General features: G+C 45.3%; 2 protein-coding genes across 5 annotated transcripts; both read left to right on the top strand.

Moving 5' to 3' along the window:
- The first annotated feature begins 1,785 nt into the window (after nt 1–1,785).
- Nucleotides 1,786–7,906, top strand: TUBB (tubulin beta class I). The gene is made up of 4 exons (XM_077285959.1): nt 1,786–2,050; nt 5,048–5,156; nt 5,423–5,533; nt 5,762–7,906. Exons 1-4 carry the CDS (start codon nt 1,994–1,996, stop codon nt 6,817–6,819), a joined length of 1,335 nt encoding a protein of 444 aa, XP_077142074.1. The 5' UTR covers nt 1,786–1,993; the 3' UTR covers nt 6,820–7,906.
- Nucleotides 7,907–25,871: 17,965 nt separating this feature from the next.
- On the top strand, nt 25,872–61,224 carry MDC1 (mediator of DNA damage checkpoint 1). Of its 4 annotated transcripts, none has more exons than XM_077285955.1 (16): nt 25,872–25,999; nt 27,673–27,788; nt 27,881–28,327; nt 29,761–29,845; nt 31,091–32,826; nt 33,376–33,441; nt 33,823–33,900; nt 34,057–34,101; nt 40,639–41,694; nt 43,927–43,973; nt 44,193–46,076; nt 53,208–53,366; nt 53,500–53,682; nt 58,359–58,484; nt 59,318–59,428; nt 59,517–61,224. In XM_077285955.1, the coding sequence occupies exons 1-16, from the start codon at nt 25,896–25,898 to the stop codon at nt 59,703–59,705; spliced, it is 6,432 nt and encodes a 2,143-aa protein (XP_077142070.1). In that variant the 5' UTR covers nt 25,872–25,895; the 3' UTR covers nt 59,706–61,224. The 4 variants fall into 4 exon arrangements, with proteins under 4 accessions (XP_077142070.1, XP_077142069.1, XP_077142073.1 ...); XM_077285954.1 differs by having other exon boundaries at nt 44,190–46,076; XM_077285958.1 differs by having other exon boundaries at nt 25,933–26,046.
- The last annotated feature ends 10,865 nt before the right edge of the window (nt 61,225–72,089 follow it).

Genomic DNA, 72,089 nt, shown 5'->3' with positions numbered 1-72,089 from the left:
GTGAATACACACTGCCAAAACATAGAAGAAACATAACAGACTTCGTAAAAAAAGTGTATTTTGCCTATTTTGGGGTTATGCTTGGGGACCAAGACAAGTTTTGGGCACCACACATAGTGTGCAAAGCATGTATCGAATTATTACGAAAATGGAGCAAAGGACAAAGAAAAAGCTTCAAATTTGGTGTTCCAATGGTGTGGAGAGAGCCAAAAAATCATCATGATGACTGTTATTTCTGTGCAGCGCAAGTGCAAGGATTCAATAAGCATAAGAAACGAAAATGGGAGTAACATGGAATCTGCAAGAAGGCCTGTCCCTCATTGTGAAGATGTGCCTGTACCTGTGTTTACCATAAATAACAGTCATCATGATGATTTTTTGGCTCTCTCCACACCATTGGAACACCAAATTTGAAGCTTTTTCTTTGTCCTTTGCTCCATTTTCGTAATAATTCGATACATGCTTTGCACACTATGTGTGGTGCCCAAAACTTGTCTTGGTCCCCAAGCATAACCCCAAAATAGGCAAAATACACTTTTTTTACGAAGTCTGTTATGTTTCTTCTATGTTTTGGCAGTGTGTATTCACCACAAATGTAACAGAATGAGTCTGGATCGTTAAGACAACTTCTTCTTGATGAGTTCATGCTTTTCACTGGAAAACAGACAACAACATAAAGTTAGTGCAAAAATCAAGCTATGAACAAACTTTTAGAACACTAATTAACACAAAACTATATTGAGAACTGCTCAGTTCAAGTACTAATCCAAAGAAATTAATGAGATGATGCGTCGCATTTACCAACAAGTGCTATAAATAAGATACCAAAAATCTCAAAAACTTGAGCCAATCTGGCAAAACTGATGACATATTCAGAATCAGCACCCCAAAAATACCCTAAATTCGATGAAATATCTTTGGCACCAAAAATGCTGTTGACCAGTGTTATCTATCTTCCATCTATCATCTATCTGTTACCTATCTATTATCTATCTATTTATCTTCTATTATCTATCTTCTATCTATTTATCTTCTATCTATCTATATTCCATCTATCTTCCATCTATTATCTATCTATTATCATTATTATTATCTATGATCTATCTATCTATATATTATCTATCTAATATCTATATCTATTATATATCTATCTATTATCTGTCATCTCTCTATCCATCTATCTATTACATATCTATGTATTATCTATCTATTATATATCTATATATTATCTATCTATCTATCTATCTATCTATCTATCTATCTATCTATCATCTATCTGTTATCTATCCATCTATTATCTAGCCATCTATTATCTATCTTTTCATCTATTATCTATTATCTATCTATCTATCTATCTGTTATCTATATATCATCATGTATATATTATCTATCATAAAAATATAGTACTAATAATTTAATAATCTTTAATTATATAGCGCCAACATATTCTGCAGCAGTTTACAATTCAGCAGTTCATACACAACAGTCATAAGTAACAAAGTTAAAGATAATACAGTAATTAAAGCAAAGATAATGATGCCCCTGCTCTTCGGAGCTTACAATCTACAATGAGGTGCAGGAGACACAAAGTACAGGTGCTTAAGACAGATAGTCATTTATTATTATTATCTATTATTCTTTCTATTTCTATTATCTTTCTTTAAGGGATTTTATTGATACAGCAAATATGGGACACTTTTTAGAAATCTGATGGGTAATGAAGAAATCTCATTTTTCCTTCTCTAAAAAGAATGAATGAAATAACATAGCTTTCTATTGTACAGTGCAGTAAATGACTGGTGAGACGGAGGTGAGGACCGCATCCCCCCTAGAGCTCCCCCAGCCAGGCCCCTCCTCCGCCTGCCCTGGCCCAGCCCCCTTCCTCTAGTCCCCGGCTGCCTGCCTTGCTGTCCTCGCCATTGTCTCGGACGTTCCATTCTAGAACGTCGCAGCCTCCAACTTTCCATCTCCGACCACCCAACAATCTACAGCCATGAGGGAGATCGTGCACATCCAGGCCGGCCAGTGCGGTAACCAGATCGGTGCTAAGGTGAGATCACCTGTATCCTCAGTATTATCTAACGGATCATATCGTATGCCACCGGATCAGGATAGATGATGGCTGTACAGTAGAAGATAATGAGACTAATTAGCCCATTCTGTAGATTTAAATGTCTCTGTATAAAGTGATACTGTTTGATTTGGATAAGATTTTATTTAAAAAAAAAAAAAAAAAGTACAAAAATTAAAAATAAATTGCTAGTGAGGCGGATCCTGGCCAGAGGCTTGAAATGGCGGTAACATGGCATGATGAGGTCTGTAGGGTTACATTCTTCTAATGTGGTCAGAGCCGACTGCTCCACATCAGCTGGAGGAGATATATATATATATATATATATATATATATATGATCATTATATTACACGTAATAAATATTTTATTTTCTTTTACATTTTTAGAGTAAAATGTGAATTTTGAAATTCATTATTTCTGAAAGGGATTCTATTTCTCATGTAGAGCACCATGGAATCAATGGTGCTATATCAATAAATAATAATAATTTGCTACAATCATTTTTGTTGTTGTGATAATAAGGAAATTAAAATAAATAAATACAATTTTTTTTGTGTATAAGTACCTTTGCAGTGCTGGAAGTATTTTAATGCATGCATAGAAAATGCAATAGATTATAACATTTGATTGCTAAACTTAAAAAAAAATGTATATTGGAAACAAAAGCTATATATGATGATTTTATAATATATATATAGAATAAATATACGGTATATATGTAATAAATGTACATGTTAAATGTTGATGATTTAATATTTTAATTTAATTTATTTTTTTATTAGATTTTGTTTTCATTATATTGAATTGCATTTGAGCAGTGTAGATTGTCAGATGCTTGTGGTGACAATGTGCAGCTCTGACCCAATGGATCGCTGATCTCTCAGAACCCTTCGCTCCTTCTTGCGGAGGAGGATCAGCGATCTATGGCGCCAACTCTCTCCTCCTCCCTCCCTGCTCCTCCACTCTTTGTTCTCAGACAGCCTGTATAACGGGGAGGGAGTTTCCTTAAAATCCGTATTTGTGGTTTTGTAAAATCCCTAAAACCCCACTGGGGAGAGGTAGGATAGCCTTTCCCAGGAGCGGTCTCGCCCATTAGCATCAATATTTACCCCAATTCTCCCTGGAAGATGGGGGGAAAAAAAACCCCAGTGACGTAGGTTGTATCTGCAGTGCAGCAGAGCTGGGCAGTAATGCTATTACTGGTGGGATTAGGGGATGGGTGTGTATCTGTGCAGCCATCTGCAGGGCAGTGTATGGGGAATCATCGCATGTTCGCATCACGCAGGTTTACACACAGTAGACATTTTTACTATGCATTTTTCAAAAACAAAACATTTTAAAAATAAAAATCATTTTTGGATACACATCCGATTATAACAATTTTCCATTTGCCCAAAGTCCAGATATTGTCGCGCATTACACAGTCCACGTCTCCTACAATTCTAGGGGCTATAAATAGGATCGGGAACTCCCTATTATAACGGGCTGGCAACATGGCAGATGATGGCTCGGATAGCGGATGTGCCTTATGCATTCATTGTGAGCTGGCTGCTGATGACAGCTTGGTACAGCTGCAGTGCCACACCCTGGGGTGTAAGACGCCATCCCCCACACCGGGGATATCTGTGTGCACACTGTATCCGTCACATCGTGAAACGGGGTATCCTCCTCTATGGAAAAGAAATGGATTGCAATTATTGTATTTATATAGTGCACTGTCTGTAGAGATAAAGGATAGATAGATAGATAGATAGATAGATAGATAGATAGATAGATAGATGAGAGACAGATAATAGATAGGTAGGTAGATAGATAGATAATAGATGATAGGTAGATAAAAGATAGATGGATAATAGATAGATAATAGATAGATATATAAAAGATAATAGATAGATGATAAAAGATTAATAGATAGATAGATGATAGATAAATAATGGATATATAATAGAGAGACAGATAGATTAAAGGTAGATAGATAAAAGATAGATAGATAAATAGATAATACATAGATAATAGATAGATAATAATAATCTTTATATAGCACCAACATATTCCGCAGTGCTTTACAGTTTAACAGTTTCAAACACAACAGTCATAAGTAACAACCTTAACAATACAATAATTAAAGCAAAATAAGACGACCCTGCTCGTGAGAGCTTACAATCTACAAATTAGATAGATAATAGATAGATAAATAGATAGATGAAAGATAATTGATAGATAGATAATAGATAAATAATAGATAGATGATAGATAGATAGATAGATAATAGATCGATAGATGACAGATATATAGATGGATCGATAATGGATAGCTATTACATACTGACTTAGATGCTGGATATGAGGGAGATAAATAGATATTTAATAGATAATATTCGTTCATTTATAATTATACACTGATTATTATGGATCAAGATGACATTTCCTGACTGATCCATTAGTAATACAAATCAGGTTTTGATGCCGTCCTTCTCCCAATTCTGCCTCCGTGACATAATTTGGGGTAAATCGCCAGGTCCCGTCCCCCCACTCCTCCATTCACCCGTTTCTAAGGCTGTATTGTTCTCTGGTTTCCTCTTTTCCTCTGCTGATGTGGATAGATGGGGGAGGGGAGCAGGTCAGTGCAAGTGAAGAGGCAAGGCGAGCTAGAGAAGGGTGGGGGAGGTCTGGCTTCTTTGCAGAGAACGGAAACTATTGTAAGATCATGGAGACGTAGAAGGCACAAGACTCCTTCAGAGAAGCATGTGATGTTCGGCAGCCTGATGGTTCCATGAACCTGATATTTTGGATTCACGTTGGGACCTTGGTGAAGAACTTGCATCTAGGTCAACAAGTTAGTTAAATGTTAGAAAAGGGGATGTGGTTTCTGCTTCCTGTTTACTACAATCACAAGATCTCCGATTGCATCTGCTGTCAGACACGCTCTTGTACTTATAGTTTTACAATAATAGTTATTCCTTCTTGTCTTCTAGTTTTGGGAGGTGATTAGCGACGAGCATGGAATCGACCCAACAGGGACATACCATGGTGACAGCGACCTGCAGTTGGACAGGATCAGTGTCTACTACAACGAGGCAACAGGTACTAAGAGGGTGTCCTCTCATTTTTCTGTGCCCCCTTGAAAGATAGACTAAGATATTGTCCTACAGAAAAAAAAGGAAAACGTCTCAAAAAAACACTGCGCCCTTAATCCAAGCAGATTTGCAACATATTTTCCATCTCCCAATATATCATGCATAGTAGCTGTCTCTGAGAAGGCCACCAGTAGAGAAGATCACTGCAGTTTTAAGACTATGAAGTTAAATGTTGGTGTGTACATAACATTTTGGTCCTTGCTTTATCTTTAGGTGGCAAATATGTCCCCAGAGCCATCCTTGTCGATCTGGAGCCAGGAACAATGGACTCTGTCCGATCCGGGCCCTTCGGACAGATATTCAGGCCCGACAACTTTGTTTTCGGTGAGTTGCCCTTCTAGACATATATGATCTTCTGATGATCGCTGATATAGATACTTGTCGAGGGGTTGTTAGTAGAAGATCTTTAGGGGATGTCCTGTAAGGTCTTCTAAAATGGAAGGTCGATGCAGTCAAATCTTAAAAACATCATGAAGTCGACCTTTTGCTTGTGCGATTTTGCTTTCAAGGTCTCTCACAAGTGTTAATTTTGGGTTTCTATTCCTTCCTCAGGACAAAGTGGTGCTGGGAACAACTGGGCTAAGGGCCACTACACAGAAGGAGCTGAGCTGGTAGACTCTGTGTTAGATGTAGTGAGGAAGGAGGCCGAGAGCTGCGACTGTCTTCAGGGCTTCCAACTCACACATTCCTTGGGTGGTGGTACTGGTTCTGGTATGGGCACACTCCTTATCAGCAAAATCCGGGAGGAGTATCCTGACCGTATCATGAACACCTTCAGTGTGGTGCCATCTCCCAAGGTATCTGATACAGTTGTGGAACCATACAATGCTACACTCTCTGTGCATCAACTGGTTGAGAACACAGATGAGACCTACTGTATAGACAACGAGGCCCTCTACGACATCTGCTTCCGCACTCTAAAGTTGACAACCCCAACCTACGGGGATCTCAATCATTTGGTCAGCGCCACAATGAGCGGAGTAACCACCTGCTTACGTTTCCCAGGTCAACTCAATGCCGATCTCCGCAAACTGGCAGTCAACATGGTCCCCTTCCCACGTCTCCACTTCTTCATGCCAGGGTTTGCCCCACTAACCAGCCGAGGTAGTCAGCAGTATCGGGCACTGACCGTGCCAGAGCTCACACAGCAGGTGTTCGATGCCAAGAATATGATGGCTGCTTGTGATCCACGACACGGCAGATACCTGACAGTGGCAGCCGTTTTCCGTGGCCGCATGTCCATGAAGGAAGTGGATGAGCAGATGCTCAACGTCCAGAACAAGAATAGCAGTTACTTCGTAGAATGGATCCCCAACAACGTGAAGACCGCCGTGTGTGACATCCCACCACGCGGCCTTAAGATGGCAGTCACCTTCATCGGCAACAGCACTGCCATCCAGGAGCTGTTCAAACGTATCTCAGAGCAGTTCACTGCCATGTTCCGTCGCAAGGCTTTCCTCCACTGGTACACAGGAGAGGGCATGGACGAAATGGAGTTCACAGAAGCAGAAAGCAACATGAACGACCTTGTCTCCGAATACCAACAATACCAAGATGCTACGGCAGAAGAAGAGGAGGATTTCAATGAAGAAGCTGAAGAAGAAGCTTAAATTCTTTCCACCATTAACACCACCACTATCCCTCCCTTCTTCCTCATCTTTCCTCCTCCTTCATTCTCAGGCTGAGAAAAAAAAAAAAGTCCTCACTGAAGTTTAGCATTTCTTTTCCTCCATCTTTTTTTTATTTTTCAGTGTTTATTACTCTTCTGCTCCTCTATCCCTTCTTTATATTTGTTGCTTCAGTCATGTTGATGGTAAGAGTGAAGGCCTCTAGCTTTTAAGTGGATACCACCTTGGGTTTGGGTTTTCCGAGAGATTGGCATATGGTTGGTAGATCTTTGAAGGCTCCTTGAATTCTAGATAAAACTTTAGCACCATCCTGAGTTCCATCAAACATGTCCGACAGCTTCCGCAAAATTCTCAACCTTTTCTGTGGCCGAGTGCTGGTCTCTTCAGCCACAAATGGGTTTTGTGATGCCTCCGGGCTTTAATAGGAGAGATTGAAAAAAGCCTCCTGGCATTGAGATACTCTACTAGATCCCATTTCAATGGTGATTATTTTTGGTCTTCGACTAGCAATTTCCTCTCCGACCCGTTTCCTTAACCCATTACTGTAACAGCGTAACATTCATTGGTCACTGCCATTTTCCTAGACAGGTGGTAGTCATAAGTACGGCTCCATCTGGTCCAGTTCTTCAAACATATCTAAAAAGCTAACAAATACACTTACTGCCCTTAACGTTGAACAGTATTGAATATTTTTTAAGGTTTCGGCCATACTTCTAAGTTTTTGGGCCAGAAATCTCCTATCTCGGGATGGTTGTACTTCGGACGACCTGCGGGTAATAAGGAAACGATTGTATTTAGACAAGAACAAGTATCTCGCTTGCTAGCACAGAGAAGGAATTGTGGGGAAGAAGTTTTTTTTCAAAGTGAAAAGTGGATGTTTTATTTTTTTTTTCCTGTAACTTTTATCTTCGTTCTTCTCGTCATTCTTGTCTTCTCTCTTTCTCTTTGATGCCCATGCCATAATTATTTTTTATTTTACTGTTGCTTTTTCATATTGAAAAGATGACAAGCCTGTGACCGAAAAAAAAAAAAGAAAAAAAAGAATAAAACCTTTTTTTTTTTAAAGTTTTGTCTGTTGTGATATGTTGTTATTTGCCGATGAGAAAGGTGGGGAAGGAACGGGGGCTTTCCACGCTGATGGCGACTGCACAGTAATAAGATAGACCATAACTTTTAAAGATTAGCCCAAAGGGCGTGCTTTTTTTTTTTTAACCAACAGCGACACTCCTGTCCTTAGGCTGTATCCGGTACTGCATCTCAGCTCTATTTAGGTAACTTGAGACTGAGATGCAATACCAAATATATCCATTGACAAGAGTGGTGCTAATCATGGGCCACTTTTTTTAAGGTTCAATATTGCACATAAATACTTTATAAAGTTTATAATGATTAGTAAAAATAAATCCATTCTGCAGTCAAACATTTGGGCCTTATTAAGATCAGTGAAAAAAAGTGTTGGCCTAAGCAGCCAATCAAATCACTGATTTATTATTATTATTATTAATAATAATAATTAATTTTTTATCCTGCAATGTGATTGGTTGCACACAGCACTTGCTTAAGTGACTTGATTGGTTGCCATACACTCTTCCTGTCCACCAAACGGAACGTACTGTAGCTTTAAGAACTCTATGATATTGTGTTCCGTGGGAAAAAAAAAAAGGATCTTTAGAAATCACTTCCCTAATTGCCCTGACCCTAAAAATGGGAGTATGAATGGTCATAGCCGCTGGATTAGACTGTCACTGGCATGGGGGGGGATCTCCATATTACGAGTAATGGAGAGTTGTAGTCCGAAAATAATATAGACTAAATTTTGAATAGAGGAAACTGAAATAATCTTCAATTTCACAATCTGAAGTGGAAAGAACATGTTGGATTTCTTTCATGTTAGGCTAGGGTCACATTGCGTTAGGGCAATCCGTTTAGCGCTAAGCGCTAGCGGATTGCGCTAACGCAATGTCTTTTTCGGGGTCGCGTTAAACGTCCCCGCTAGCGCAGATCCCTGATCTGCGAGAGCAGGGAACGGACCTCGGGCGCGCCGCGGATGCTGCAAGCAGCGTCCGAGGCGCGCTACAAAAGACCGGCATATCGCTAGCGCGTGCCGAAAATGACACGCGCTAGCAAGGCACTTTAACATTGCCGGCAATGGGAGCGCTAACGGACGTGTTGCACGGCGTTAATTTCCCCGTGCAAAGCTGTCCATTAGCGCTCAGCCATAAACGCAATGTGACCCTAGCCTAAGGGTTATATATATATATGAACGGCAATCCTAAAAATGGCGGCAAACCGGCGCCAGATAATTCCAAATATCGCCTTCAGTAAATCTGGATAATGGCACCCACCTGTCTGATGTGAGGCTGGACCTAACCTGGCGCTACAATAGATGATGGACGACCTCTCCCCATACACAGGCAATGCGTGGTTCATGATTACATCGGGTAGTAGCCACTGCTGGGCATATGTGATGGCACTAATCTTCCCTCAGAAGAAAAGGATTTTCTCGGCTTGGAAGGCCCCAAGTGCATAACACAACCTGATACAGGAAAGATATACACTCACCGGCCACTTTATTAGGTACACCTGTCCAACTTCTTGTTAACACTTAATTTCTAATCAGCCAATCACATGGCGGCAACTCAGTGCATTTAGGCATGTAGACATGGTCAAGACAATCTCCTGCAGTTCAAACCGAGCATCAGTATGGGGAAGAAAGGTGATTTGAGTGCCTTTGAACGTGGCATGGTTGTTGGTGCCAGAAGGGCTGGTCTGAGTATTTCAGAAACTGCTGATCTACTGGGATTTTCACGCACAACCATCTCTAGGGTTTACAGAGAATGGTCCGAAAAAGAAAAAAAATCCAGTGAGCGGCAGTTCTGTGGGCGGAAATGCCTTGTTGATGCCAGAGGTCAGAGGAGAATGGGCAGACTGGTTCGAGCTGATAGAAAGGCAACAGTGACTCAAATCGCCACCCGTTACAACCAAGGTAGGCCTAAGAGCATCTCTGAACGCACAGTGCGTCAAACTTTGAGGCAGATGGGCTACAGCAGCAGAAGACCACACCGGGTACCACTCCTTTCAGCTAAGAACAGGAAACTGAGGCTACAATTTGTACAAGCTCATCGAAATTGGACAGTAGAAGATTGGAAAAACGTTGCTTGGTCTGATGAGTCTCGATTTCTGCTGCGACATTCGGATGGTAGGGTCAGAATTTGGCTTAAACAACATGAAAGCATGGATCCATCCTGCCTTGTATGGAGCATCTTTGGGATGTGCAGCCGACAAATCTGCGGCAACTGTGTGATGCCATCATGTCAATATGGACCAAAATCTCTGAGGAATGCTTCCAGCACCTTGTTGAATCTATGCCACGAAGAATTGAGGCAGTTCTGAAGGCAAAAGGGGGTCCAACCCGTTACTAGCATGGTGTACCTAATAAAGTGGCCGGTGAGTGTATATCTTGGTACCGTGTTAGCCAGTAGATAGAAAAATATTTAGAATTGAGAGTCCTCAGTGGTTGATACCTTTTAATGGCTAACTGAAAAGATGGTAACAAATTGCAAGCTTTCGAGACTACACAGGTCTCTTCATCAGGCAAAAGACTAAGGCCGGTTTCACACGTCAGTGATTCCGGTACGTGAGGTGACAGTTTCCTCACGTACCGGAGACACTGACACACGTAGACCCATAAAAATCAATGCATCTGTTCAGATGTCATTGATTTTTTGCGGACCGTGTCTCCGTGTGCCAAACACGGAGACATGTCAGTGTTCGTGGGAGCGCACGTTTTACACGGACCCAATAGAGTCAATGGGTCCGCGTAAAACACGGACCTCACACGGACATTCTCCGTCTGGGGACCGTGTGCGTGCAGGAGACAGCGCTACAGTAAGCGCTGTCCCCCCCACATGGTGCTGAAGCCGCGATTCATATGTTCCCTGTAGCAGCGTTTGCTGTAGAGAAAATATGAAGAATAGTGTTAAAAATAAAGATTTAGGTGTCCGCCGCCCCCCACCCCCTGTGCGCCCCCCCCCCCGCTGGTCAGAAAATACTTACCCGCTCCCTCGCTCCTTCCTGGTCTGGCCGCACCTCCTACTGTATGCGGTCACGTGGGGCCGATCATTTACAATCATGAATAGTCGGCTCCGCCCCTATGGGAGGTGGAGCCACATATTCATGACTGTAAATGATCGGCCCCACGTGACCGCATGCAGGAGAAGCCGCGGCCAGACCAGGAAGCAGCGAGGGAGCGGGTAAGTATTTTCTGACCAGCGGGGGGGCGCACAGGGGGTGGGGGGGCGGCGGACACATGGATCTTTATTTTAAACACTATTCTTCATATTTTCTCTGCAGCAAACGCTGCTGCAGGGAAGATATGAATCGCAGCTTCAGCACCATGCAGAGTGGGTACCACACGCTCCGTGTGGTACCCACTCGCCATACGGGCGGCACACGTGTGCCGCACGTATGGCCTCCGTGAGTTCCCAGGCACACGGACACGGATAACTCCGGTACCGATTTATTCCGGTACTGGAATTATCTGGACGTGTGGGACAGCCCTAATACAAATTCTGAAGAATCACATATTTATGCACAACATAGTATAGAAAAAAAAAACATGGATAAGACAGGTGGCATGAAGCAGAATTACCATGAGTGATAAACAGTTATGTCCATAAATGTTGGGCCAGTTCTTAGATAAGGAATGTTTTATTGTCCTCTGATTGGGGTCTCTGTTGTGATGACCCCTTATAGTCTGAGGGGCAAGTTCCTTAGTTGATGTAAAAAGACATAAATCCGTGCGACACATTCATTCCACCACTAAGACAGTCAAAGGTCGTCATCAGTTTATATTCCCAGACTCTCCTGTATCTCTCTGTGTTTTGAAGTTACCTTTCAATACAAGTAATTTCATGTCCATAATGCTCATGGTAATTCTGCTTCATGCCACCTGTTTTATCCATGATTTTTTTTTTTTTTGTTCTGTGCTATGTTGTGCATAAATATGTGATTCTTCAGAATTTGTATTAGTCTTTGCCTGATGAAGAGACCTGTGTAGTCTCGAAAGCTTGCAATTTGTTACCATCTTTTCAGTTAGCCATTAAAAGGTATCAACCACTGAGGACTCTCAATTCTAAACATTTTTCTAACACAACCTGGTAACGTTGCTTTAAAGGGGTTGTCCAGGCTTGGGGCTCAAGACTGCAAACACTATATGACTGCAGACTTGTGAATCCTCACTGTGCACACTGCGCGCTGTCAGGATTCTACGGGAGCGGGCAGTCATGTGACAGGAAGTATGCGATTTGCATACTTCCGGCTACATTCCGACTAGCCTTATTTGCTTCGCTCAAATCAATTGTACTGATTGAGTTTGCACAAGTCTAGTCTGCATGTCTAGTGATGCCAATCACATTACTGCCAGTCCCATGTATCAGTGAATCCTGGCAGTGTGCACGGTGCGCATTGTGAGGATTCACAAGACTGCACCCACCTAGAGTGTCTACAGACTTGAACCCCAAGGCAGAAAAATCCCTTTAATATTTGTTGGCATCTTCTCGTTAATGTGTATTTGTTCTTTAATCATATAAACATTGATAATCTGCTGTTTTTCAGATTAAAAAAAATTTCTAGTAACCTTTTTTTTTCCGGCACTTGTTTTGCTTCATTCAAATACTACAGGAAACAATGGTAAAATGACTCAACATTCCTCAGAACAGGAAAGTGATTAATACAGAGGCTGAATACTTTCCCATCTACATTGTGGGCTCACTAGGATCAGCTCTAGGTCTATGCGGGTTCCTGGGTATCAGAATTAGGCTGGGTTCTCACAACTGCCGTTCATGGTCTGAGTACGGGCCGTAATGTCCCACAATAGCCTCATAGGTATAGGTGGTCCAGGGCCGGTAAAGTACTTAGACCATACATGTTGGACATGTGAAACTTGCTTAGAATTTATCACCAGGTTTTACTATTACATCTGAAGTACTGACAGAGACCCTGATTCCAGCAAAGTATCACTTACTGAGCTGCTTGCTGCAGTTTTGATACAATCACACTTTCTCTTCTACAAATCTAGCAGTTCTATGAATGCTGAGCCCTGGATAACCCCATCCACACCACTGATTGGCAGCTTTCTGTGTTCACTGTGCATAGGCAGAAAGCTGAACATCAGTTGTGAGGGAGGGATTATACACAGCTCATAAATATGGAGGACTAAATGGCAGTAGGTTTACTGGTCCTCTAGTGATAATCTCCTGCTAATAAAACTGTGATTTTATCAAACTACAGCAAGCAGCCCAGTAAATGGCACATAGCTAGAATCAGGGCCTCTGTCTCCACATTATGCTGCTCTCAGATTACTTGGCAGATTCCCTGTTACAGTGGGGCCGTTGTTCTACCCTTGGCACGACAGGCATGGAACAAGTGAAGGATGGTTTGATACAAAGTATTTTGCTGCAAAATGTCACAGTTTTCATTGCCTGTTTGTGACATGAAGGCTGCGATCCCACGTGGTATCCTCATAGTGTAGATGCCGCAGTGATATATGCTCCGCGGCCCTTACGGCTTTTTAATGGGTGAAATTTTCCAGCATAAAATTACATCTTGCGGATCTCAAATTCGCAATTCTTATCAATTTACTCTTTAGCTATTTCTGAAAATCTCAGGAAAAATGTGCTAACAAAATATAAAAAATGCAAACTAAAACAGTGAAAACACCGAAATAAACGTGTGAGTGAAAGAGATTCGTCTCAGATCCACACTAGCTCTTAAACCCATGGAACGTTGCTATTTGCCATAGTTTGCAAATAGCCAACAATCATATTTTCAGTGAGGAGAGAGGAGAAAGTAGCTGGCAGACTCCTCTGCTAATGATTTATCTGCCCTAAACGGGGGCAAGTGATAAAGTTCCAACTGTCCGATCCTTCTCTCTGCTGACTTCATCTGTTGGGGGCACAGCTGGGAAGAGTGTACATAGGTGGCGGAGTAATTAACTCCAGCATCATAAATTTTATTTAAAAACTAGTGCAGTTAAAAACACTCCACGTTTCGCCTAACAAAGCCTTCATCAGGTGTCTAAAGTAAAATGTCACATGAAATCCACTTATATTTTTTTCCGGATTGCAGTGGGTGGGATTTTCAAGTAATTAGACCAATCATTGATTCCTTGTCCTATATCGATAAAATAAATGAAAACAGTTATCATTTGTTAGTTCTCATATAGATCAAAGAAAGAAAAATTTAATTGAATCATTTATACATTAGTCTGATGAGATGATGAGAGATAAACGAACAAGTAACATACAGACTGCACTCGCGTGTTGCAGCCTGTGTATAAGTTATAAAGACCTGTGGGACCCAATAAGATAAGGGAAGCGTTTCCCTGTTGCGGCAGCAGGTCTTTTGCGGGTGTGTTAGGACCCAAAATTAATTTTGTGTAGTCTCCCTTCTCCCCTGGAATGATGCACAATTGTACAACAACCTCCCCACCTATCCACCCAACCAGCGGCACCCGGGAAGAAGACTCATGGGACTCGGCATGGAAAAGGAGCAATGTCCTATTAATCTATCTGGATGTAGACTCTGTAGTGTCATGGGGTTACCGCGACAGTGTGGAGCCAGAAGACCGCAGCATCTGATTGCTCCTACTCCGCCACTGAGAAGAAGCACTTCTCCTTAATTATAATGGTGTTTATTCCTTTTGGCAGAACATGGGTTAATCGGCCATGTTGGAAAACTCGCAGCTGAGCTCAGTTAGCCACTCCCTTCCCCTTTATAATCTGGGCTCTGATGCAAGTCCTTGTCAGAGCTAGCATTTGCTGCATGGCTTCAGGAGTGTTGGAGGAGTTATCTGTGACTGTTGTGTGGTTTGTAAGTGTGGTAATTCCCTTCTCTTCTGTACTTTTGTTTATTCCCCATCCTCTACTCCCCCAGTGCATTCCTCTGTTATATGTGAGCGAATATTTTGTATGCCTTGAGTTTTCTGTTAAACCTTGTTTGTGTAGCCTAGTTTGTCGGGTTGGTGTACTGCGGTGCACAATAGCGCCCCTCTTCTCTGGCGGGGGAAGAGAACAGACAGAGGTCTAACTCAGGACATAAGGCAAGTTGTGGCGGCCCTGGCATCTTCACCTTCAGAAGTATCCAGGGAATAGGGCGAGCTAGGGCGCCCCCTAGTGGTCACCCGACAGCTGTGTCGTGACATGTGTCTGTATATCCAGTAGAATTCTTTGTAGTTTAGAGTTGACTTTCTACTGTTGGTATGAATGGGAATTTGTTCCAAAGAGTTATCCCGTACAGAATCAAAATGAAATCCGCAATCACACATGATCACGTAGACGACATAATCAGAATTACAGGACAATTCTTGACTGATACTATAAACAGTGCCTTTAATTATTCACTTTCTTCTGTTTCGCCCCATGGTCAATAATCTTACAGCAATAGCATTGTCTAATACCGCATCTGGTTACACCTTTATGGATATCTCTAAGGCCGGTTTCACACGTCAGTGGCTCCGGTACGTGAGGTGACAGTTTCCTCACGTACCGGAGACACTGACACACGTAGACCCATAAAAATCAATGCATCTGTTCAGATGTCATTGATTTTTTGCGGACCGTGTCTCCGTGTGCCAAACACGGAGACATGTCAGTGTTCGTGGGAGCGCACGTATTACACGGACCCAATAGAGTCAATGGGTCCGCGTAAAACACGGACCTCACACGGACATTCTCCGTCTGGGGTCCGTGTGGCGTGCCGGAGACAGCGCTACAGTAAGCGCTGTCCCCCCCACATGGTGCTGAAGCCGGTATTCATATCTTCCCTGTAGCAGCGTTTGCTATAGAGAAAATATGAAGAATAGTGTTAAAAATAAAGATTTAGGTGTCCGCCGCCCTCCCACCCCCTGTGCGCCCCCCCGCTGGTCAGAAAATACTTATCCGGGTCCTCCGTCGGCTGTCGCTCCTTCCTGGTCTGGCCGCGCGTCCTACTGTATGCGGTCACGTGGGGCCGATCAATTACAATCATGAATAGTCGGCTCCGCCCCTATGGGAGGTGGAGCCACATATTCATGACTGTAAATGATCGGGCCCACGTGACCGCATGCAGGAGAAGCCGCGGCCAGACCAGGAAGCAGCGAGGGAGGCGGGTAAGTATTTTCTGACCAGCGGGGGGGCGCACAGGGGGTGGGGGGGCGGCGGACACCTAAATCTTTATTTTTAACACTATTCTTCATATTTTCTCTGTAGCAAACGTTACTGCAGAGAGGATATGAATCGCAGCTTCAGCACCATGCAGAGTGGGTACCACACGCTCCGTGTGGTACCCACTCGCCATACGGGCGGCACACGTGTCCCGCTCGTATGGCCTCCGTGAGTTCCCAGGCACACGGACACGGATAACTCCGGTACCGATTTATTCCGGTACCGGAATTATCTGGACGTGTGGGACAGCCCTGAGGACTGGATTTCTTGCACATTTCCAATTTTTTCTTCAGGTTATATTTTATGGGAAACACATGAGGCTGATGGGCCATCATTACAAATTGAGTCCTGATTAGTGGTGGAACGTTACTTTGTTTTTGGTAAAAAGTCATGGACGCCAGAATCTGGAAATCCAACATGTGAGAGCTTGCATACCAGCCATGTTGTCTTTACAGCCATATGCAAAAATAAGCCAGTCTCATGATGTAAACCCCGACCACTGTGCAGCCCCTTTTACATGTAGATCATCCAGAATCTATGGCAATGGGGGTGACGGCTGATGAAGAATATATTCACATGAAGTTACTGCTGTGTAACCGGCGTCATACAAAGCAATTTTTATGGAAAAAATAAACTTGACATTTCCTGCACTTCCCCCACCAGACCAACTACCATGGTAACAAGCCGGAGGTTTCCAAGGCCACAATTACCATGTTATCTTTGGGTGGGTGACGGGCATACTTTCTCGAGTGCGTGCAAGCTTTACGGAAAGCAACACAAATTATTTTTTTCTATTCTGCGCTTATCACATTCTGTGAACATGAATACTACAGATTTAAGGTTTATTTTCAGAGGTGTGCGTGTGAAATGCACTCAATAGTGCAAATGAGGCTGGAAATCTGCACTAAGGCCTTGACACCTTCTACATCTTCAGGATGCGCGTTGGGCTTCAAGGTCCCCGAAGTGTAAAAAAAATCTGCATTTAATTACGACACTGAACTAACAGGAGGAGCGGCCTTGTGAAAAGAACAGGGTGTTACAAAGAACTCCGCACTTGAGAAACCTCGCAAAGATATTCAGAATTTATTCGTAGAGATCCATCAATTATTAACCCTTTCCCGCCATGCCACATTTACTTTTTCTGTTCTTGCGACTTCCTCCTCTTTTAGCAAGAGCCAAAATTTATTTTTTTTACATTCCAGAGGGCTTGTTATTTTTTTTTCTCTTTGCGGGACGAGTCGAAGTTTTGTATCACACCATTCACTTTACCATATAATGTACTAAGAAATCAGAAGAAATAATGAAAGAAAAAGTAATTCCACCATCGTTGTTTTACTGCATTTATTGTGCGGTACAAAAAAAGATCTGGTAACATGATTCTCCAAGTCAGTACGATTACGGCGATACCAAAGTTGTGTACGTTTTTTATTGTCATGGAAAATTTATCAGAAATTTGTAAAAAAAAAAAAAAAAAAAAATGAAAGAAAAAAAATTGTTTGGAGTTCTGAGAGGTCTTGTGTTTTGAGTGGCGATGAAACATTTTTTTCTTGCTAGTATTTTGGGATACATACGATGTTATGCATTTTTTGGGTGAGGTGTAACCATTGACAAACAACTCTTCTAGCATTTTTTTTTTAACAATGTTTATCGAATGTGTTAAATAATTATATATTTTGACATATCGGACTTTTATGGATGCAGCGATACCGAATATATTTTATTTGTATAATTGCTTTATTTTTAAAGGGGAAGAGATGAATGTTTAGAATGAAGGCGTCTTTGGGATTGTGTTTCCTAAATGCCGCTGTCAGAGGCATATAAGGGCTTAATAGCAGAGATTGGAGCTTAGCTCTGATCGCTGCTGTTACAGGTTGATGCTGGCTGTGTAACTCACAGAATGGGTTGAATCTACCATCGTTGCTCAAGTAGCTCATACCCCGATTTCCTTTTGCAGTCTTACGAATACAGGAAGCGTCTGGTATGCAATGCATTGTGATGTTCACATATAGGTGGCTCTATAAAAATTTGATATCAAGAGGGAGGGTATGATCACACAGGTGTAATATATTTCTGCTCTGCTTTCTGCACTGAAATCCACTATCCATTAGTTTTTTTTTCTATTATATTTTTAATAAACTTTACGCGTTTTTACAAAGTAACAGGCGCACATTGCAATGAGGTAAAGCAAGTTGTTCAAAGATCTTGCCACATCTGTACATATTCTGACTTCTTGCTGCTGCAAGAACCCTGTTACTGTCTGGCCGGCGTCACACTCGGCGTAAGACAATACGGTCCGTTTTTTACGTCCGTACTACGGCCGTAATACGGAGAAATGTTCCCAAAATAGTGATCCGTAGTCAGGGTGTGTCAGCGTATTTTGCGCATGGCATCCTCCGTATGTAATCCGTATGGCATCCGTACTGCGAGATTTTCGCGCAGGCTTGCAAAACCGACATCTAATGGATTTATGTGCTCAAATGTTCGGGAAAACATATATACAGTATATATATATATATATATATATATATATATATGTCATTGAGACACATATATATATGTATTCTGTATTTAGATTTCATTCAGCGCGATATCTGTGAACAGCCGGTGATTCAATTGCCGGCTTTGCATTTCTCCTGCACAAACCCGACAGGATATGAGACATGGGTTACATACAGTAAACCATCTCATATCCCCTTTTTTTTTGCATATTCCACACTACTAATGTTAGTAGTGTGTATGTGCAAAATTTCAGCGCTGTAGCTGCTGAAATAAAGGGTTAAATGGCGGAAAAAATTGGCGTGGGCTCCCGCGCAATTTTCTCCGCCAGAGTGGTAAAGCCAGTGACTGAGGGCAGATATTAATAGCCAGGAGAGGGTCCATGGTTATTGGCCCCCCCGTGGCTAAAAACATCTGCCCCCAGCCACCCCAGAAAAGGCACATCTGGAAGATGCGCCTATTCTGGCACTTGGCCACTCTCTTCCCACTCCCTGTAGCGGTGGGATATGGGGTAATGAAGGGTTAATGCCACCTTGCTATTGTAAGGTGACATTAAGCCAGATTAATAATGGAGAGGCGTCAATTATGACACCTATCCATTATTAATCCAATTGTAGGAAAGGGTTAAAAAACACACACACACATGATTTAAAAGGATTTTAATAAAATAAACACAGCGGTTGTTTTAATAATTTATTGATCTCTCAGTCCATCAGGAACACCCTCGCTTGGAAAAATAATAAACGCACAAGATACATACCTTCTGATGTCCGATCACTTCCCACGATGTAATCCATCTGAAGGGGTTAACTAATATTACAGGCAGGAGCCCTGCTAAATGCAGCTGTGCTCCGTGCCTGTAATCCCCGGGTGCTGAAAGGAAAGCAGTGATCTGTACTTACATTGAGTCGCGGTGATGCGCCCCTGCTGGATGTTCTCATGAACTGCAGCCTGGGAACTTTTTCCCACGCTCCAGGTCATATGAGGACATCCACCAGGGGGCGCATCACCGCGACTGAAGGAAATGTAGGTCAATGACCTACATTTCATTCATTCGCCGGGGAATTACAAGCACGGAGCACAGCTGCATTTAGCAGGGCTCCTGCCTGTAATATTAGTTAACCCCTTCAGATGGATTACTTCGTGGGACGAGACGGTTTACCAGAAGGTATGTATCTTGTGCGTTTATTATTTTTCCAAACGAGGGTGTTCCTGATGGATTGAGAGAACAATAAATTATTACAACAACCGCTGTGTTTATTTCATTAAAATACTTTTAAATCATGTGTGTGTGTGTTTTTTAACCCTTTCCAACAATTGGATTAATAATGGATAGGTGTCATAATTGACGCCTCTCCATTATTAATCTGGCTTAATGTCACCTTCCAATAGCAAGGTGGCATTAACCCTTCATTACCCCATATCCCACCGCTACAGGGAGTGGGAAGAGAGTGGCCAAGTGCCAGAATAGGCGCATCTTCCAGATGTGCCTTTTCTGGGGTGGCTGGGGGCAGATGTTTTTAGCCACGGGGGGGCCAATAACCATGGACCCTCTCCTGGCTATTAATATCTGCCCTCAGTCACTGGCTTTACCATTCTGGCGGAGAAAATTGCGCGGGAGCCCACGCCAATTTTTTCCGCCATTTAACCCTTTATTTCAGCAGCTACAGCGCTGAAATTTTGCACATACACACTACTAACATTAGTAGTGTGGAATATGCAAAAAAAAATGGGGATATGAGATGGTTTACTGTATGTAAACCATGTCTCATATCCTGTCGGGTTTGTGCAGGAGAAATGAAAAGCCGGCAATTGAATTACCGACTTTTCACTAACACCGCTGCGTATTTCTCGCAAGTCACACTGCTGGTCCGTGTGGAATCCGTATTTTTCTCGCCCCCATAGACTTTCATTAGCGATTTTTTTTGCGCAATACGCTGACAAACGCAGCATGCTGCGATTTTCTACGGCCGTAGAAAGCCGTATAAGGCCGGTTTCACACGTCAGTGATTCCGGTACGTGAGGTGACAGTTTCCTCACGTACCGGAGACACTGACACACGTAGACCCATAAAAATCAATGCATCTGTGCAGATGTCATTGATTTTTTGCGGACCGTGTCTCCGTGTGCCAAACACGGAGACATGTCAGTGTTCGTGGGAGCGCACGTTTTACACGGACCCAATAGAGTCAATGGGTCCGCGTAAAACACGGACCTCACACGGACATTCTCCGTCTGGGGTCTGTGTGCGTGCAGGAGACAGCGCTACAGTAAGCGCTGTCCCCCCCACATGGTGCTGAAGCCGGTATTCATATCTTCCCTGTAGCAGCGTTTGCTATAGAGAAAATATGAAGAATAGTGTTTAAAATAAAGATCCATGTGTCCGCCGCCCCCCCACCCCCTGTGCGCCCCCCCGCTGGTCAGAAAATACTTACTCGCTCCTTCCTGGTCTGGCCGCGCCTCCTACTGTATGCGGTCACGTGGGGCCGATCATTTACAATCATGAATAGTCGGCTCCGCCCCTATGGGAGGTGGAGCCACATATTCATGACTGTAAATGATCGGCCCCACGTGACCGCATGCAGGAGAAGCCGCGGCCAGACCAGGAAGCAGCGAGGGAGGCGGGTAAGTATTTTCTGACCAGCGGGGGGGGCGCACAGGGGGTGGGGGGGTGCACAGGGGGGGGGGGGCGGCGGACACATAGATCTTTATTTTAAACACTATTCTTCATATTTTCTCTACAGCAAACGTTGCTGCAGGGATGATATGAATCGCAGCTTCAGCACCATGCAGAGTGGGTACCACACGCTCCGTGTGGTACCCACTCGCCATACGGGCGGCACACGTGTGCCGCACGTATGGCCTCCGTGAGTTCCCAGGCACACGGACACGGATAACTCCGGTACCGATTTATTCCGGTACCGGAATTATCTGGACGTGTGGGACAGCCCTAATACTGAACCGTAATATACGGCTAATAGGAGCAGCCCCATTGAGAATAATTGTGCCGTATGTAATGCGAGTTTTACGGACGTAGTTTCTGCGCTCTTACGTCCGTAAAACTCGCCAGTGTGACGCCGGCCTCTCTTTGGAGCCGGGTCTGGACTATAGGGTGGATGGGTAAGCTCCATGAAGACGCATTCCCTGATAGCAGCTTGTGATTTGCAAGACTTGTGAGCTGGAGCATTGGCGTGGAGCAGAACACACAACTCAGCGTTTCTCCTGCAGCGTTTTTCTTTGGATGCATCACGTAACGCCTTCATTGTTGAAGCAGAGGTGTCTCCAATAACTGTCTTGTGTGGTGTGAATTTTAGTAATAAAACGTCTTCTGCATCCTGAAAAACTGTTGCCATAATTTTCCATCTGACTGCTGGACTCGAAAATTTCTGTGGAGTTGGAGACCCCTTGTGCATCCATTGCATGGACTCTCATTCGGTCTCAGGATCATGGTGGTGGACTCATCTTTCTTCACCAGTAATAATTCAAGAATAGAAGTCTCCTGGATTTTCTATAAGCACGTCTAAATTCTCTTGGCTAAATTTCTGGCAATATTAGTTTTTCTCAGGCGTCAACATTCATGGGAACTGACCTTCCACATTATCAAAACTTCATGAACGATACTGGAAACTGTGCCCAACTGAAATACCTAATCCATGAGCTACAACACTGACTTTTACCCGACGATCTTCCAAAATCATGGCCTTCACTTTACGGCACCTTTCCTCAGAAGATGCTTTGATTGTCCTGAACTGGGGGTCATCTTCAATTGATACCTTACCCCATTTAACTTGTTTGGTGTAAATGTTTACTTCATAGTAGGAAGGTGCGTCATGCAGTATTCATCCTTTCATGGATTTCCTTAGGCTTCTTTTCTTCCTTTGTAAGGAATGTAATCACTTAACAAAGCTCCAAATCCTTCACTTTCTTTGTAGAGCTGCACTGTACTGTACTTGCCATCCTGTCACTTCCACTACTTTCATCAGACTGAAGGTCTGTGTCTATTGTACGTGTCTCAACATGCACAGAAAAGCTCAGCTCTCCAAACTGATAGAACATGCTGGCATAGATAACATATTGAACACTCATATCAGAAAATAATAAAACAGTGGATATCCAAAAATAAAGCCTTGACAGCAAAATACATTAAACAAGTGAAGCTTCATCTATATAAAGTCACTTGTCAAACTGGGAGAAGGCGTATGACAAAGTACAACTAACTACAAGAATAAAGCAAATATTGACAATAAATGACGAACGAACATGAGGAAAGAGAAGGCAGGAGGAGGGGGGTAATGATGTGTAATGTCTATAACGAGCAGCCCAGGAGATGTCCCGAAGATCCCATGTCTTTCTGAACCTCTCTATGGTATTATTAGGTAAAGCAGTGTGGTACTTTAAGTTTCCAATGTCCTCGTTAGTCTAGCATAAGCAATTCGATAACGTGCTGCTGTTAATATGTGCCACAGTAATCAGGTGGCTCTTTCCCAACAACCAGAAGAACCATAGGACTAAGGACCCAGTGAGAAAATTAAGGGTAGGTCATAGCTAGGACTTGATGAATAAGGCTTCTTTCACACTTCCATCGGTACAGCGTCGGCGCGACATACCGACGGACGTTGTGAAAATTCGGCACAACGTGGGCAGCGGATGCAGTTTTTCAATGCATCCCCTGCCCATTCTAAAGTCCCGGGGAGGAGGGGGCAGAGTTCCGGCATCGCATGCGCGTTATGAAATGCAGGACCCAACGTACGAAAAAACGTTCCCTTGAATGTTTTTTCGTGACAATGGTCCGCCAAAACACGACGCATCCAGTGCACGACGGACGCGATGTATGGCCATACGTCGCGATCCATCGGCAATACAAGTCTATGGGAAAAAAACACATCCTGCGGGCACATTTGCAGGATGCGTTTTTTTCCCAAAACGACGCATTGCGACGGAGGCCAAACGACGCAAGTGTGAAAGTAGCCTAAGGGACTTTTCCTGTAGTCAAAAGGCTGGTAGTAAGGCTGGGCTCATACTTGAACTTGAGCCAGTCCACATCTGCAAATCATAAAGCAAAGAGGCTGGGAGGACGGGTACCAGCCATAGCTTCTCTACTTCCATCCATCTCGTCTCGTCCCATCCAGGTAGGAACCCGTCTCAGATGTGCCGCCCAGTAATAGTATACATTTGGAAGATAAACCACTCAGACTATCCGACCAAAAAAAAAAAAGGATTTTGCAACTCTATTCTGTTTTCCAGCCAAGACAAACCTCCGAGTGGCAGATTGGAGATTCCTCATACGATGCACTGGAATAGGAAGGGTTTCAAATACAGTATATAAAGTAGTTTCTGTAGTTTAGTCATCTCGAGAGTTGATATATGGAAGGATGTCCCTTAAACTAGAAGAGGTCGTATTTCCACATATGGAGCGCTGATTAAATTAACACCTAAATATCTGAGCGATTGATTTCAGAAGCTTCTTTTAATTTGCCTCGATTGAGTTTCAGAGATGTTTAGGGATCGGGCGGCTTCAGTCTGGGCAGTATTGACGTCGTATCCCGATAGATGGCCAAAGTCACACAGGAGTTTATGAAGGTTATAGAGAGAAATGTGTAGACTAATAAAAGAGGACACACATCTGGGGGAACAAGCAAAAGGCAACGAATGGTTACATGCGTCGCCACAGGCACAATGAAGCTGGGCAAATCCATGTGACGCTCCACGGCACAATAGCCTGCAAATGTTATGGATAAACAGAAGGTAGGTGTTCTTCTCTGCTGGGTTGTCAAACACGGTATGTAATATTTAGTCAGTATTTTCTGTTCCTCTATTGTGGAGCTGTGACGTCAACTCACTATCCAGCTTCACAAAATGGCAGCTGCATTCCCTGCATCAACTCTTATACAGGCTATGATAGTGCCTCTTGATTGACTGTGCTATACCATGTGACCCAACAGCTGCATGGTATTGTGGAAAAGTCTGTGTAGGCCTCCAAACAAATGCACTAACAGGATGCAGTGGACCCATTTAACACAGGTGCAATAATGCCGATGAGACAACCACTCACAGCCTGCCAATCCATGGGGAAGTGGCTGTTTGGCATATTAATGCACCAAAAAGGTCTGTATGAGGCGCTGTTCACACACAGGCAATGCCGAGCGTCTGGCTTACAGTATGGCGACGCCCATACTATTAGCTTCGGCGGGCTGCCCAGTGCTATCCAAAATGTATCCAATGTGAACAGACACCACAGTTTATGGAGCCAAATGGGCCCAACTGCACCCTGAAAGATAAGGTGCAAAAAACACAGGTATTAGTTGATATTATGGCCAAAATATGCGAGATCGCAACCCACGTCAAGGTTCCTCACGCTTGCGAGTCCTAGCACTATTTCTGACACTAAGCAGCAAAAAGAGGACTTAAAAATCCTCCAATAAATGTAAAAAAAACAGCAGAAAAATGGATGTTTACCTGCCCACGCCTCCAAACAAATGCACTAACAGGGTGCAGCGGACCCATAACAAGGGTGCAAGAATGCCGATGAGATGGGTCCATTTTTTTAATATAAATATCAAGGATGGCTCACAAATTTGTCCACGTTTTTACTTTTGACCTTCTGCGGGTTCGAGGTTGACAATCCCTGATCTAGAGATTAAAAAGATAAAAGAAAAAAAAAAATGAAGCTTTAAAAATTAATAAAAATTTTTTTTTTTAAAACCACTCTCCTCACAATTTTTTTTTGTATTATTTCTCCCCCCCCCCCACCAAAAAAAAACAATAAAAATCGGTCAAAATTCACATGTAACCCAAATTGCCATTAGTAAGAACCACAACCCCCAACACGGAAAAAAATAATAATAAAGTGACGCAAAACAAATGTTCTATAAATAGCACTAACATTTTATTGTAACCAGTAAAATATATAAAAAAAGTTTGACGGTTATGGAAGAAGACAAAACGCAAAAATAAAAACCGACCAGGAGGGAAGGGGTGAAATAATGGTATCTAGTCATTCACAGCAAGCAGACATGTTACAAAAAAAAAAAAGATTATTATTATTGGTGACGACTGACTGGATACACAAACACCGTGAGGTGAGGAGGAGACACAATGGCCTCAGACATGGAAAAATTAACTTCCGAAAACAGGGCAGCGGCCATTTGCACGGCGAGAGATTAATTGCAGCTCCTCAATCAAAATGGCTCCTGCGCCGCGGACACCAGTCACACACATAATTACTCCTCTACCGCGCGGCATTCTTTGACTGCGAACTTATATTTCGTCAGCCAATCGGAAGGGCGTAACAGGAAAGGTGACGCCCACCGCCGTTACGTCATGCATTTGTTTAAACGGATTCCAACCCGAGAGGCGGGAATGAGTGACAGGCGTACCGCCCTATCGGGAGGGGAGATGCTGAGAAGTGGGCGTGGCGAGCGTGCAGAGTGCATTGGAGCAGCGGGAGAGAGGCAGGAAGTGAGGTGTGGACATGTCTGCTCGTATATACCTCGTCTGTGCCCGTGTTTGTGTACGTAGCGTCCCGTGTGCGGAGTGCACTGCGTGTGAGGGGACGTGCTGTGGGGGGCAGGGCGGCCTGTCAGGCTGGGACGTCTGCCCTTGGAGGTGGCCATGGACTTGGGGGGCACTGAACAAAGTGCAGGAGTGTGCCAGGCTGCGGGGGGAGGGGCGCCGAGCTGCTCTGCTGCCCACACCAGCTGGTGCTAGGTGGTGTAAGGCTCCAGCTCAGGATTGGGGGCTGTGGTAGCACGTATATAGTCACTGGGAGATATGGTTGTTTTTTGTTTTTTTTAGTTCAGGGTAAAAAGTTTGACCAAAACTTTTCCTAGAGTTAGGCTACGACAATATGGCGGCGTGCACCTGTAGAAGTCACTATGGTAGCCAAAAATGGAGTTTCCCTGCAAACAGCCAATCAAATCGTGTCATTGAGTGAGCGTACAGTGACATCTGCCCCCTCCGAGAACAGGCGGGGTGGAGGTGGCGCATGTCTCTTTTTGACTAACAATGAGGAGGTCACCATTTCCATAAATCACGTAGATCACCTCTCCCATATGTGGCTGTGATGGGGGATACATAGATGTCGGCCCTCCATAACCATAAGGGGGTATTCCCATCTTCCTAGATGAATAGTGTCGGATCACTCTCCTATACAATTTTGCAATTTATTGGAAGGTTCAGCCGTTCTTGAGATATTAACATTTTTTGTTTACAGCTCGTTGCCTAGGAGACCGACCACCTCTGCTCTTTTCTGTTGTGTGCCAGGATCGCTGAAGCGCGCTGTCACCTCTTAGTCATGGGTATCTTCAGCGCAGTGCTTACAAGCTTGAGAGCAGCGGCGGTCGGTCTCCTAGGCAACGAGCTGTACACAAAAGTTAATATTTCAAGAATGGTTGAACATTTTAATAAGCAGTAAATTGCAAAAGTGGTTTTAGTTACATGTCCCACAATAACAGTCTATGAAGATGGGGATGGCCCTTCAGGCCGCCTCCTCCTGCTGAGGAGTGATGTCATCCTGTGACATCATGGACGTCTATTTTCTCTCACTGAATGCACCATTGTGGTCACAGCTTGTCATATGATGTCTCGGTGGTAAAGTTATTGGGCTTTGTTATGGTCTTCGGACAGTGACCACTTTGTGTCTGGTCCATAGTGCGCCGTGATTAACCATTAACCACCTGACTGTGTGGAATGTGAGGCCGGCCTGAGTGATGGGTCTATGGACTCTCCTGCTGTTGTGCCTATGAATCCTGCGCTGGCATAATGAGGTGGCACGTGTGGTAACTTTCCTGCTTGGCGTAGGCTTTTCAGAGCCTTACTCATGATGCCTTGCTCTGTACATTCCCCTTTATAGTTTAAGCCCCCAAAAATCAACCACAGTCTGTCCCGACACCTCCATAGACTGGTAGACCTTCTCTCAGAGAACACACAAACTCATCTGATGGCAGTTTCTTCCACAGAGAACAAACGTTCCATAGTTCTAATTCAGATGTGGCGAGTCCTTCTCTCCCCCATGGCGGTCCCCATGCCCATTCATCAGACTGCTGGTTGAGCCGCTGATATAAGTGGGCTCCTCTAGTATAATGTGTGGGGGCCTTTAGGTTTCTCGGAAGGTTGACTCTTTCTCATCACTGTACAGGATGGATGAGACTCAGCGCCTCGAGTATAATGAAGACACCGAGGAAGAGACGAGCACTAGAGACAGGCCTGTAGGCAATCTGCATATGTTTGCTGGGATCCATGGACCAGCCCAGGGTGAGCGAGGCGCCTTCATGCCTTCTCTGACCTCACAGGTTTATTAGCGTTCTCGATTTCCTAATTCGTCTATTACTTCACATTTCCTACAGATTTCTCCATCTACCGAGGCCAAAATCTAATTGGCCGTCATGCAAGCTGCGATATCACCCTGCCGGCACAGTCTGTGTCCAAGAAACATGCGATTCTGGAGGTGAGAGGGGATTGTCACACTATTTGTGACAACGGAAGCCTAAACAAGACTCGGCGCGGCAAGACGGCCCTCGCCCCGCACGTACGCTACTCCCTATCTGGTGGCGACTTCCTGCTGTTTGCTGACGTGGCTTGTCGATACACCATAGAGGAGAATGTAGCAGAGAGGACGGGTGTCGCCGAGAGCGAGGATGATTCTGTGCTGGTGCCCGCTACTCAGGGAGCGCTGGCAATAGAAAAAACGCCAGGCGCTGCTATACGGAGGATAGCACGGGGGGCTGTGCTGGCGAGAGACTCCGGAGATGAAGAAGACCAGGAGGAGGGACAGTCGCGATGGAATGATGGCGGTACGGATTATTCTGGGTCTAGATATGTGTTCTCCTTTTTTTTGTTATATCCATTTTTTTCTCTTTATTTTAATATTTCATAAAACTTTTCTTTATCTGTTTCTCTTCTCGTGTGTGCTGTTTTTCTCTCATTTCTTTTGTTTGATGCTCCCATTCTTTCTTCTTTCCCTCATTTCTTTTCTTGGTGCTCCCATTCTTTCTTCCCTTCCTCTGCTCTTCTTTCCCTCATTTCTTTTCTTTGATGCTCCCATTCTTTCTTCCCTTCCTCTGCTCTTTTACCTAATTTCTTTTCTTTGATGCTCCCATTCTTTCTTCCCTTCCTCTGCTCTTTTACCTAATTTCTTTTCTTGGTGCTCCCATTCTTTCTTCCATTCCTCTGCTCTTCTTTCCCTCTTTTCTTTGGTGCTCCCATTCTTTCTTCCCTTCCTCTGCTCTTCTTTCCCTCATTTCTTTTCTTTGATGCTCCCATTCTTTCTTCCCTTCCTCTGCTCTTTTACCTAATTTTTTTTTCTTGGTGCTCCCATTCTTTCTTCCATTCCTCTGCTCTTCTTTCCCTCTTTTCTTTGGTGCTCCCATTCTTTCTTCCCTTCCTCTGCTCTTCTTTCCCTCATTTCTTTGATGCTCCCATTCTTTCTTCTCTTTCTCTGCTCTTCTTTCCCTCATTTCTTTTCTTTGATGCTCCCATTCTTTCGTCCCTTCCTCTGGTCTTTCTTTTTTTCTAATTTTCTTTCTTGATGAATCTGTGATAAGGTTTGGTGATCCAGCGGGTGCGATTTCCTGCGAGGCAGCACAGGGTGAAGCTGATAACTTTTTCTTCACCCAAGCGCTGTGGTAATGTGATGCATCTTGACTAGTTTGGTCCACAAGCTCTGAATTTAACAAACAGTGCACAGTATTCCAGAAAAAATAACTGAGGAACAGCGATATGCACATTTTAAAGCAAAGATACTCAAATTGTTATTTTTGTGGGGAATATCATTTTTTTTTTGTTCCCTAATTTCCCTCCTCCCCAGTGATCCTTGTTGGTGCACTTGTTGTACTGTGTGCTATCACAGGTACAATAGCTGTTTCTGCTGGATGACAGATTAACCTTGAAGCCTTGAGTAACGGGACAAATATGATGTCTCTTATCAGCTGATTGCTCTGCTGGCAGATGGAGTAGCATTGTGTGAAGGATCGGCAGGGGAGGCGCGATGTGTGCTCTGTGAACTGACCTATGCCCGGATCTATAGTGAATATGATGTAATGGCGCTTACCTTTGTGCTACTATCACCTGTGTGCTGTGCATAGGCCGATACAAGGAAGACAAACCTTGAGACTTTTCTGCAAATCCATAGCATCAGAGTAGAAAATACGTTTCCAATAATAGTTAAAAAGCAACGACTTGTGCATCTCCGAATGTTACTTATCTTCGGTTACTTATGTTGTTGCAGGTTGTGGATCTTTCAAGGACAGTCACAAGACCTCGCATTCGGGAACCGTTTGTACCCCCGCAGCTGACACCATTGTACCTGAAAGGTCAGATTTGTCGTCCCAAATGTTAAAGCCATGTTCACACATTGCGAAAAACTTCTGTGGATTTGGTCACAGATCGGCAACAAAATCTGCATCTGTTACTTGTGGATTATTGGTATCAACTTGTATCGCCCTGTAGGTTGCTGTAGATTAGGAATGAAAAATCTGCAGCAAATCCTGAACATGTTCCAAAGGGACCCAATGATTCGATGATGGCAGCAAAATAAGCAGACGTTTCTTACACTTCCCTGGTAGCGCTGCACTGGAAATGGTTTGCATGTAATTTCATATAGATGAACTTGACCATAAGTCACCCTGGTGTGCTGTCCGTGGGCCTACATAGTACTCAGCAATTCTCAAAAAAGCAAATATACTAACTAAAAGAAGTCTGTTCTTTTGGCATAGACACGTATGGACATATTGGTTGTATGTCCTTGCTTTGTTTGCAAAGTATAACATCCACTATTTCAGAATAAGCAGGGATGACTCATTTATTTAGAAGTGCTCTTCAACCCCGCAGTTCAATGCTTGAAACCTGTCTCCTGATTCATGAACATGAATCAGAGCCATCAAAGATCCAGGCGGCTACCACAACCGAAAACATGACTAGTCTGTGGCCCTCAGCCAGCTTTTTCCGGTGTTAATCCAGTTGATTGACAGGTCTCAACCAAAGCAAGAGACCTGTCAATCACTTTCAGCGCTGCTGGGTAAAACCAGCCTGAGTCTTTACTCCGGAGTCTTTACTCCGGCTATAGTCCCCGGATGAATCTTTTAAACTATATTTTCTCTGAAACACCCCTTAAAGTAGAAAAATGGCATTGCGGCCCTCAACCAAAGCAAGAGACCTGTCAATCACTTTCAGCGCTGCTGGGTAAAACCGGCCTGAGTCTTTACTCCGGCTATAGTCCCCGGATGAATCTTTTAAACTATATTTTCTCTGAAACACCCCTTAAAGTAGAAAAATGGCATTGCGGCCCTTATGGAAATTCTGCTATAAATACACCAATTCTCTGTATTTGTCCCTGCTTTGTGCCGCCACCCCCATGATCTTGATTGATGTCTGCTCGGCTATGAGCATCGAACTCTTGAGTTTACTCAGTGCTCTACTGGTACATGTACTCTACGCATTTCCAGCACACAGTATTCTTTCCTTTGTAGTTGAAGGTATCGCCGAGACATTTTTACCTAGTAGTTATTGTAAGCTGTAATGATTACTAAAATAAACAATCATTATTTGTTTTTTTCTAGCGATGAGGAAAACGATTCATCCACATCAGAGCCACACCTTCCTTCACTAAATCTAAGATGTGATAGTGACATGGATACGTCAAGAAGAAGCTCTTTCGTACCCTCTTCGCAGAATATCTCCACACCCTCCGTTTTTAAAGATCAGTCCAAACATGAGGGAAAGATGTTGACAACAGCGGACCAAGAAGAAACGGAATCCGAGAAACCGACAGATGGCAAAATAAAATTGAGATTGGCAGTAGACGATACCAACGAAAGTGAAGAAAAACAAGAAGCAGAGAGAAAGGTGGAGCCTTTGTCCGGTGGTGGCACGCTTGGACCTTGCGTAGAGACATTAGATGACAAGCTGGAGGCAGAGCAGGAGCGTGCGAGGATGCTGCAAGATGATGCAGTAAGGAAGTTTTCCTCTGCAAGTGTGCCAGTCAGGAGACCATGTGTTCAAGAAGATACTGTGACATCCTCAGGAAGTGAGATCATTCAGGAGGATCCAAGGGAGTTAAATCCCAAAATCGATGCCCTTGTGCAGCATAAACTTTTAGGCACAGATTTAAAGCGGAAAGGAGATAATGTTGGCTTAGACAGTGACGCAAACACTAAAGAAAATGATGCAACCATGTCTAGGAAAGATGTGAAAGCAGCAGAGACCTCTGAAATCCAAAGCAACACAACAGAAGAAGGCAACGGTAGATCGTCGGAACCAGATGAAGCTGCTTTCCACATGGATAGTGACACAGACGTCGACGACGATGAACCCGCAGCTACAGGATCAAACTTGGAGAAAACCAAGCCTCCTAAAGTTGTAGATGCTGAAAAATCTGTTAATGATGCAAGCGTACAACTGACTGAAGAAGACTCGGACAGTGATACTGATGTCGAGGGTGATCAAAATGTAATGGAGCCTAAGGATGGAGTAGAAAAAATGATGGATGAACCTAGTAAAACTGAAGAAACCACTATGCTTGGTATTGACAGCGACACTGATGATGATAGTGATGAAGACCTGCCCAAGCCAGCTGAGCGCAAAGATGATCAAGAGGAAGAGAAAAAAGCAGGATTCCACTTGGACAGTGACACTGATGTAGAGGAAGATGTGTCCACTGCAGACGTGAACGAAGCTCAACCGGAGTCCCCGAAAAAGGAAGCAAAAGAGGCATTCCATGTAGACAGCGACACAGATGTGGATGAAGAGGTCGACGTCCCCAGTAGAGACATGACAAAAGGACCACAAGGCTCTTCAAAGGTCAAAAAGGCAAGTGTGAATAGCGACACAGATGTTGATGAAGATGATCCAATACCTGGAGTGTCAACGGCAACCGTGGAAAAAGCCTCAATGGATGAACCAAAGGGCAAAACTGCGCTAAGTGATGTAGTGAAGACCGCTGCTCTCCGTGTGGATAGTGACACTGATGATGATGATGATGATGATGATGATGATGCAGCATTAACGGTTGCACCAGTATTGGAGAAAATAGAACTTGAAACTACCTCCTCTAACACAGACAGCGCTAAGGAGGCCGCAGATGTTAAAGAGGGCGGTGGATCACCTGTTGTTTCCAGACTAGAAAATGCACAGGCCAAAGAAGACAAGATGGACGCCGGTGGCATTCCGGAGAACGCCACGGTATCTTCAATCAACGAAATTGCTGCAGTATGTGAAACTTCCACTGAAAAAACTAAGGGCGTTCCTGCCGTATTCAATAACGAGGATGATGAGACTCAGAAGTCAGAATCTGAAAGTAAGTTTCTAGTCATGTTGGTAAACTGGTGGCAGATGCGATAGGCTGACATCCAGATTTGGGATTCGGGCAGGATGGGGGATTCTGTGCCAGGCGCCTGATGAGTTTGCGGGAACCTTCATTGTCTGAGGTTCTTGGCATCGATGATGGAGATCGCAGCAATACTGGTTCAGAGAGAGATGTAGGCGGAAAGGCCTTCCCTTACTTCCGAGCTTACAGTTAGCTAGTTGGCAGGATCATGGTATCTCTCCCGGCACTAGTTTAACACTTCATATTCCTGTAAATATAGACTTGTCAGTTGTATATAGGAGCCTTTACTGTCTCCTTGGTTATTGATACAGTAAATCTGCTTATGTTTCATGAAACATTTTGTGACATTGAAGATGCTTTTCATAAGTCCATGTAAAACGGACCGCTATTTCAGGACTGACTCTAATTCAGCTTTACCATTTGGCCTCTGGTCCATCTTGCCCATTTCATTCTTTCTTTGACATTTTTTTTCTATTTCTACCTTATTAAGATCTATATTTCTTTCTCTTTCTATAACAGGTGTTGATTTAGAAACGATGGCCACACAATGCTACCTGGAGCCGCAAGAAGAGTCTGACTTGCAAGGTATCGGCATGTGTATAACATAGGCTTTGTAAAGTGAGTCATATAGATAAAAAAAAAAAATTCCTATGGCCATTTTGTTTCATCCGCTACTGTGCAAAGATGCATGTCTCCATAGTTTGACTACAAGCAGTGTAGTCTGATGCTTCCCTCACGTGTTACCCACGTTCTTCTTCTTTTTAGGAAGAGGAAGCAGATATAAGGTAGTATTAGGTGACAGTTTATTTGTGGTCTGTCGCCATTGATTTGCATAGGTGCTGCAGACACAAAACCGTTTTTATAAGCCTTTCTTTGGATGCAGTGAAGCAATAGGGAATTGCTAACTAAGGTGAATATTGCATTTACATAGAGCAATGACTGTCTCCATTGTCTTGTAATCTGTAGTTTCCGAGGAGGAAGAGGAGGAGGCGACACAGGCGTTTATCTTCAGTTCCACGTGGGCAGAGCCGGATCCATTTAAACGTAAGTCTCTTGCAGTAAGCCGGTCTTGTCCATGTTCTGCATATCCTCCTGCTAATCTATTTTGACCCCATTAATTTTGCTGCTGAACATTGAGATGACACAAATTTGCCCTGGTGGTTTAGCAGTGATTCATTCGTTTTCCTTTTATATGAACAGGTCCTGCTGATCCGATAGGGGTGCTTCAGATTTCATCAGTGACCGGTAAGTACAACTTTTTTTTTTTTCTACCGCTGTGTAATCCGACTTGTGTGTTTTGAAAAGCCATAACATGCCTATGTCTCTGAGGTTTATGTGGGGATTTTCTGCATAGAATTGCATTAGATGTGGAAAACCCGCAGGCAAAAATGCATGTAATCCGCAAATTACTGTATATACTCGAGTATAAGCTGAGATTTTCAGCCCATTTTTTGGGGTCTGAAAGTCCTCCTCTCGGCTTATACTCGAGTCATACCCAGGGGTCAGCAGAGGAGGGGGAGCGGGGTCTGTCTAATAATACTCACCTGCTCCTGGCGCGGTCCCTCCTTCCCGGCACCCCAGCTTCTTCCTGTACTGAGCGGTCACATGGTACCGCTCATTACAGTAATGAATATGCGGCTCCACCTCCCATAGGGGTGGAGCCGCATATTCATTACTGTAATGAGCGGTAATGGTGACCACTCAGTACAGTTAGAAGCTGCAGCGCCGGGGAAGCAGGGACTGCACCGCGCCAGGAGCAGGTGAGTATAACGGGGAGGGGGAGCGCTGCGCGATATTCACCTGCTCCTCGTTCCGGGCGCCGCTCCGTCTTCAGCGTCTTCTGCAGTGACGCTGAGGTCAGAGGGTGCGGTGATGTGGTTAGTGCGCGCCCTCTGCCTGAACGTCAGTGCAGAAGACGCTGAAGATGGAGCGGCGCCGGAACGTGGAGCAGGTGAATATTGAAAGTGCCGGGGGCCTGAGCGACGGAGAGGTGATTATGTGATTTTTTTTTTTTTTTTTTTTTTTTATCGCAGCAACAGCAAATGGGGCAAATGTCTGTGTGTAGCATCATATGGGGCCGTAATCAACGTTTGTGCAGCACTATATGGGGCAAGTGTCAATATGGGGCCATAATCAATGTTTGTGCAGCACTATTGTCATGTCGGACGCTGTTCATACCAGGGTGTTCGACAGACAGCGGTAATTCCGCTTTTGTCCACTATGTGCTCAGTGGCGTCGGCTAGATTTTTATCTAGCTGGTCCGGGGTTAATTTAGCTGGTGCTCGGATTGGAAGCTGGGCCACGCCCACTGCCTTTAAATAGTTCTTCTGAACATTGGGCGTCGACGATTATAGCTTCTGTCTAGTGCTTGGTTATCTCGGTCTGGAGTGGTGAGCTAGTAGTTGGAGTATCGTATCTGGTGGTGTATTTCCCTTTGTCTTTACTCCTTCCTATATTTGTATTTATTTTGCCCTGTGCATTTATAGTGTATACCTGAGTGACTGGCGTGGTGTATATTTTCCGTTATCCTTGTCTGTGCTAACTGTGGGTATTGGTGTATGATCTCTTCACTGGGTGGTGGGTCGTGATTTCAGCCTAGGGTTGAAACAGGAGACAGGGTGAGGGTGGAGGCCTAGGCATGCACACCATCAGTGTAAACTCTAGGTAGAGGGTCAGTCAGGATTTCCCTAGTCTGAGGGAAATTGCAGGGGCCCAGGTTATTAGCTCTTGCCCACCTAGGCTTCCCGTGACATTATAATCGGCCTTGAAAAAAAAAAAAAAAGGGGTTTCCTCTTTTTTGTTTTGTCATGGATTCCATGACTTCCATAACCCGCCAGTTGGAGGCGCTGTCCCTACAGGTCACTGAGTTAAGGGGGGCAGTGCAGCAACAGGGACTAGCAGTATCTAATGTGCAAGCTGGAGCGACAGGTAGCGTTGCTGAGCCTAAGTTTCCTTTGCCTGAAAAGTTTGCTGGGGAACGCAGTAAATTTGTTTCTTTTCGTGAAGCTTGCAAATTATATTTCCGTATGCGCCCGATCTCCTCGGGTAATGAGGCTCAGCGTGTGGGTCTGGTGTTGTCATTGTTAAGCGGGGATCCCCAAGCATGGGCGTTTTCTTTGCCATCTGATTCTGCTGCATTTGACTCTGTGGAGAGTTTTTTTTCCTTTCTTGGAAACATTTACGATGAGCCTGACAGAATGGCTCTAGCAGAATCTAAGATACGCACTATTCGCCAGGGGGAGCGAGTTTCAGAGGATTACTGTTCTGAATTTCGTCGCTGGGCGGTCAACACACAGGAATGATCCAGCGCTGCGGAGTCAGTTTATTCATGGGGTTTCTGGAAGGGTTAAAAAAGCCCTTCTGATGTACGAGACTCCTGCTTCTCTAGATTCCGCTATGAGTCTGGTTGTCCGCATTGATCGCCGTTTGCGTCAGGGGGAGCATTAGACACCGCCTATGGGAGAGGGTTTAGATTCACGTGTGGCTGCTGCAGGTGAGCCCACGGAGCCTATGCAAATCGCAGGGGTGTCACATGTGAAGCGTCGAGCCCCTGAGCTCAGGAAGCAGGGAGCCTGTTTTTACTGCGGTAAAACTGGTCATTTTATTAACATCTGTCCTCTGCTGTCTAAGAAAAATGCAACGGCGGAAAACTTCTAAGCTCAGAGGGTGTGGAGGAGGCCAATCTGAGCTTATGTATATCCTCCATGGTGGTTTCTCAATGCATGCTCCCTGCTAAGGTTATCGCTGGCAGTGAGCTGCCAATTACTGTTTTTGTGGATAGTGGTTCAGCCACAAATCTCATTGATGAGGAGTTTGCACGCACAGCAGGTTTTAGGATTGAAAAACTGCCTCATCCTATCCGCGTGGTCACCATCAATGCTGCTCCTCTCTCACAGGGGGAGATTACTGAGTTTGTGGCTGAGGTGAAACTCCACATTGTGGTTCTACATTCTGAGCAGGTTACATGTAAGGTGCTCAGGAATCTTCCTGCTCAGGTGGTTTTGGGTTTTCCATGGTTGTCTATGCACAACCCGGTTATTGACTGGAAAACTCAGGACATAATTCAGTGGAGCGAGTTCTGCCAGGAGAATTGCCTGGCCACATGTGATAAATATGAAGGGGGCACCACGGATTATATAATGGGATCACCCTGACCTCCAAAACAGTACATCAAAAAACAACAAAGAAAAAGACGAAGGTCATATGAATGGGGATCACCACACATTGGATTTAGCAAAAAGTAGAAACAATTTTATTATGGTGCAAAAACACATGAAACAAGCAATACAGAAAACAGACAGTTAAAAACAATTAAAAAAGCAACACACTTGTTCCTTAGAACCATGGCCCTTAATAAGGCCTGCACCTGCGCTAGGGCAAATAGGGCAATGTCACATAGCATGAATACCTATATGGACACCACTGTACATACACTTAGTAATGCAATGAAATAGGCCCACAATAAAGTATACCCGGTGATCACTATGAGAGACAATCCTCTGACCCTGTATCATAAGCACCGTATACACCAGAGGGTTCTGCCATAAGTGCAGACTAATGTTCTCCCTCATACAGGCATGACCCTCACTTTAGCATGCACAGAGGTGAGTGGCCTCACACAAATCACTGAATAAGGTCTACAGGTAAAATACCGAACATAGACCTCCATGTGTAGCCATACCATACAATACCATGGACATGTGCAGCCAAGTGGATAGCGCAAGTGGAAGAGGGACCCAACGCGTGTCGCCCCGCAAAGGAGGCTTCGTCAGGGGTCACTGACCCCTGACGAAGCCTCCTTTGCGGGGCGACACGCGTTGGGTCCCTCTTCCACTTGCGCTATCCACTTGGCTGCACATGTCCATGGTATTGTATGGTATGGCTACACATGGAGGTCTATGTTCGGTATTTTACCTGTAGACCTTATTCAGTGATTTGTGTGAGGCCACTCACCTCTGTGCATGCTAAAGTGAGGGTCATGCCTGTATGAGGGAGAACATTAGTCTGCACTTATGGCAGAACCCTCTGGTGTATACGGTGCTTATGATACAGGGTCAGAGGATTGTCTCTCATAGTGATCACCGGGTATACTTTATTGTGGGCCTATTTCATTGCATTACTAAGTGTATGTACAGTGGTGTCCATATAGGTATTCATGCTATGTGACATTGCCCTATTTGCCCTAGCGCAGGTGCAGGCCTTATTAAGGGCCATGGTTCTAAGGAACAAGTGTGTTGCTTTTTTAATTGTTTTTAACTGTCTGTTTTCTGTATTGCTTGTTTCATGTGTTTTTGCAGCATAATAAAATTGTTTCTACTTTTTGCTAAATCCAATGTGTGGTGATCCCCATTCATATGACCTTCGTCTTTTTCTTTGTTGTTTTTTGATGCCTGGCCACATGTGTGGCTGCGGTGACTTCAAGCGTTCCGGAGTCACTTCTGGATTTTGTGGATGTGTTCTCTGAGAAGGGTTGTTCAGAGTTGCCACCACATCGTCCCTATGACTGTACTATCAGGTTTAAACCAGGGGCCAAATTGCCTAAAGCAAGGATGTTTAACATCTCCGGTCCGGAGAGACAAGCGTTAAAGGATTACATTGCTGAAAGTTTGAGCAAAGGGCACATCAGGCCTTCATCCTCGCCTGTGGCAGCAGGGTTCTTCTTCGTGAAGAAGAAAGATGGCGGAATACGCCCGTGTTTGGATTTCAGGGAGTTGAACCAGATTACGGTTCGTGATCCATACCCTATGCCACTGATACCAGATTTGTTCAACCAGGTGGCAGGTGCTAAATGGTTTACCAAGCTTGACCTCGGGGGTGTACAACCTCATAAGAGTCCGTCAAGGTGATGAGTGGAAGATGGCTTTTAATACCCCTGAGGGTCATTTTGAAAATTTGGTGATGCCATTTGGGTTGACTAACGCACCTGCAGTGTTCCAACATTTCATTAATGATGTGTTCTCGCATGTTTTGGGGAAATTCGTTATCGTGTACCTAGATGACATTCTCATATATTCTTGCGACCGTGATACTCATTTAGATCATGTCAGGCAGGTGTTACAGCTTCTCAGAGAGAATAAGCTGTATGCTAAACTTGAGAAATGTGTATTTTCTGTTCAAGAGTTGCCTTTCTTGGGTTATATTGTGTCTACTTCTGGTTTTAAAATGGACGCCGCTAAGGTGCAAGCGGTGCTGCATTGGGAACGGCCTGATAACCTGAAAGCACTTCAGCGGTTCCTTGGGTTCTCTAACTACTATAGGAAATTTATCAAGGATTTTTCCATCATTGCTAAACCGCTAACTGACATGACTAAAAAGGGTACCAATTTCTCCGTTTGGCCTGAGATTGCTGTGCGCGCATTTGAATTTCTTAAGAACAGTTTTGTTTCAGTCCCCATTCTTGTGCAGCCAGACGTATCAAAACCTTTTGTGGTGGAAGTCGATGCGTCTGAGGTTGGTGTGGGGGCAGTATTATCACAAGGCTCATCTTTGAGTGATTTGCGTCCATGCGCCTATTTTTCCAAGAAACTGTCGCCCGCCGAACGTAACTATGATATCGGCAACAGGGAGTTGTTGGCAATCAAGCTGGCCTTTGAGGAATGGCGACACTTCTTGAAGGGGTCGGTTCATCAGGTTACTGTTATTACCGATCATAAGAATTTGCTTTATTTGGAGTCTGCCAAGCGTCTGTCCCCCAGGCAGGCTCGCTGGGCATTGCTTTTCACGTGGTTCAATTTTGTTGTCACTTACAGACCGGGGTCTAAAAACACTAAGGCAGATGCTCTGTCCAGGTGTTTTCCGGGGGGAGAACCTCGGGAGGATCCAGTCCCATCCTCCAAAATGGTGTTGAAACTCCTAAACCCTTTATCCAATTTTAATGTGGATACCCTCAAATGAAAGCTGAAAGTCTGAACTTCAACTGCATCTGAATCGTTTTGTTTAAAATTTATTGTGGTAATGTCTAGAACCAAAATTAGAATAATGTTGTCTCTGTCCAAATATATATGGACCTAACTGTATATACAGTGTGTGTATATATACATATATTTATATTCATATATAATATATTCTCTATCAATATACATAAGTTCTTATCTAAATATGCAGAATAATGTGGGCTAGGTCAGGCCTGTACTTCACTGGTTTATGTAGATTTCCCTTTCAGAAAATTCCTAGTAAAAAAAAAAAATATATATATATTATATTGCATCCACTGCAATTATTCTTGCATGCTATAATTTCTGTCTAGGAAGCACGGTCAGGGCCTGTTCGTGAGTGCAAGTCGTACACCGGACAGGTCACGGTTTTATGTGGGTTACACATGTAGAATTGTTTGCTATTTATAGTTGCGTAATGAATGAAGACCCCAGCAGACGGACCTGGTGTAGGGCGAAGACATTGCAGTAGATTGCCCATAGCATGGCATATCCAGAGCCTACAGCAATGCCTGTAATAAAAGGAGACTGTCAGCTGCACGTCTGCTGGTCACTTGTGGAAATACAGGCAATAGTGGCGTGTTTGGCAAAAACTGATCTGGCAGACAAAAAAAAGGACTCTTGATGCAATAATATAAATGGCACGGCATAAAGCTAATAAGAATGGGGCGTATGGATAAATATCTCATAAATCCCATAGGATTGTGTGTGATGAGGCAATTAATACAACTGTTCATGCACAGGGAATGTTTAATTGGGCACCAGTTCCCTGCTTTCATTAACTTTCTGGATATTTAACTATTATTATACAGATTTGAGTTGACATTGACTTTTTTATTTTCTTTGCCAGTGAATACATCCGAGGATGAAATCGACGACGATGCAATAGCTGAAACGCAGCTTTTTTGTACTGACGCAGAATCAATAGGACTAAGTGCCCAAGCGACTCCAGAACCCGTGGAAAGAAGTGTAAATGAAACTATCCAGTCATCAAGTGATGAGCAAGAATCTGAAAGGGACGTCCAACAATTGTCTCATGAAACAATGTCTCTGGATGCTACACAACCAGTCTCCCAGTGCTTGTCTGACAGAGGTTCTCAAGAGACTGGTACGTTGCTGCACCTTAAGAGGGAGGTTCCAGCCTCAGCCTGGATGAAAGGCCTTCAGCAAGAAGGAGAATCTGCAGATCTGGAAGGAGGCAGTGAAACAGAAAATGCTACCAAAACTGATGAGCAATCGCTGAAATTGGAGCTTGAAGCCACGCAGTTGAATGTTGAAGAAGGTCCATTGGTACAGGAACCTCCAGCGCAGACAATTACCCCAACATACGAAGATAATCAGGGATCTGACGTACCATCAGAGACGATAGAGCAGCCGCGAGATGATGAAGAGACACAGGCCACGGATAATGATGCCACTCAGACTTACAGCCTCGATGTCCCAAATTCAGATAGTGGTACCACACAAGTCCCAGGTTCAGATAGTGGTACCGCACAAGTCTCAGGTTCAGATAGTGGTACCGCACAAGTCTCAGGTTCAGATAGTGGTACCGCACATGTCCCAGGTTCAGATAGTGGTACCGCACATGTCCCAGGTTCAGATAGTGGTACCGCACATGTCCCAGGATCAGATAGTGGTACCGCACATGTCCCAGGTTCAGATAGTGGTACCGCACATGTCCCAGGTTCAGATAGTGGTACCGCACAAGCCCCAGGTTCAGATAGTGGTACCGCACAAGCTTGCAGTCTGTCTAAAGAAACCGCAGGGGATGGCGCCACTGCCAGTGTACATAGAGATGGGACAGAAAACGAAACCACGCAGGCGGTAGAGCCAAGCATTACAGCTGCGGAGGAAGTAGCGCCTGAGACGTCTACTGTAGGCATCAGGAAGCTGTCTTCAAGGAGAGGTTAGTGGTCATGATCGGATTCAAGTTATCAAGGGACTATGATCATTTGCAAGTTGCTCAAATTCATGTAAATTAACAATTTCTTATACAATGCCACCTATTTATTAGGCCATCTGGCATACAGTTAGCCACAACTTATGACTTGGCATTCAGAGCCCATGCTAAGGTGCACCCACTGTACTGAAGTGTCAGGCGTGCAGTCATTCATATTAAATGCTAATAGGGAGTCTGTTACCGAGGTAGATAAGTATATGCTGACTCAACTGCAGGTCCTACTATGTCCGATGAATTCTTCCTAAATGCTTTCAGGTCAATAAACAACGTGAAACGTGAGCCAATCAGTTTGGTAGCTTAATTTACTTGTAGGTGGCACGCTCCATGTATGTCAGCATAGACTTACATTACTGCTGCCCTTTACTTTCTCCCTGCTAATGTCCGCTGCAGGCGCACATAGCGATAGCTAAAAGAATACGAATATCTTGCGCTAGGTTCACGCTATACTGTATTTGTGGCCAATGGCGGGAGATATAAGCCTGACAGTGGCTACAGTCTGGCTGCTGAGACATCCGTCCACCATAAGGACGCTCTATAAGAAAACTAACAGTGCACGGTACACGTTTCTTTGCATTAGCCCTCTGTATAGGAAAGCAAAAATGGGATCTGGAAGAATACCCTTTTGGCAATGTTACTTTAAACATTGGAAAAACCTCTCCATGAATACTGTCGGCCAAGTGTACCAAGGCATCTTCCTTACGCAACAAATTGCAAGCTGTGTGTTAAGGCCCCGTCTCACTTAGCGACGCTAAAGCGATCCCGACAACGATACGACCTGTCAGGGATCGTTGCTGCGTCGCTATGAGGTCGCTGGTGAGATGTCAAACAGTGAGATCTTCCCAACGATCGCTGCTGCGATCTCACTGTTTGACATCTCACCAGCGACCTGTACAACGATGTCACATGGGAGCTATTATGACGATTCAGTGTCTGAGTCGTCAACGAGGTCGTCGGTAAGGTGTCAAACACAGCGATGTGTGCTACCCAGCGGGACCTCAACGATCAAAAAAAGGTCCAGGCCATTCCGACACGACCAGCGATCTCACAGCAGGGGCCTGGTCGCTGCTACGTGTCACACATAGCGAGATCGCTACTGAGGTCGCTGTTGCGTCACAAAACTTGTGACTCAGCAGCGATCTCGCTAGCGATCTCGCTTAGTGAGACGGGGCTTTAGTGTACAGACCTGTGATTATAGCAGCCTCAGTGCTGACTCATAGTGTGTAACATGAAGGAAGGGTAGAAACACCTGACTCTGACCAAGTTTCGGCTCCATTACCACATAGCAGACATTCATAACAGCTTCCATCTGATCAATTAGGAGCCCAAACGTCAGAGCTCTATCCTTATAAGACCTAAGAGTGCTGTAAAGTTTCCTTTTTTTACTGGAGTAATGCATTAATTACTCAGGTAGGTGTCATAAACTCTTATGACTGAATTTGAAATCCTAATATTTAAAGGGAACCTGTCAGCAGGATTGTGCCCAGGTTCACTTTAAGCAGCTTCTTTATTGCAAAGAGCAGATTTTGCCTGCAGAAAAAAAACGCGGCAAAAACTCGGTGGCTGCTTTCACACTAGCGTCGTACGACGCACGTCGCAATGCGTCATTTTGGAGGAAAAAACGCATCCTGCAAAATTGCTTGCAGGATGCGTTTTTTCTCCATAGACTTGCATTAGCGACGCATTGCCACACGTCGCAACCGTCGTGCGACGGATGCGTCGTGTTGCGTTGGACCGTCGGCACAAAAAGTTACATGTAACTTTTTTTGTGCGTTGTGTCCGCCATTTCCGACTGCCCATGCGCGGACGGAACTCCGCCCCCGCCTCCCCGGACATCACAATGGGGCAGCGGATGCGTTGTAAAACTGCATCCGCTGCCCCGTTGTGTTTTTTACTCACAGTTTGCGTCGCATTGCGCAGTGCTCACGATCAGGAATTGGCAGCGCTTTGGACACGGCTTTAATATTTTCTGCCCAATAGGAACATGTCATGTGAACTTCACAATGCTTCTTTCCATGGCTGCATGGGTATAACATCCTCTTTATTATGTAATATTTTTTTCAGTACATTTTCTTGTCTAAGTGCCTCAAAATGTTTTTGCTTTTCAATACGTTCAGCACATTAAAAAATATAATGGATTTACTTGTTCTTTTGTTGCATTAATGCTTTTATGTATCACAGGTCTAAGCAGAAGTAAGAAAAATGAAGAATCTGAAAAGAACATTCAGGTGAGTAAATCCTATTGATTCACGCAGACAGGAGTTTGGTAACCTCTCTCCCCTATGTTTTCTCACATAAGAGTTGCTCCGTTGCGAAATTGCTCATTATATTGCTGCTCAGTGCAGACTTTTCCAACAAACTTCCTAGTTGCGTTAAATTTCTCTCCATAGTACGTAAAACAAATTACACATTGCACTCGTCATTTACCTCCTCTCTTTGTTCAGCAGACTCCATCGGAAATAAAAGAGCAGCTAGAACAGGCTTCTGCAGGCTCAGGTTCCCAAAGGGAGAAACCGGATGAACAAAGTGCAGGTGAACCACAACTGTCTGAGCCAGAGAAAAAAGAGGTAGAAGCCGAGAAAGAAACGAGAAGAAGAGGAGGGAGGAGAGTTGCAGAATCGCAGGTCGAAACTACAGCAAAGGAAGAAGTTCCTGTCGCAATAACTTTTCGAAAGAGAACCAGAAAGAATTCCTCAGAGGCTGATCTATCAGCCTCAGGAATTAATGAGCAGTGTGGTAGGAGGCAAGTTTCTAGAAAGAGTGCAAGAAAATTAATTAATGAAGAGGAACTTGAGCAGTCTGCTTCCAAAATTGAGGAGAGTCTTGCCACAGAAATCCTACCAGTAAATCCTCCTGGTGAGATAGAAAGTCTGACAGAAGATGACAACAAAGGTATCTCGGTCGTACCGACAACCAAGGTGTCATGTGATCAAGCTTCTTTGGAGAACAAGGAAATCGCATGCCCCGAGACATCTATATCATCACCTGTTATTGAAATCAATGAGCCTTTAGAGTCCAATAAAAATAAGAAACCGGCAAAAAACAAAAGACAAGTTGCAGTGAAGCTGAAGAATGAAGCACGATCTGTTGATATCCCAGAGAAAGACCAAGATGAAAATAAAGAAATTCAGAAGAAGGATGAGAGCAAACAATCAGAGAAGGTAATACAAGAAGAAAGTCAAGGAAGAAAAGCAAATCGGAAATCTCGTGTTAAGCCACCAGAATCGGACAAAAGTGAGGACACCCCAGCAAATAAATCGGAAGAAAGCAGAAAGGTTGAAGAAGTCTGTCCACCTGATATAACTTCTGGGAATGAAAAATCAAGAAGAACACGGAGGAGTCTGAAGGAGGAAACTAAAGAAGAACCTGAACACATACAAGAGGTCGAGAGAAAAACCAGGCGGAGTGCAAGTGTGAAAAATGCTGAACCAAAAAATAAAGAAAATAAACAAGAAAACCAGGAGGATAAGCCAACAAGTAATAAAATGCAGAAAATAACCAAAAATAAGTCAAAGGAGGAAACCACAAAACCAGAAGAAGATATTAAAATTGAAGATCATACAGTAGTTAGAAAATCAAGGAGAACACAGAAGAATGTTAAGGAAGAACAGGAAACTGAAGATAATAAAGAAGCCCATGAAACATCCAACAGTGACTCTCAAACATCCAGACGAAGTAGAAGAGAAAATCGAGAAGTCAGTATGGTGAAAGAAGAAATAGTAAAGGAAACCACCTCTAGAAGAACCAGGAGACACTCAAAGGAAGAAGAGGATGTGAAATTGGAAGAAGACCAAAATAAAAAGCCTAAGAGGACTAAAAGGGACTCGAAGGAAGAGTCAAAGATTGAAGAAACAGTTGAGGAAAGTTTTCATGAAGTCAAAAAAGTTGAAAAAAAGACCACACGTAAAACTAGAAAAAATCTCAAGGATGACGAAAAAGAGTCAAAACAGACTGAGGACAACTCCAAATCTGAAAGATCGACAAGGACACGAGCAAAGACTTCTAATGAAAGCCGAGAGTCCAACGAAGAGTTAGAAGTGAAGAAGACTGCAGAGGAGGAGAGCAGCAAATTGTCCCCGCAGGAGAAATCTCAGCCTGCAGTTGGGAGGGGCAGACGAGCTGCTAAAAAAGAAGATATACCTCAGGTTTCCACCCCTGTTTCTTCAAGAAAGCGAGGTCAAGCAACAAAGGCAGAAGAAGTGAAACGGAAGAAATCTGAGAAGGAAGAAGATCAAAAAGAAGAAGAGTTAGAAATGGTAGAAACACCAAAAAGTCGAAAAGGGAGGCCAAGAAAATTAATTTCAGTATCGGAAAATTCACAGACTGTAAAGGTAAGAGGAAATGGTGTTTATCTGGAAAAATCTTTAATAGGCAGAAACTCTGGGATGAAAGAGGGTCTCTGGGTATAGTTTTCACTAGGTTAAAATTCTAAAAAAACAAAAGCTGTAACCCACAGGTACTTTATAGTATTTGTTTACAATCTGCAGCAGTGACATCACATCTACAGTGCAAGTGACTGCTGCAGCCTATCATGGAGCTCAGTGGCTGGTTTCATCTAGATTGTCAGGGCAACAGACCTAAGTGATTGGCTGCAGTGGTTACGTGCTTTAGATGTGACATCACTACTGCAAAACATGGGTCAGAGCAGTGGTGAAGAGGTGTTCCCGGAGCTGCAAAGGGGGATGAGTAACAGCACTTAGCAATTTTCGCTTGATTAAAACAATAAGCTGAAGAAATTTTATGTGTGGACACCCCTTAACCCCTGGGCCATTATCCGTTTTTGTTTTTTGATCTTCTTCTTCCCAGAGCCGTAATTTTTTATTTTATTTTTTTATGTGTAAATATGGCCATATGAGGGTTTGTTTTTTGCGGGACGAGTTGTACTTTTTAATGACACCATTGGTTTTAACATATCGTTTGCTGGAAAACAGGAAAAAAATTCCAAGTTCGGTGAAATTGCAAAAAATGTGGAATTCCACACTTTTTTTTTTTTTATTTCTTTTTACCATGTTCACTAAATGCTAAAACTGACCTGCAATTATGATTCTCTAGGTCATTACGAGTTCATAGACACCAAACATGTCTAGGTTATTTTTAAGTGGTGAAAAAAAAAATGCGCCATTACTCTGTCGCCTCATTGGGGGACACAGGACCATGGGTGTTATACTGCTGTCCACTAGGAGGCAACACTATGCATAATCTGAAAAAGAACCGTGGCTCTTCCTCTGCCTTATACACCCCTGGACGGCGTCAGCCTTCTCCAGTTTTTCTTAGTGTCGCATAGGAGGCACACCTAAGAAATTTTTTTAGTCCGTTTTTTTTCCGACAGATTATAGATGAAGAAAAGTGGGTCTCCTGTGAGACTCCCGGCATGGCTCCTTCCTCGGCCCCCTATTACGGGGTGCCCGGTTGAAGTAGAGATGGCTGTTCCCCATTCCCTCGGGTGCTGGTTCGAAGTCGAGACCCCCCCTCCTTCCCCGATTCCTTTTGGTTTCTGGGTTGAGGTCGAGGCGAGGATAAAGCCCCCTGATGGTGACAGCAGCACCCTCTCTAATCCCCCTTTGGGGGCATTAGGTTGAGACACCTCAGGTAAGGCCTGTACAGGCAGCACTCTACAGCTCCCAGCAGCATGGGCCAGCACACTGCGCCTGCATCCAGGGACCCCAGCCCAGCTGCGGGCTCCTGTCGGGGCCGGGGGGAGTGCAGGCAGGCATGGCACATCTGAGACACTGCGCCCCTGTCTCTGCAGCAGCACCATCTCTATACTGCCTCAGAGGGACCCCTCACTGGGCCCCCCCTTCCACTTATAGCCCCACCGCTATCCTGCCTTTAAATCCGGTGCGGGGGGGTCTGGTTCAGATCCGACCCCCTCCCGGACTTTCGCGCCGGCCTGGAGCCTTGCTTTTACTCTGCTGTGAATCCATATTCCCTATAAGGCTCCCCTATAGGTTCCTCTGCATAGCACCCCTGTAGGGTCCTCTGCATAGCCAGCCCTTCTGCAGTCTGTGCACTATGCCGGGCTCAAGGTCCAAGAGAACCAGGCAGGACTGCTATTATGCATTCTGCACAGCCTGCAGGACTGCTCTCCCCAGCGGCAGCACGTACCCGCACTGCCAGGACTGCATCCAGACTACTGTGTCAGAGCCCCAAGAAGCCCCCTGCCAATGCTTCGGTGTCTAATGCCACGCCGGAATGGGTCACTCAGATGTCGCAATCTATGACGCAGTCTATAGATAACCTAACCTCCACATTGCTTCAGGCTCAGCAGAGTCATGCCTCGGCTATGACCGCTACCCAGCAAAGGGAGAGCTTGACTCAGGAACAGGACGACCCTGGCACATCCACGTCTAGGTCAGGACGCAAGCGGACCCATAGGTCAAGTCCATGTGCGTCATCCCATAGCACACGGTCATCCCCTTCCAGGGAGAGACACCGTAGTTCCAGGTCATCTGGACTGTCCCCTTCCAGGGGCAGACAATGCAGATCTCCGCAATCCCCGACCAGAGAAGGCCTCCTCCCCAGCTCACCCAGCAAGGGAAGCCTCAGTGATACACAGGATTCGGAAGGCATCTGTGACTCCGACTCAGACAAGGAAACGGAGGGGTCCCTGATCCTAATCCCCCCTAGCAACACAGCGCTAGTTGAGGACTTAATCTCTTCCATTCATCGGGTGCTGGACATTTTTGATCCGCCACCAGAGGCCCCAGAACATAAGATTTCCTTTGAAGGACCTCTGAAGCCGCCTAAGGTTTTCTCTATCCACTCAGAGTTTAAGGCGATCCTTAGAAAGCAGCTCTCACAGCCTGAGAAAAAATTTGCTAATCGTAAATATCTGGAGGCGAGGTACCCCTTCCCGCAGAAGGACACCAAGGAATGGACAGATCCACCCGAAGTGGACCCCCAGTCGCTAGACTAGCAGCACAGACCCTCCTTTCACTGCCAGATAGCTCAACCCTCAGGGACGCAGCAGACCGGCAGGTAGAACGCATGGCTCATTCAATTTTCGAGTCTGCAGGGGCATCCCTGGCTCCCGCATTCGCTTCAGTTTGGGCTGCCAAGGCCATTCTGGCCTGGGCCAAAAATTTACAAGCTGGCCTCCAAGCATCCGCTCCTGAGCTGTCGGACCAAGCGGTTCAAATAGCAGTTGTAGCAGATTACATGCTTCATGCAGCTCTGGATTCAGCAAGGGGCGTAGCGGGGATAGCATCAATCGCCATCACAATTCAGCGTATCCTCTGGCTGCGGGAATGGAAAGTGGACGCAGCCTCGAAGTCCCTCACCCACCTCCCCTACCTCAGTGGGTGACTTTTCAGTGAACAGTTGGACACGATGATATCCAACGCCACTGGGGTAAGAGTACCTCTCTTCCCCAACTGAAATCTAAACGCACTTACAAGAAGTGTAATCAAATTCGATTCCGATCCTTTCGGAACTCCTCGGGGGGGGGGGGGGGGGGGGGGGGGGTCCGTCTCGCGTCCAGCACAAAATCGTAACCGTTCCCCACGCAGGGACAACTCACGATTGACGCAAAGGACGGACAAGACCTGGCAGTCAAAAGCAGGCCAGTCTAAGCCCAGAGGAGAAAAATCTCACTTTTTCCTCATCATGACTCACGGCCTACGGAAGACACCACACCCGTAGGCGGCCGACCTTTGCTCTTTCATAAAGTCTGGCTGCCTATTACAGAAGACAGGTGGGTCAGGGAACTAGTGTCTTCCGGATACAAGATAGAGTTCACCTTCAACCCACCGGACCGATTTTTCCTCTCTGTCCCCCCCAAGGCTTGTGCCTTCCAACAAGCGGTCTCCTCGCTTTTTCAAGCAGGAGTCATAGAACCGGTCCCCCCGGCCTTGCGCTTCCGAGGGTTCTACTCCAATCTATTCGTAGTCCCCAAGAAAGGAGGCAGCGTACGGCCCATGCTGGACCTAAAACAACTCAACAAATACGTACGGGTTTGTCCCTTCGGTCCATCATTGCTTCCATGGAGAAGGGAGAATGTCTTGCCTCTATAGACATACAAGACGCATACCTGCATATTCCGATTGCACCTGCCCATCAGAGATTTCTCAGGTTCGCAATTGACCAGGACCACTACCACCAGTTCGTGGCTCTCCCGTTCGGACTCGCCACGGCTCCGAGTGTTTAACAAAGTCATGGCAGCCACCATGGACGTCCTGCACTCCAGAGGCATAGTAGTCGTTCCATACTTGGACGACCTACTCATCAAGGCTCCCACCTTCAAGGACTGCGAGCTCAGTGTCTCAATCACAATCGACATTCTGAGTCGCATGGGCTGGTTAGTCAATCTACAAAAGTCATCACCAACCCCAAGTCAGTCTCTGACATTCCTGGGAATGCTATTCAACACCTCCTGGGGACTAGTGCTCCTTCCCAAGGACAAGGCACACCCTCCTCCGCAAACCCCCTCGATCTCTCCAGTTTGCCATGAGAGTCCTCCGCAGGATGGTGGGGGCAGCAATACAAGCGGTCCCATTTGCCCAGTTTCACCTCAGACCTCTCCAGCTAGCCATTCTCAAGTCCTGGGACAGGAATCCCTTTTCTCTCGACAGGGAGTTCCAGCTAACGTCGTCAACCAGGAGGTCTCTGCACTGGTGGCTCAAGCCAACCTCGCTAGCAAAGGGGAAATCCTTTCTCACAGGTCATTGGAAGGTTCTGTCCACCGATGCGAGCCTGACGGGTTGGGGTGCGGTGCACCTACACCACAGGGCACAGGGCAAGTGGTCCCCATTGGAAGCGACCATGCCCATCAACATCCTGGAACTTCTTGCCATCCTTCTGGCATTGAGGGCCTTCCATCACTTACTGACAGCCTCTAACATCAGAATACAGTCAGACAATGCCACGGCTGTGGCATATGTGAACCACCAAGGAGGGACCCGCAGCACCCAGGGGATGCGAGAAGTGTCACATCCTCCACTGGGCGGAGGACACAGGGTCGGTTCTCTCGGCAGTCTACATTCTGGGTGTGGACAGCTGGGAAGCAGACTTCCTCAGCTGACAAGGAATAGACTCGGGAGAGTGGTCTCTCCATCCCGAAATTTTTCGCCAGATCTGCCATCGCTGGGGGACCCCGAATGTGGACCTAATGGCATCCCACTTCAATGCCAAGGTCTCCAACTTCATGGCCAGAACACACGATCCGGGGTAGCTCAGAGTAAACGCTCTGGTTCAGGACTGGACCCAGTTCCAGCTCCTGTACATTTTTCCACCTCTCCCCCTGATATCCAGAGTGGTGAGGAAAATCAAGCAAGAAGGAGTTCCAACCATCCTAATCGCACCGGACTGGCCCAGACGTACATGGTACGCCGACATCGTACAACTTACAGCAGACGCCCCCTGGCGCCTCCCCAACCGCCCGGATCTCCTATCACAAGGCCCGTTCTACCACCAGAACTCAGGGGCCCTCAATTTGATGGTGTGGCCCTTGAAACCTGGGTTCTAACCCAGGCAGGACTCTTGCCGAATGTTATTAGGACTATGATCAGGGCACGGAAGCCAGCCTCTGCCAAGATCTATTACCGTACCTGGAAAGCTTTCTTTACCTGGTGCGAATCTCGTGACCAGACCCCTTTCCCTTATTCTCTCCCCAAACTACTTGATTTTCTCCAATCGGGTCTGGAGGCCAGGCTGTCAGCCCTCTCAGTGCTTTTTCAAAGGCGCATTGCTAACAAGCAGCAAGTAAGGACATTCCTTCAGGGGGTTTCCAGATTGGTTCCCCCCTACAGACGACCACTAGAAACGTGGGACCTCAACGTGGTCCTGACAGCATTGCAGCAACTACCCTTCGAACCCCTTAAGGAGGTCCCGCTCCGCCTTCTATCCCAGAAGGTGGTTTTCGTGGTGGGAATCACCTCGCTACGCAGGGTGTCTGAACTGACAGCACTCTCCTGCAGATGGCCCTTCCTGGTTTTTCACCACGACAAGGTAGTCCTCTGTACGGTCCCATCCTTCCTTCCGAAGGTTGTGTCCAACTTCCACCTCAATGAGGAAATTTCTCTGCCTTCCTTTTGTCCGGTCCTGGTTCATTGAGTGGAGAAGGCTCTGCATACGCTTGACCTTGTCAGGGCATTGCGTATATATGTGTCTAGGACTGCGTCCTTCCGGAGGTCTGATTCTCTTTTCCTTCTTCTGGAAGGCGGCCGCAAGGGTCTGCCAGCTTCCAAAGCTACCCTTGCCTTGTGGATCAAATCCACCATATAAGAGGTCTACCGCCTTAAGAATTCTCCTCTTCCGGCCGGTATTACGGCCCACTCTACACGGGCGGTAGGGGCCTCCTGGACCATTCGGCACCAGGCTTCAGCACAAGTGTGTAAGGTGGCCACTTGGACTAGCCTACACACTTTTACTAAACACTACAGAGTTCATACCCAGTCCTCAGTGGACGCGAGCCTGGGTAGACTGGTTCTGCAGGCGACGGTGCCCCAAGTTTAGGGGCCTGTCTGCACAATATTCGTCCATTGCTTCCCACCCAGGGACTGCTTTGGGACGTCCCATGGTCCTGTGTCCCCCAATGAGGCGACAGAGTAAAGGAGATTTTTGTGTACTCACCGTAAAATCTCTTTCTCTTAGCCTCTAATTGGGGGACACAGCTCCCACCCTGTTGCCCTTTACGGGCCGTTGTTACTGTTGAGTTCTCATATTGTTTTCTTGAGCTCGTACATAGTTGCCTTCTTATAGGCATGGTTATGTTATTCATGTTACGTTCCTCCTAACTTTTGCACAAAACTGAAGAAGGCTGACGCCATCCAGGGGTGTATACTGCAGAGGAGGAGCCACGGTTAATCTTTCTCAGATTATGCATAGTGTCACCTCCTAGTATACAGCAGTATAACACCCATGGTCCTGTGTCCCCCAATTCGAGACTAAGAGAGAGAGATTTTACGGCGAGTACACAAAAATCTTCTTTTTCCAAGACATGTTGCGTTTTTTATTTTTCGTGATTTGGGGCTGAGGGCTTATTTTTTGCGCACCGAGCCGACATTTTTGATACCAATTTGGTGTATATACGATCTTTTAATCTCCCATTATTGCATTTTTACAATGTAGTGGCAACCAAACAAAAACTTAATTATGGCGTTTTGATTTTTTTTTTCTTGTTACGGCGTTTACCGATCGGGTTAATTATTTTTTTTTTATATTGATCAGATGATTCTGAAAGCGGCGATATTAGAGATTGACAGCGGTATTTTACGGGTTAACAGCCATGGATGGAACGCGATTCCACCCGTGGCTGTTAGAGGCACATGGCAGCTGTTCAAAACGGCTGACATGTGCCGGGAAAGATGTGAGCTCAGCGTTGGAGCCCACATCAAAGGGAAAGTTTCCGACGTGTATTATTACGGCCAATGTCGGGAAGGGGTTATAAGGAACCTGTCACGTCCAGAGCTCTATACCTGCTCATATTGCTCTGAAGCTCTTATGTCTGTATGTCTTACATTAAGGAAATCTCCCCACCTGATCCATCCCCATCTCGAGGCACCCGCAAAAGTTCTGCATTAAGTACCACACCAGAGGCCAGAACACCTCGACGCACCAACAGAACATCCACTTCAGTCGCTGCTACCAGTCCGTATGTTGCTCAGTCGGGATCTGCTCCTAAGGTTTGTCTTGACTGAAGCTGTCATGATGTTTACATGGTTCCTAATCCTAACATGTTCATGCTTTATACTTGATTTCATCCCTATTCTTTTTTTTTTTTTTTTTTCGCCACTGATGTTTGTATTTCTCTTTCAGATTCTGTTCACCGGTGTGGTGGATACGGAAGGCGAGGAGGCGATCCGTTCTTTGGGTGGAGAGATTGCAGAATCTGTGTTTGACTGTACCCACCTTGTAACTGACCGGGTCCGAAGAACTGTGAAATTTCTCTGTGCCCTCGCAAGGGGTATTCCCATTGTCACTCTTGCCTGGATAGAGAAGGTGCAAATGTGTTACTCTTATCCTTTAACCCCTTCCCGACCTTTGACGCATACGCTGCGTCATGAAAGTCGGTGCCAATCCGACTTGTGATGCACCGTACGCGTCATGGAGGGATCGCGTCCCTGCAGATCGGGTGAAAGGGTTAACTCCAATTTCACCCGATCTGCAGGGACAGGGGGAGTTGTACTTTAGCCCAGGGGGGGTGGCTTTGCCCCACGTGGCTACGATCGCTCTGATTGGCTGTTGAAAGTGCAACAGCCAATCAGAGCAATTTGCAATATTTCACCTATGAAAATGGTGAAATATTGCAATCCAGCCATGGCCGATGCTGCAATATCATCGGCCATGGCTGGAAATCCTGATCTGCCCCCCCCCCCCCCCCCCCACTGGCACCGATCTGCTCCCCGGTCCTCCGTTCAGTCCGGTACTCCCCTGCGTCCGCCTGTCCGCTCCCCCGTCCTAGTGTCCGCTCCCCCCTGTGCTCCTATCCACCCCCCTGTGCTCCGATTCACCCCACCACCACCCCTTCATATTTACCGATTCTCCCGGAGTCGGTCCGTCTTCTCCCTGGGCGATGCCATCTTCCAAAATGGCGGGCGCATGCGCAGTGCGCCCGCCGAATCTGCCGGCCGGCAGATTCGTTCAATGTACATTTTGATCACTGTGATATAACCCATCACAGTGATCAAAATAAAAAAAATAGTAAATGAACCCCCCCTTTATCACCCCCATAGGTAGGGACAATAATAAAATAAAGAAAATATATATTTTTTTTTTTTCGGTTAGGGGTAGGGTTAGGGGTAGAGTTACGGGTAGGGTTAGGGCTAGGGTAAGGCTATGTGCACACGTATTCTGGTACTCATCGGATTTTTCCGCAGCGACTTTGATAAATCCGCAGTGCAAAACCGCTGCGGATTTACCACGGTTTTTCTGCAGTTTTTCTGCAGATTTCACTGCTGTTTTACAACTGCGTTTTCTATTGGAACAGTTGTAAAACCGCTGCGGAATCTGCAGAAAGAAGTGACATGCTGCGGAATGTAAACCGCTGCGTTTCCACGCATTTTTTCCGCAGCATGTGCACAGCGTTTTTTGTTTCCCATAGCTTTGCATTCAACTGTAAACTCATGGGAAACTGCTGCTGCGGACCCGCAGCTGCGGAAACGCTGCTGCGGACCCGCAGCTGCGGAAACGCTGCTGCGGACCCGCAGCTGCGGAAACGCTGCTGCGGACCCGCAGCTGCGGAAACGCTGCTGCGGACCCGCAGCTGCGGAAACGCTGCTGCGGACCCGCAGCTGCGGAAACGCTGCTGCGGACCCGCTGCTGCGGAAACGCTGTTGCGGACCCGCTGCTGCGGAAACGCTGCTGCGGACCCGCTGCTGCGGAAACGCTGCTGCGGACCCGCAGCGTTTTTTGCAGCGTGTGCACATACCCTTAGAATTAGGCTATGTGCACATGGTGCGGATTTGGCTGCGGATCCGCAGCGGATTGGCCACTGCAGATTCGTAGCAGTGTTCCATCAGGTTTACAGTACCATGTAAACCTATGGAAAACCAAATCCGCTGTGCCCATGATGCGGAAAATACCACGCAGAAATGCTGCGTTGTATTTTCCGCAGCATGTCAATTCTTTGTGTGGATTCCGCAGCGTTTTACACCTGTTCCTCAATAGCAATCCGCAGGTGTAATCCGCACAAAAAACACTGGAAATCTGCGGTAAATCTGCATGTAAAACGCAGTGCCTTTTACCTGCGGATTTTTTAAAAATGGTGCGAAAAAAATCTCACACGAATCCGCAACGTGGGCACATAGCCTTAGGGTTGGAATTAGAGTTAGGGTTGGAATTAGGGCCGGGGTTGGAAATAGGGTTAAGATTAGGCTTGTGGTTAGGGTTATGGTTAGGGGTGTGTTGGGGTTAGGGTTGTGGTTAGGGTTAGGATTAGCATTAGGGTTAGGGGTGTGTTGGGGTTAGGGTTGTGGTTAGGGGTGTGTTGGGGTTAGGGTTGTGATTAGGGTTATGGCTAGAGTTGGCATTAGGGTTAGGGGTGTGTTGGGGTTAGTGTTGAAGTTAGAATTGAGGGGTTTCCACTGTTTAGGCACATCAGGGGTCTCCAAACGCAACATGGCGCCACCATTGATTCCAGCCAATCTTGCGTTCAAAAAGTCAAATGGTGCTCCCTCCCTTCCGGGCCCTGACGTGCGCCCAAACAGTGGTTTACCCCCACATATGGGGTACCAGCATACTCAGGACAAACTGGGCAACAACTATTGGGGTCCAATTTCTCCTGTTACCCTTGGGAAAATAAAAAAATTGCGGGCTAAAAAATCATTTTTGAGGAAAGAAAAATGATTTTTTATTTTCACAGCTCTGCGTTGTAAACTTCTGTGAAGCACTTGGGGGTTCAAAGTGCTCACCACATATCTAGATAAGTTCCATGGGGGGTCTAGTTTCCAAAATGGGGTCACTCGTGGGGGGTTTCTACTGTTTAGGCACATCAGGGGCTCTGCAAACGTAACATGATGCCCGCAGGCCATTCCATCAAAGTCTGCAATACAAAGCGTCACTACTTCCCTTCCGAGCCCCGGCATGTGCCCAAACAGTGGTTTTCCCCCACATATGGGGTATCGGCGTACTCAGGAGAAACTGGACAACAACTTCTGGGGTCCAATTTCTCCTGTTACGCTTGGGAAAATAAAAAATTGAGGGCTAAAAAATCATTTTTGAGAAAAGAAATTATTTTTTATTTTCATGGCTCTGCGTTATAAATTTCTGTGAAGCACTTGGGGGTTCAAAGTGCTCACCACACATCTAGATTAGTTCCTTGGGAGGTCTAGTTTCCAAAATGGGGTCACTTGTCGGGGAGCTCCAATGTTTAGGCACACAGGGGCTCTCCAAACGCGACATGGTGTCCGCTAATGATTGGAGCTAATTTTCCATTCAAAAAGCCAAATGGCGTGCCTTCCCTTCCGAGCCCTGCCGTGCGCCCAAACAGTGGTTTACCCCCACATATGGGGTATCATCGTACTCAGGACAAACTGGACAACAACATTTGGGGTCCAATTTCTCCTGTTACCCTTGGGAAAATAAAAAATTCCGGGCTAAAAATCATTTTTGAGGAAAGAAAAATTATTTTTTATTTTCACGGCTCTGCGGTATAAACTTCGGTAAAGCACCTGGGGGTTTAAAGTGCTCACTATGCATCTAGATAAGTTCCTTGGGGGGTCTAGTTTCTAAAATGGGGTCACTTGTAGGGGAGCTCCAATATTTAGGCACACAGGGGCTCTCCAAACGCGACATGGTGTCCGCTAACGATTGGAGCTAATTTTCCATTCAAAAGTCAAATGGCGCGCCTTCCCTTCCGAGCCTTGCCATGCACCCATACAATGGTTTACCCCCACATATGAGGTATCGGCGTACTCAGGAGAAATTGCCCAACAAATTTTAGGATCCATTTTCTCCTGTTGCCCATGTGAAAATGAAAAAATTGAGGCTAAAAAAAATTGTGTGGAAAAAAAAAGTACTTTTTCATTTTTATGGATCAATTTGTGAAGCACCTGAGGGTTTAAAGTGCTCACTATGCTTCTAGATAAGTTCCTTGGGGGGTCTAGTTTCCAAAATGGGCTCACTTGTGGGGGAGCTCCAATGTTTAGGCACACGGGGGCTCTCCAAACGCAACATGGTGTCCGCTAAAGATTGGAGCCAATTTTTCCTTCAAAAAGTCAAATGGCGCTCCTTCCCTTCCGAGCCCTGCTGTGAGCCCAAACAGTGGTTTACCCCCACATATGAGGTATCAGCGTACTCAGGACAAATTGGACAACAACCTTCGTGGTCCAGTTTCTCCTTTTACCCTTGGGAAAATAAAAAAATTGTTTCTAAAAGATCATTTTTGTGACTAAAAATTTAAATGTTCATTTTTTCCTTCCATGTTGCTTCTACTGCTGTGAAGCACCTGAAGGGTTAATAAACTTCTTGAATGTGGTTTTGAGCACCTTGAGGGGTGCAGTTTTTAGAATGGTGTCACTTTTGGGTATTTTCAGCCATATAGAACCCTCAAACTGACTTCAAATGTGAGGTGGTCCCTAAAAAAAATGGTTTTGTAAATTTTGTTTTAAAAATGAGAAATCACTGGTCAAATTTTAACTTTTATAACTTCCTAGCAAAAAAAAATTTTGTTTCCAAAATTGTGCTGATGTAAAGTAGACATGTGGGAAATGTTATTTATTAACTATTTTGTGTCACATAACTCTCTGGTTTAACAGGATAAAAATTCAAAATGTGAAAATTGCGAAATTTTCAAAATTTTCGCCAAATTTCCGTTTTTTTCACAAATAAACTCAGAAATTATCGACCTAAATTTACCACTAACATGAAGCCCAATATGTCACGAAAAAACAATCTCAGAACCGCTAGGATCCGTTGAAGCGTTCCTGCGTTATTACCTCATAAAGGGACACTGGTCAGAATTGCAAAAAACGGCCAGGTCATTAAGGTCAAAATAGGCTGGGTCATGAAGGGGTTAATATATGTCATCGATGCCAGATTAGTGGTGGCCAGATGTACACCATGTACAGAGCAGATCACCACAGCTCCGTACATTGTTTTGTGTCCGCCTTCAGTTTCTGCTGCTGTTTCGATTCTCTGTAGTGGATAATTTCTTCAATCTTGAATTTTCTTTGCAGTGTAAGAAGAGCGGATGCTTCTTGTCCCCAACTGGATTTCTCGTTAATGATAAAGAACAGGAGAAAACCTATAACTTCATGTTGTCACAATCTTTGCAGAAAGCGAAGAAGCGACCACTTTTAGAGGTACCCAAAGTCATTTTTCAGCCATAAGTCCTCTTGCATACTTAAAGCAAAAGAATCTCAATAGGTTACTATATGTCTGGACTACACAAAGACTCTAGCGGTCTATTATTGTTTTTAAAGAGATTTTTTTTAAATCGCATAGGCCTTTTAATTCTGAGCAGATCTATGGGTCCCCCACTGCTTGCCTTAGAAGTGTGCAGCTTGGGAGACGAGAGCACACTCAACTACGTACGCAAGACACCTGTAGTATAATTTTATCATACTAGTAACTCATAAATGGATGTTAGCGGCATATTTCTAAGAATAATAGGAAATGGCACACCCTTTTAACATTGAGATGCACACAGCGCAGTGGTCTAAGGCTATGTGCACACGTTGCAGTTTTTACTGCGGATCTGCAGCGTTTTTGACGCTGCGGATTTGCAGCAGTTTTCCATGCGGTGTACGGTACTATGTTAACCTATGGAAAATAAAAACCGCTGTACACATGCTGCGGAAAAAAACGCACGGCAACGCAGCGGTTTATTTTCCGCAGCATGTCAATTCTTTGTGCGGAATCCACAGCGGTTTGACACCTGCTCCATATTAAAAAACCGCAGTAGAATCCGCACAAAATCCGCAGTAAAACCGCAATAAATCCGCAGGAAAAACAGTGTTTTTGCCCTGCGGATTTATCAAAATCAGTGCGGAAAAATCCGCACACCAGTCCGCAGCGTGTGCACATAGCCTCAAAGCTCCTCCAGGCAGGTGGTTTAGCCATTTGTGCAGCTATTTATGCAGAGTGATACTAAATAGCCGCTGCTTTTTTTGCATAATTGGATTTGTCATTGTAGGGCTATGAAATTCATGTAACTGCGAATGTCAAACCTGAACCCGACCACATGAAAGATATCATTCGTTGCAGTGGAGCGACCTTCCTCCCTAAATTGCCTCGGTCATTCAAGGTAAATAAGAACATGAATGTCATTAGTGAACATATTAAGCTGACTTTGACTTCAGCCCATGTGATCTTTGCTGACTTTATATTCTTAGGAAAAATGTGTTATTGTATCCTGTCCTGAAGACGCTGCTCGTTGCAAGTCAGTCCCAGCATCGGTTCCCATCACATCAGCGGAGTTTATCCTCAGTGGAATCTTGCGTCAGGAAGTAAACCCAACGGCGTACCTGCTGAACCCCACGGCGCCGGACACTGGGCCCACCCCAGCTAAGCGGAGGCGCTGAGTCTGTACAGAGACCTCTCACCATTTATTGCATAGTATTATTCGCTTTGTGCAGTTTTTTTTTTTTCTTCCTGGAATTTGCATTGGAGATGTGGAGCAGCTGTACGGGGGTCACAATCAACACAGGGGTCTTCTCATATTGGTAGAACAGTGGACCGCCAAGTACCACTTCTGTTTCCACAAGTGAAGATTAACATGTAAAAGTGTTTTTTTCCAATATGCACATGACAAGAATAGAAACCAAATTTTATCTGTTCACCCGTATTAATATTGTGAGGGATTGGTATAACATGACAATTCTCTTTTTGGTGTTTGTTCCTTTTATCACGCACAATCCTCTTCGGTCCTCCACTTTTTATTTTTATCCTAATGCCTCTAAAATAAAGTATATAATTGTTCTATAAGGCATTACTAAAAATGTCTTACTGCTTTTTGTTTCTACACCTTTGGTACAGATCTGTTTCTTCATGGTAACAGTTAAAGCCTCTGTAGACTGATCCTATTAGTTATTTTCCCTCCCATTTGATAGGTTATTGAGAAGTAAATGATGGAAAAAAAAAGTATAAATTCAGAATCTGACTGTACAGAATTGGTTATCTGTTACAATGGAGACACTTTGGGCTGTAGAAACTAAAACAATAATACATTCTTAATTATGCCCTAGTGCCAATATGAAGGTAAATATTGCCTTTAAATCTGTTTTGCAAATTTTTCCCGGATGTATTACTGCATAAGATTGGAATAGTCCCTTAGCTTCAGTTATTGCTTCTTACCAAGTTCCCAATAGTCAGAAGTGAATCGGCTAAATGTTGCAGTGGTAGTAAAAGCGTAACTGTAATTTTTATTTCATAAATCAATTGTACGCGTGAAAATAAGCAACTTTTGTAATTTCTCATCCCAGAACTCTGCTTCTTTTGCTTCCTGAACTGTTTGTTCACTCTCCATTACAGATGAGCGAGTATGCTCGTTACTCGAGATTTCCGAGCACGCTCGGGTGATCTCCGAGTATTTTGGGCATGCTCAGAGATTGTTTGTGTCGCTGCAGCTGCATGATTTGTGGCTGCTAGACAGTCTGAATACATGTGGGGGTTGCCTGTTTGTTAGGGAATCATGTGTTCAGGCTGTCTAGCAGCAGCAAATCATGCAGCTGCGGCGACACAAACTAAAGCTCCGAGCAGGCCCAAAATACTCGGAGATCACCCGAGCACTCGCTCATCACTACTCTCCATACAATTTTCCTATTGGCAGCGAAGGGCATTCACTAGCTTTAGATTTCGAGCTGTTGTTAATTTTAATCAGTTTGTAAGGCCTAGAAGTTCTCCTTGCACTCGAAAGTCGACACTAAGAAGTGAATTCCTCTGATGGGGTCACGTAGTCATGAAAAAGACTCTCTGCATGTTTGACATTGTAGACTGTATAGATATCTTGTGTCTAGACCGGGGATCCCTGACACGTTGCAAATTCTCTACCTGTATATAGTGCTCAGCATTCCTGTACATAATAAAACACGTGCTATTTTGTATTCTTGTTTTCAGTCTTTCCCCCGCCCCCTTTATTTAATAACTTATAACCTTTCATGGTCCACCAACTCTGATTTAGTTTATGCAATAACTTCTATCTTATTACAAACCACGAGCACAAAATTATTGTACCTCCGCAACCTAATTCATACCTCGGACAAAATGTCATGGTGCTGGGCTGCGAGGCTATGCAACTATTGCAAAACTATACTCATCGTGGGCAGTCGGAGCTTGCTGTTTGGTCATGTACTGTTAAAGTTGGGAGTGCCAAAACAGAGAGAGGACAATCATACTTCAAAAATACTACTTACACCATTATTGAAAAACCTATTGGCTTTAACTAAAAAGTACAGGGTGTGTTGTTTTTTTTTTATATATATACAACGTTCCTACATAAGGACTGTATAATTTTTGCCAAAAACCTGAGTTAAATCCCAAGAGAATCTACAGGTCACCAGATGCTGGACTGCATTAGCTAAAATGTAAGAGTTTTCTCTACAGGAGGCCGTGTTGCATGATTTCACATCCTTCAGGATTTTAACCTCGTGTCCTTGGTCATAGATTACACAGTCCTATCGCTTAATAGTTCATTACAGCTTCAGAAGTAGAATAAGTCCATTGTCCCTTCATTGCTGCAGTGCTGAATCTCCCTAAGGGCTCGCTCACAGGAGCATATAAATTGGACAAGTGCACTCTCTGCCCACTGTTCGTAAATAATTCCGTGCTTATCTGCAAGTTTTTCCTCAACTCTAATCAGACGGAGGAAAAAAAAATCACAGCATGATGGGGTCGGTAGATCTGGTAGAAGGTTTACACAGTAAAATATCGATATTTGCAGATGATACAAAACTATGTAAAGCAGTCAATACAAGAGAAGATAGTATTCTGCTACAGATGGATCTGGATAAGTTGGAAATTTGGGCCGAAACGTGGCAGATGCGGTTTAACAATGATAAATGTAAGGTTATACACATGAGAAGAAGGAATGAATATCACCATTACACACTGAACGGGAAACCACTGGGTAAATCTGACATGGAGAAGGACATAGGGATCCCAGTTAGGCTACTTTCACACTAGCGTCGTGCACTGCACGTCGCTATGCGTCGTTTTGTAGAAAAAAAAACGCATCCTGCAAAAGTGCTTGCAGGATGCGTTTTTTCTCCATTGACTTGCATTAGCGACGCATTGCCACACATTGCAACCGTCGTGCGACGGTTGCGTCGTGTTGATTCGGACCATCGCCACCAAAAAACGTTGCTTGTAACGTTTTTTTGGTGCGTCGTGCCTGTCTTTCCCGCCCCCCCGCACCTCACAATGGGGCAGCGGATGTGTTGAAAAACAGCATCCGCTGCCCCCGTTGTGCGGCGCTTCCACAGTATGCGTCGGTGCGCCGCAATGTCGCATTGCGACGTGCAGTGCACGACGCTAATGTGAAAGTAGCCTTAATGATAAACTTACCTGGAGCAGCCAGTGGCTGCCAAGGCAAACAGGATCAGGGGGTGCATGTACCCCTTTCTGCCATTTGACGTACTATCCCATCGAGGTGACCTGTGACTTAATATCCAGGGACGGGATAGTACGTCATAGGTAGTGTTGAGCATTCCGATACTGCAAGTATCGGGTATCGGCCGATACTTGCTGTATCGGAATTCCGATACCGAGATCCGATATTTTTGTGATATCGGGTATCGGTATCGAAACAACATTAATGTAAAAATGTGTAAAAGAGAGAATTAAAATAAATATTGCTATACTCACCTCTCCGACGCAGCCTGCACCTTACCGAGGGAAGCGGCAGCGTTCTTTGTTTAAAATTCGCGCTTTTCTTTCCTTTACGTGAGTCCCGGCTTGTGATTGGTTGCGTGCCGCCCATGTGACCGGGACGCAACCAATCACAGCAAGCCGTGACGTAATTTCAGGTCCTTCAGGATTTTAAAATTACGTTCCGGCGTTGTGATTGGTTGCGTCGCAGTCACATGGGCGACGCAACCAATCACAGCAAGCCGTGACGTAATTTCAGGTCCTTAAGGATTTTAAAATTACGTCCCGGCTTTGTGATTGGTTGCGTCGCAGTCACATGGGAGACGCAACCAATCACAAGCCGGGACGTCACGGGAGGCTGGACACGCGCCCATTTTAAAAAGCGCGCGTGTCCAGCCTCCCGTGACGTCACGGCTTGTGATTGGTTAATGGCGGCCATGTTGCCGGGACGCGGACCAATCACAGCAAGCCGTGACGTAATTTCGTCACGGCTTGCTGTGATTGGTCCGCGTCCCGGCAACATGGCGCCGTGACCAATCATAAGCCGGGACGTCACTGGAGGCTGGACACGCGCCCATTTTAAAAAGCGCACGTGTCCAGCCTCCCGTGACGTCACGGCTTGTGATTGGTTAATGGCGGCCATGTTGCCGGGACGCGGACCAATCACAGCAAGCCGTGACGTAATTTTGTCACGGCTTGCTGTGATTGGTCCGTGTCCCGGCAACATGGCCGCCATTAACCAATCACAAGCCGTGACGTCACGGGAGGCTGGACACGTGCGCTTTTTAAAATGGGCGCGTGTCCAGCCTCCAGTGACGTCCCGGCTTATGATTGGTCACGACCAATCACAAGCCGGGACTTCACGTAACCAAGTAAAAGCGCGAATTTTAAACAAACAACGCTGCCAGTTCCCTCGCTGAGGTCCAGGCTGCGTCGGACAGGTGAGTATAGCGATATTTTTTATTTTAATTCTTTATTTTACACATTAATATGGATCCCAGGGCCTGAAGGAGAGTTTCCTCTCCTTCAGACCCTGGGAACCATCAGGAATACCGTCCGATACTTGAGTCCCATTGACTTGTATTGGTATCGGTATCGGATTGGATCCGATACTTTCCGATACCGATACTTTCAAGTATCGGACGGTATCGCTCAACACTAGTCATAGGCGATTGGCTGCGCTGTGTCAGCTGATTATTACAACTGACATCCGGCACTAGACAATTCCCGGCACATTAACCCCCAGAACACTGCGATCAAATATGATCGCAGCGTTCTGGCGGCATAGGGAAGCATCGCACAGGGAGGGGGATCCATGTGTGCTTCCCTGAGACCCTCAGAACAACGCGATGTGATCGTGTTGTTCTGAGCGTCTCCTCCGTCCTCCTCCCTGCAGGCCCCGGATCCAAAATGGCTGCAGGGGTCCTTCTGGGTCCTGCAGGGAGGTGGCTTGCGAGTGGCAAGCCTCCTGCAGTGCCTGTTAGATCGCTGATCTGACACAGTGCACTGCAGTGTCAGATCAGCGATCTGACACTACAATGGTGTCCCACCCTGGGACAAAGTAAGAAAAAAAAATTATATATTTTGTTACAATAAATGCATTTCTCTATGTAAAACAAAACACAAAAGTACACATTTAGTACCGCCGCGTCTGTAACGACCCGACCTATAAACTGTCCCACTAGTTAACCCCTTCAGTGAACACGGGAAAAAAAAAGGGCAAAAAACCGCTTAAAGGGAACCTGTCACCTGAATTTGGCGGGACAGGTTTGCGGTCATATGGGTGGGGTTTTCGGGTGTTTGATTCACTCTTGACTTACCCGCTGGCTGCATGCTGGCCGCAATATAGGAGTGAAGTTCATGCTGTGTCCTCCGTAGTACACGCCTGCGAAAGGCAATCTTGCCTTGCGCACGCGCAGTATGCTTTGCCCAACTGCGGGCAAAGCCGAAAAGCATTAGTGCGCATGCGCCGGCGCACTATGTCCTGGAACACAGCGAAATACTTCCGGGACATAGTGCCCCTTTTTGGTAGAGCATTGAACAGCAAGGTGGATTGTTGCTGAGGGGGGAAAAAAATTAAAAAAAAATCTTTAAATCTTCAGCTTAGCGAGTGTGAATGAGCTGAGTGTAACCTGAGCGTAAGTGTGAACGGCGGTAAGTGTGACTTTGGATTCAGGGAGTTTCCAAGGGAGGAATTGCTGTCTGTGTTTTATTAATAATTTGTATTTATTTTACGTTTGTCTGGTGCAATCCCCATTAGGAAATGTGCTCCACTATTGTTAATGCCATCCAGTGCACATCTTGCCACATGTATGCAGTCCTCGATCAGCCGGTCGAGGGTGCATACTGCTGTGTGAGATGTGAGCATTTGGAAGCCCAGATTCTGGATCTAAATGTGCAGCTGGCAACACTGAGATCCATAGACAATATGGAGAGGAGTCTTCTGCTCACAGCAGACGCTCAATGGGATAGATGAGGGGGATGGTAGGATGGAGCTGCAGGACAGTGAAGTAGCTAGCTGGGTGACATTCAGAAAGCGGGGTAGAGGGAAGAGTGCCAGGGAGGCTAGTCCTGATCTGGCACACCCCAATAAGTTTGCTAAGTTGGCAGATGAGGGGGGTGCCAGTACAGGGGTAGCACTGCTGCAGCTAGGCATGTCCTCTGAAAGCCAGAGGAGTGACTGCTACAGTAAGGAGGGAAATAGAGCAGTACAGGCCAGACAGGTGCTGGTAGTGGGGGACTCAATTATTAGGGGAACAGATAGGGCAATCTGTCCCAAAGACAGGGACCGTCGAATGGTGTGCTGCCTACTTGGCGCTCGAGTCCGACACATCGCTGATCGGGTGGACAGATTACCGGGAGGGGCTGGTGAAGACCCAGCGGTCATGGTGCACATTGGCACAAATGACAAAGTTAGAGGGAGGTGGAAGGTTCTTAAAGATGATTTCAGGGAATTAGGCTGCAAGCTGAAAGCAAGGACCTCCAACGTGGTATTTTCCGAAATACTGCCTGTACCACGTGCCACGCCAGAGAGGCAACGGGAGATTAGGGAGGTTAATAAGTGGCTCAAGAATTGGTGTAGGAAGGAGAGGTTTGGGTTCCTGCAGAACTGGGCCGACTTCTCAGTTGGCTACAGGCTCTACGCTAGGGACGGGCTGCACCTCAATGGGGAAGGTGCAGCTGTGCTGGGGGAGAAAATGGCTAGAAGGTTGGAGGAGTGTTTAAACTAGGGATTGGGGGAGGGTATTCAATTTATAGGAGGGGAAGATAGAGACCTGGGCACAAATAAGGAAGTTGGGGGTGGCGGTGGCATGGGGGGTGGGGTTAGAACAGTTAGTAATTTAAGAAAGAATAAAGGTACAGAGAGGAACATCAAGTGCATGTATACTAATGCCAGAAGCCTCGCCAACAAAATGGACGAATTAGAACTAATATTGTTGGAGCATAATTATGACATGGTGGGGATATCTGAAACATGGCTGGATGAGAGCCATGACTGGGCTGTTAGCTTGCAGGGCTATAGTCTGTTCAGAAATGACCGTACAGATAAGCGAGGGGGTGGGGTGTGTCTATATGTAAAATCGTCCTTAAAACCCATCCTGCGTGATAATATAGGTGAATTTAATGAAAATGTGGGTGGAGATAAGGGGAGGGGAAAAAAATAATAAAATACTGATAGAGGGTTTGTTATAAATCTCCAAAAATAATGGAAGCAATGGAGAATATCCTCGTAAAGCAAATAGATGAAGCTGCAACTCAAGGAGAAGTCATTATTATGGGGGACTTCAACTACCCTGAAATAGATTGGGGAACAGAAACCTGCAGTTCCAGCAAAGGTAATCGGTTTTTGACAACTATGAGAGACAATTACCTTTCACAACTGGTTCAGGACCCAACAAGAAGGGGGGCACTGCTAGACCTAATATTAACCAACAGGCTAGACCGCATATCAAATATAAGAGTTGGGGGTCACTTGGGGAATAGTGATCACAAAATAATAAGTTTTCGTGTATCCTTTAATAAGATGTGTAATAGAGGGGTTACAAGGACACTAAACTTCAGGAGGGCAAATTTCCAACGGATGAGAGAGGATCTTGGTGCAATTAACTGGGACGATATCCTGAGACATAAAAATACACAAAGAAAATGGGAGACGTTTATTAGCATCCTGGATAGGACCTGTGCACAGTATATACCGTATGGGAATAAACATACTAGAAATAGGAGGAAACCAATATGGCTAAATAGAGCTGTAAGGGGCGCAATAAGTGGCAAAAGAAAGGAAGTAGGTAGTGAGGAGGCATTAAATAAATACAGAAAATTAAATAAATTCTGTAAAAAGCAAATCAAGGCAGCAAAGATTGAGACAGAGAGACTCCTTACCAGAGAGAGTAAAAATAATCCCAAAATATTCTTTAACTACATAAATAGTAAGAAACTAAAAAATTATAGTGTTGGCCCCCTTAAAAATAGTCTGGGTGAAATGGTGGATGAGGAAAAAGCCAATATGCTAAATGACTTTTTTTCATCAGTATTTACACAAGAAAATCCCATGGCAGACAATATGATCAGTGATAACAAAATTTCCCCATTAAGTGTCACCTGCTTAACCCAGCAGGAAGTACGGCGGCGTCTAAAAATCACTAAAATTGACAAATCTCCGGGCCCGGATGGGATACAGCCTCGAGTACTGCAGGAATTAAGTACAGTCATTGATAGACCATTATTTTTAATCTTTAAAGACTCCATAATAACAGGGTCTGTACCTCAGGAGTGGCGTATAGCAAATTTGGTGCCAATATTCAAAAAGGGGACAAAAACTGAACTCGGTAATTATAGGCCAGTAAGCTTAACCTCTACTGTGGGTAAAATCCTGGAGGGCATTCTAAGGGATGCTATGCTGGAGTATCTGAAGAGGAATAACCTCATGACCCAGTATCAGCATGGGTTTACTAGGGACCGTTCATGTCAGACTAATCTGATCAGCTTCTATGAAGAGGTAAGTTCCGGACTGGACCAAGGGAGCCCAGTGGATGTAGTGTATATGGACTTTTCAAATCTTTTGATACGGTGCCACACAAAAGGTTGTTACATAAAATGAGAATAATGGGGATAGGGAAAAATATGTGTAAGTGGATTGCGAGCTGGCTCAGGGATAGGAAACAAAAGGTGGTTATTAATGGAGCACACTCGGACTGGGTCGCGGTTAGCACTGGGGTACCACAAGAGTCAGTATTGGACCCTCTTCTTTTCAACATATTTATTAATGACCTTGTAGGGGGCATTCAGAGTAGAATTTCAATATTTGCAGATGACACTAAACTCTGCAGGGTAATCAATACAGGGGAGGACAATTTTATATTGCAGGAGGATTTATGTAAACTAGAAGCTTGGGCTGATAAATGGCAAATGAGCTTTAATGGGGATAAATGTAAGGTCATGCACTTGGGTAGAAGTAATAAGATGTATAACTATGTGCTTAATTCTAAAACTCTGGGCAAAACCGTCAATGAAAAAGACCTGGGTGTATGGGTGGATGACAAACTCATATTTAGTGGCCAGTGTCAGGCAGCTGCTACAAAGGCAAATGAAATAATGGGATGTATTAAAAGAGGCATAGATGCTCATGAGGAGAACATAATTTTACCTCTATACAAGTCACTATTTCGACCACACTTAGAATACTGTGCACAGTTCTGGTCTCCGGGGAATAAGAAAGACATAGCTGAACTAGAGCGGGTGCAGAGAAGAGCGACCAAGGTTATTAGAGGACTGGGGGGTCTGCAATACCAGGATAGGTTATTACACTTGGGGCTGTTTAGTTTGGAAAAACTAAGACTAAGGCTAGTTTCACACTAGCGTTTACCTGATCTGCGGCGGGCTGCGGACTTCCTCCGTGAAGCCCCGCCCCTGCCGCACCTCCACCGCTAGCTCCGCCTACTTCTGCATGCGGCCTGTGTACCTATATTTAACATTAGGTACACAGGTCGTGCCGCAGTATGCGGATGGTGCTGCATGCGTCGTTTTGACGATGCGGAAAAAAAAAAATATGCTACATGGCTGCGTCTACGCTGGTCGCCGCATCGTCAAAACGACGCATGCGGCACCATCCGCATACTGCGGCACGACCTGCGTACCTAATGTTAAATATAGGTACACAGGCCGCATGCAGAAGTAGGCGGAGCTAGCGGCAGAGGTGCGGCGGGGGGCGGGGCTTCACGGAGGAAGTCCGCAGCCCGCCGCAGATCAGGTAAACGCTAGTGTGAAACTAGCCGAAGGGGTGATCCTATTTTAATGTATAAATATATGAGGGGACAGTACAAAGACCTTTCTGATGATCTTTTTAATCATAGACCTGAGACAGGGACAAGGGGGCATGCTCTACGTCTGGAGGAAAGAAGGTTTAAGCATAATAACAGACGCGGATTCTTTACTGTAAGAGCAGTGAGACTATGGAACTCTCTGCCGTATGATGTTGTAATGAGTGATTAATTACTTAAATTTAAGAGGGGACTGGATGCCTTTCTTGAAAAGTATGTTACAGGGTATATACACTAGATTCCTTGATAGGGCGTTGATCCAGGGAACTAGTCTGACTGCCGTATGTGGAGTCGGGAAAGAATTTGTTTCCCCAATGTGGAGCTTACTCTTTGCCACATGGGTTTTCTTTGCCTTCCTCTGGATCAACATGTTAGGTTAGGCTATGGGTTGAACTAGATGGACTTAATGTCTTCCTTCAACCTTAATAACTATGTAACTATGTGCGCCGGCGCATGCGCACTAATGCTTTTCGGCTTTGCCCACAGTTGGGCAAAGCATACTGCGCATGCGCAAGGCAAGATTGCCTTGCGCAGGCGTGTACTACGGAGGACACAGCATGAACTTCACTCCAATATTGCGGCCAGCATGCAGCCAGCGGGTAAGTAAAGGGTGAATCAAACACCCCAAAACCCCGCCCATATGACCGCAAACCTGTACCGCTAAATTCAGGTGACAGGTTCCCTTTAATTATCATGCCGCCAAACAAAAAGCGGAATAACAAAAGACCAAAAAGACGGATATAAATAAACATGGTACCGCTGAAAACGTCATCTTGTCCCGCAAAAAACAAGCCACCATACAGCGTCATCAGCGAAAAAATAAAAAAGTTATAGCCCTCAGAATAAAGCAATGCAAAAATATTTTTTCTATAAAATTTTATTGTATAAAAGCGCCAAAACGTAAAAAAAAGATATAAATGAAGTATCGCTGTTTTTTTTTCTTTATTTAATCATGTATTTTTTATTAAAGCATATGACATACCATTAACACAGTCCGATACAATTTTCAGACAAATACATTAGATACATGACCTGATAATACATTTTCATTTTACTAAACATCACCCTTACCCCCTAACCCAGAGGTCCCCAACCAGGATCGGGCCGTTGGGGTTTTTCAGCCGGTCCGCGGCGCCGCTGACAGCTACCGTATATACTCGAGTATAAGCCGAGATTTTCAGCCCAAATTTTTGGGCTGAAAGTGCCCCCTCGGCTTATACTCGAGTCACGGTCGGCGGGTGAGGGGGAGAGGGCGCTGAGGCATACTTACCTAGTCCCGGCGATCCCGACGCTCCCCCTGCCCGTCCCACGGTCTCCGGGTGCAGCAGCTCTTCCCCTGTACAGCGGTCACGTGGGACCGCTCATTAGAGAAATGAATAGGCTGCTCCACCTCCCATAGGGGCGGAGCCGCATAATTCATTTCTCTAATCAGGGGTAACGGTGACCGCTGATAGAGGAAGAGGCTGCGGCACCGAAGACCAGCTGTCCGGGGGAAGGAGCGGGACGCCGGGAGCAGGTAAGTATCGCATATTCACCTGTCCTCGTTCCACACGCCGGGCGCTGTCTCCATCTTCCCGGCGTCTCTCCTCACTGACTGTGCAGGTCAGAGGGTGCGATGACGCATATAGTGTGCGCGCCGCCCTCTGCCTGATCAGTCAGTGCGGAGAGACGCCGGGACCGGACGCTGGGGAGCTGCAAGCAAGAGAGGTGAGTATGTCATTTATTATTTTTATTGCAGCAGCAGCACAGCTATGGGGCAATAATGGACGGTGCAGAGCACTATATGGCACAGCTATGGGGCAATAATGGTGCAGAGCACTATATGGCACAGCTATGGGGCAATAATGGTGCAGAGCACCAGGGAAACAAGCATGGTGCTCCCACTCATTCTGAACCTATGGTAAGTTGAATCACATTCTCATTATAAATGTCATAATTATATGATAAGTATGCACTAAGCTCCATCCCTCCATAACCCCACCCCCATATGACCAAAGCCCCGCCCCTGCCCCACCCCCACCGGGCCATGGAAAACTGGTCTTGCTTAAAGCCGGTCCCTGGTGCAAAAAAGGTTGGGGACCTCTGCCCTAACCAACCCCCCTCTCCCTCCCACCAATCTCTTGCCTGTTATCCAATACAACCATCTGACAACATCACCTCTTGAGAAAAGATAGCAAGCTTTACAAAAACACACTTGTACATGTAGGAGTCCCCCCAGAATCAACTAAACGACACCCATTCTACTTTGCAGTAACTCAGCAGACGCCACACCTGGGTAATCCATCCATCCACCCCACACATTTTCAAATTTTGTATTCTGACCTCTCTTATTGTATATGTTTCTTTCCATAAGGACCATAAAATTTATCTTGTTGATAAATTCCTTTTTTCCTGGCGGTTTTTCATCCAACCAATGCATTGCGATAAGCTTTCTCGCAGCATACAGCAATCTTGCGATAGTCAGCCTTCCACACTCATCCGTAGCAATATCATCCATACAACCCAAAAGGCAAGTCAGCGGGTTACGCACCACATCTACTCCTGCCACCTCCTGGATCAAGTTAAGCACCTTCACCCAAAAGGGTTGCAGGTGAGCACACAACCACATCATATGTTGCAGATCAGCGCCTTCCTCATCACACCTGGGACATTTTGAGTCGCCTCTCAGTCCTGCCTTCATCATCCATACAGGGGTCCTATATACCCTATACACCAGGTATAGCTGTGACACCCTCCTAGCCTCACTCAGGGAAGCCCTGGGGATATATTGAAGTATGGACT

This window comes from Ranitomeya variabilis, chromosome 2 (genome assembly GCF_051348905.1).
Source record: "Ranitomeya variabilis isolate aRanVar5 chromosome 2, aRanVar5.hap1, whole genome shotgun sequence".
NCBI classification, from domain to species: domain Eukaryota; kingdom Metazoa; phylum Chordata; class Amphibia; order Anura; family Dendrobatidae; genus Ranitomeya; species Ranitomeya variabilis.
Note: the sequence above shows the minus strand (reverse complement) of the source record. Positions and strands in the feature narration are given on the sequence as shown.

Coding starts and splice junctions, on each gene's coding strand:
- TUBB (XM_077285959.1), top strand. CDS start 1,994: ATGAGGGAGATCGTGCACATCCAGGCCGGCCAGTGCGGTAACCAGATC. Junction 2,051..5,047: donor GTAACCAGATCGGTGCTAAG/GTGAGATCACCT, acceptor CTTGTCTTCTAG/TTTTGGGAGGTGATTAGCGA. Junction 5,534..5,761: donor GCCCGACAACTTTGTTTTCG/GTGAGTTGCCCT, acceptor TTCCTTCCTCAG/GACAAAGTGGTGCTGGGAAC.
- MDC1 (XM_077285954.1), top strand. CDS start 25,896: ATGAGTGACAGGCGTACCGCCCTATCGGGAGGGGAGATGCTGAGAAGT. Junction 27,789..27,880: donor GATCCATGGACCAGCCCAGG/GTGAGCGAGGCG, acceptor CATTTCCTACAG/ATTTCTCCATCTACCGAGGC. Junction 29,846..31,090: donor GACACCATTGTACCTGAAAG/GTCAGATTTGTC, acceptor GTTTTTTTCTAG/CGATGAGGAAAACGATTCAT.